General features: G+C 52.6%; 1 protein-coding gene and 1 long non-coding RNA gene across 2 annotated transcripts; one reads left to right on the forward strand and one right to left on the reverse strand.

The window, feature by feature from the left end:
• The first annotated feature begins 19,210 nt into the window (after positions 1 to 19,210).
• Positions 19,211 to 60,633, forward strand: LOC101939127 (START domain-containing protein 10-like). Its single transcript, XM_005280925.4, has 6 exons — positions 19,211 to 19,864; positions 49,147 to 49,294; positions 50,245 to 50,348; positions 50,651 to 50,768; positions 52,567 to 52,619; positions 59,563 to 60,633. The coding sequence occupies exons 1-6, from the start codon at positions 19,700 to 19,702 to the stop codon at positions 59,773 to 59,775; spliced, it is 801 nt and encodes a 266-aa protein (XP_005280982.1). The 5' UTR covers positions 19,211 to 19,699; the 3' UTR covers positions 59,776 to 60,633.
• LOC135973134 (uncharacterized) lies at positions 31,590 to 33,332 on the reverse strand. The gene is made up of 2 exons (XR_010589840.1): positions 32,852 to 33,332; positions 31,590 to 32,746 (listed from the first exon to the last, which is right to left on the reverse strand). It is a non-coding gene; the product is annotated as an uncharacterized LOC135973134 (long non-coding RNA).
• Positions 60,634 to 60,948: the final 315 nt, after the last annotated feature.

The raw sequence follows: 60,948 nt of genomic DNA on the forward strand, positions 1-60,948 counted from the left end.
AACATTTGCTTGTGTCTAATGGAAGTGGGAGTGGAAAGAGATGTCATTATTGGAAGGTAAAGAATGCAGGAGCGGAGGAGGAGATCTCCCCCTAGAAGGGAACTGGAAATAATCCCTGCTTAGTTGTCAAATCCTCTCCCCAGAGCTCCACTGGTGAGTTATTAGCTGTTGGTGAGTTATTAGCTGCTGGTAAAATGGGAGATTTTCTGATCAGGCCCCTGAGTGGCAGAAGAAGCTACCCATGGCTGCAGCTTAGGTCAGAGGCAGCTCTGGGCTGCTGAGCCATAACTCAGAGTGGACCCAGCCCCTGCTCTAGCAGCAAACAGCCTAGCAAATTCCCACAGCCTGGGAGCTGAGCAGCTGGGCGACAGAACACAGTCAGGGTGCACTGCTGGTCTGCGGTGGGAGATGGGACAGTCATCCAGCTGGGAGCCAGGCTCCCCTGTCCTGAGCTTCCAGGGGAACTGCCCGCGCAGGCCCCACAGACTAGAGGGGCCCATGCCCACTGGCACTCCTGACCAGCCTGCAGGGAACCCACTGCTCAGCCCTGGTCACTGGCAAGGGAGAGAGCCAAGGGTACTTGCTGTTTCCTCAGGAACTTACAAAGAGGCCCCAAGATCCAGTGAGTGGTCCCACAGGACCCGCCGCAATGAGCTGCCCAGCTCAGAGCAGGCAGAGGAGACATGTTGGAGACCCTTCCTCCTGGCTGTCACTGTATTTCAGCCCAGACATGGGTGCTCCTCCTGTTGCCTCATATGGAGAGCAAGCCCCTAGTGCTGGGTTAAGGAGGTTAGGTAGGCCTGAGTAGGCGACTCAGGACCCGGAAAAGAAAAGGTGGTTATGTTGCTGGGTGAGCGTGTGGAGAGCACGGCCAGCCAGCCCCTGGAAAGGCTGGAGGGTTTAGGTCCACAAGTCACAGCGCTGTCAGGCCTAGGTAAGGTGACCAAAAGGTATTGGGCTCAGGCACTGGATTGGAGGGATTTTCCCAGCCAGAAAACATCCCAGTAGAGAGCCTGGGGGAAGCTGAGGAAGTTTGTGCCTTGTGGCTGAGAAGGGGTGGGAAACGACAGTAGGATGTGCTGAGCTCAGTGTAACTGAAGAGTCTCCAGCAAGTGGGAGAATCCTGTTGTCTTGGCCCCTCTGCCCAATGGAGCATTTAGCCCTGCACTGGTTTCTGAGGAGCACACGGTTCCCCCAGAGCTGTGGCAGACCCACGGTGCCAGGCTGGCTGTCTCCTGGGCTGGGAAAGCTAAGTACCTTGTACCACGCTAGACCTAAGGGAGGGACACTGGCACCAGAGACTTAAGGAGAAATAGCTTTGGCCATACCTGGTTCATCAGCCATTCCTGTGCCCTGCTGAGCACACCTGATCACGTGGTTCAGTGGCTTGCATTGGACCACCAGCACCACTCTGGCTAGAATGGAGAGAAATCATCTGTCTCCTGTGCCAGAAGAGAGGGGGCTGGGAAGCCCTCCGTGGGTGTGGGTGTCCAGAAGTTTCTGTGGCAGACAACTACAGTGAGTTGAGGAGATAGCTGCAGTGGGACTGGGTGTGGGCAGGCAGACTGTGGTGGGATGGGGTGAGAACAGCCCACCTCTGACCTTCCCATCACAGTCAGCAAAAAGTGATCAGGCTTCCTTATAGGGTTGCCAACTTTCTAGTCACACAAAACCAAACACCCTAGCCCTGCCCCTTCCCCCAGGCCCCCACCCCTGCTCACTACATTCCCTCTACCTCTGTAGCTTGCTCTCCCGCACCCTCACTCAATTTCACTGGGCTGGGACAGGGGGTTGTGGTATGGGAGGGGGTAAGGGCTCTTACTGGGGTTGTGGGCTCTAGGGTGAGGCCAGAAATGAGGGGTTCAGGGTGAGGGAGGGAGCTGGGGCAGGGAGTTGGGGTGCAGGAGGGGGTAAGGGCTCCGGCTGGGGGTGTGGACTCTGGGGTGGGGCTGGGGATGAGGGATTTGGGGTGCAGGAGGGTGCTTCGGGTTTGGGGAGCACTCAGGGCTGGGGCAGAGGGTTGGGGCGCGGGCTTACCTTGGGCAGCTCCTGGTTAGCAGCGCAGTGGGAGGGCTAAGGCAGGCTGCCTGCCTGTCCTGGCTCCATGCTGCGCCCCAGCCAGAAGTGGCGAGCAGGTTTGGGTCCTAGACAGGGGGGCCAGAAGGCTCCACACGCTGTTCTCGCCTGCTAATGGGAGTGCGGAGCCAGTGCTTGGGGTGGGGGCAACGTGCAGAGCCCTGTAACCTCCCCGCCTAGGAGCTGGACCTGCTGGCCGCTTCCGGAGCGCAGCATGGTGCCAGCCAGGGTAGGTAGGGACTAGTCTGCCTTAGTGCTGCAGCACCGCCGACCGGACTTTTAACGGCCCCGTCGGCGGTGCTGACCAGAGCCAACAGGGTCCCTTTTCGACTGGGTGTTTCAGTCGAAAACCAGACAACTGGTCACCCTGCTTCCTTATCAGCAAGTCCTGCCCTTGTGAGCGCCAGGCCCCAGGCCCGCTCAGTCATTCACCACAGGCCACTGATCACAGGAAGATGCCCAAGTCTAACATTTTGGGCACAGGCCAATGAAGGCCACTAGCCTGATGAACAGCAGAAGCTCTCCGAGCTGGGATTGTGAGGCGACCGTCTTGGGCATGAGGCCCAGCGCTCCAGTTCCATAGCTCAGATGGGGGCCGTGGAGATCACTGGCAGAACAGGAGTCACACATGGGCTGGGCAATGCTTTTCTGGCAAAAAGGGCGTTGTTCTTGGTGCGAGTTTTTCTGTCAAAAATCAGCCTTTGTCCACAAATGAAGGTCTTTCATGAAAGAAATGGTGCGTTTTCCATTTTTAAAATTTGTTATTGAAAACATGATTAGGAGGGGGCAAAAAAGTTTGGTAGCAGTCTTCAGTCAAATAGAACAAAACAGGAAAAATGCAAAAATTATTGAAAAACATCCCCAAAATAACATTGACATTTTGCTCAGTTCATCCCAGGTACCCCACGGATTGCCCCGCGGGTGCCCAGGGACCAGCACTTTCCAAGGCCTAGCCACATCTCTTCACAATGCTCATGTAACACTCTCTGGCAGTAACGGCAAGTGGGTAGTGGTGGGGTTGTGTTGTGTGTCCCCCTCTAGTCCCAATCTGATGCGAGCTGGTTCCACAAGCCCCCCTAATCCCTCAGTGGCTTTGATGATAGCAGCAGCAGACCTGTGTTAAGAGGGCTGCATGCAAAGGTAACAATTCTGAAAGTCCTCACTGTCCCTCCAAAGTGTTCAGGCTTTAGACATGTGGATCCCCGGAGCCCTGGCTTCCTGACTAAACTTCCAATTGTAGATTGTCATAGAAGCCCATCTGCTGTGACACTGGCGTTCCTCGCCCAGACTCTGGCTGCCTTTTTGATGCAGCCAAGGAACAGGCAGAGTTATGCTTGGTTCAGACCTTAACTGCGTTTCCAGACTTGCCAATATCAGCAGGTCCTGGTTTTATTTCATTTCCACACAAAATAGAGAATTTTCTGGCTCTCTCATGTTTGGGTTTTTTATCCTCCAGTTTTGGTCAGAGCTCCATGAGTATGTCCTGCCATCAGCGGCAAGTTGGGCTAGGCAGACACCAGGAGTTAACACTGCAGCAGAGTGTGGGGCTGTCAGGGGCTCAGAATCTGGCCACGGGGCTGTACAATAGGGTCAGAGGTTGGGGTGAGGGAGAAAGCTCAGGTCAGCTGACAGTGCTGATCTGGGGGGAGTTTTTAGGTTTGTAGGATTAGTGTTAGGATTTGGGGAGTAGGATTAGAGCTGGCATGGTGCCAGGCTTAGGTTTTGGGGGGTTGGGTTAGGGTGCAAGCATTCACATGTCCCTGTACATAACAAAGAGAGTCATGTCCAACCCTGGCACCCCCATGCAGCCAGGGGAAGAGGAGGGGTCATGGTTTTAACCCTGGAAGATGAAAAATTCCCCTCCATTGGAATATTGCAATGAGAAGTTCTATTGGCCCATAACATCCCCATGCAGGCCAATGGGCACATTGTTGTGTTACTGGCCTGGTAGGTGAAACACATGACAGGATCCTACTGCTTCCCAAAATGTGGCAGCGACCACCCCTGCTGGACTCAGGCACCCCATGTGGCCCAATAATGGCCCTGGGCACTTTGCAACTGGAAGAGAAAAAATATACCAGACCCCTAATTCTTCTGCCCCTATTGCAATCAGTGCCTTTTGCACTCCAGTGAGCAATGCCAGGCATTCCCCCAGGAGCATAACCCTCCCCCCGCATTGCCAGGAGAGCTCTGTGCCAGGCTTCGATTATGGCCGTCTGCACCGTAGACACACCATGACATGGACACCCCCACAGCTCTACCTCTGGCTGTGCCACAGGCCCACCCCCCCTTGGGCCAACCACACCAGAGCCATCTGCTGGGCTTAGGGTTGCCAGGTGTCCGGTTTTCGACTGGAACGCCCAGTCAGAAAGGGACCCTGGTGGCTCCGGTCAGCACTGCTGACCAGGCCATTAAACTTCCAGTCGCGGGCACAGCGGGGCTAAGGCAGGCTCCCTGCATGCCATGGCTGCACACAGCTCCCAGAAGCAGTGGCATGTCCCCGCTCCGGCTCCTACACGTAGGGACAGCAAGGGGCTCTGCATGCTGCCCCTTCCCCAAGCGCCAACTCTGCAGCTCCCATTGGCCGGGAACCTGAGCCAATGGGAGCTGCGGGGGAAGTGCCTGCAGACAGAGCAGCGCGCAGAGCTCCCTGGCCATGCCTCCACATAAGAATCGGAGTGGGGATCCACTTAAGGTAATCACCCCCTAGAGCCTGCACCCCTGCCCCCTCCCACGCCCCAACCCCCTGCCCCAGCCCTCATCCCCCTCCTGCCCTCCGAACCCCTTAGTCCCAGCCCAGAGCACCCTCCTGCACCCCAAAACCCTCATCCCCAGCCCCACCCCAGAGCCTGCACTCCAAGCTGGAGCCCTAATCCCCCCGCCATGTCCCAACCCCCTGTCCCAGCCCTGAACCCCTTCCTGCCCTCTGAACTCCTCAGCCCAGAGCCCCCTTCTGCACCCCAAATCCCTTGTCCCCAGCCCCACACCAGAGCCCACACCCCCAGCCGGAGCCCCCGCACTCCAACCCCCTGCCCCAGCCCGGTGAAAATGAGCGAGTGAGTGAGGGTGGGGAGAGCAAGCAAGAGGGTGGGGAATTAGAGTGAGCAGGGGCGGGGCCTTGGAGGAGGGGCGGGGCAGGGGGCAGGGAAAGCCCTGATCCGCCTCCTGCCCTCTTAACCCCTCAGCCCCTGCCCGGAGCACCCTCCTGCACCCCAAACCCCTCACCCCAGCCCTACCCCAGAGTCTGCACACCCAGCCAGAACCCTCACAACTCCCTCACTCCAACCCCCACCCCAGCCCAGAGCCTCCTCCCACACCCTGAACCCCTCATTTCTGGTCACGCCCCGGAACCTGCACCCCCAGTCCAGAGCCCATACCCCCTCCCAACCTCCCAACCTCCTGCCTCAGCCTGAGGGCCCCTACCATAATCTGAACCCTTCGGCTCCACCCCCCAGCCGAAAATAGGGTGACCAGATCACCACACTAAAATATTGGGTAACATTGGGGTGCCATCAGCCCCGCCCACAGTCCACCCCCAATCCTCCCAGGCTCCGCCCCCACTCTGCCCCAGGCTCCACACCCTCCCCACTTGCCCCCCCCCCCCACCGCGCCCTTCCTTATTTCCCGGCCCGCCGCTGACTTGCTGCATCCCTCCTCAGTCCCCCACCCTGTCACAGACTCACAGATTGTGCCCACTCTTGGCCCCGTGAGGTCCGTGGGGGGTGCCCCTTTTAGTGAGACAGCCCTTCTCGGGGGTCCACTCTCTCTCGGGGTCAGGCCCCTCCACCTCCTGGATCCGCACCTCTCTGAGCCTTAGCAAGTCTGTCTCTGCCGTGGGCCCCCTCAGGGAGTCCACTCGCTCTGGATCCCCAGGGCCTCCAGCCCCGAAGGGGTTGATGCAACCCTGTTCTCTAGACCGGAGTGACACTCAGCCAGCATGAAACAGGAGGGTTTATTGAGAGTTGAACACAGCACAGGAAACTCTCTGACCCTCAGGCCTGGCCTCCCTCAGCACAGCACATCCCAGTCTCCCTGCATCCAGGTGGGCTCTGCCTGCTTCCCCTCTCCAGCCCAGAGCCCCCCTGCTTGCAGCTGGGCATCTGAGATCACCGGCCCCAGGCCCCACCTCTGTCCATTGTCTTCTCTCCATGTAAACAGGGTCGTAAACCGGGGCCTCGTCTCCTGCTTCTGTCCTCTGGCTGGAACCGGCTGGTTAGGTCACTGGGTCCTCACTCTGCAGCCCATTGTCCTCCCACTGGCCAGAACCGGCTGCGTCTCCTCAGCTGGGCCTCCGGGTCGCCAGGTCACCAGTCGCTGGAGTATCCATCCTCCCAGCCATCGGCTGGGTCCCCACGTCCTCTCTCCGGTCCTCTGCAAAACAAACTCCCTCTCCCCTCACCTCGTTAAACCAGTAACACCCAGGGAAACTGAGTCCCACCCCCTCTGCATGCAAACCATTGAAACTCCACAGAAAACAAGAAAACCCCCCACTTCGTCACACACCCACCGCTCCCCTCCTGACCCCCAGCCCGCTTTGCTCGCTCGCCTCTTCACACACACCCCGCCCGCCACTCACCCCTACAGCACCAACTTCCCCTCTGCCGGGTGGGTGCTCGCCCATCCCCCGCCTCTTCCCACCCTCACTCCACCCCCATTCCACTTCCTTTGATGATCAGGGGCTGACAAAAGGAGGTGCTGTAGTCATAATGAACAGGTCGGATTATGAACGGGAGGCTGCCAGGCAACTCTCCAAGACCACATTCTACAGGCCACTATCCTCTGATCCCACTGAGGAATACCAAAAGAAACTACACCATCTGCTCAAGAAATTCCCAGCTACAGTACGGGAACAAATCTACATGGACACATCCCCAGAACCCCGACCAGGGGTATTCTATCTGCTACCCAAGATCCATAAACCCGGAAACCCTGGACACCCCATCATCTCAGGCATTGGCACTCTTACAGCAGGATTATCTGGCTATTTGGACTCTCTCCTCAGACCCTACACTACCAGCACTCCCAGCTATCTTCGACACACCACTGACTTCCTGAGGAAACTACAATGCATTGGTGTTCTTCCTGAAAACACCGTCCTGGCCACCATGGATGTAGAAGCATTTTACACCAATATTCCACATGAGGATGGACTACAAGCTGTCAGGAACAGTATCCCTGATGAGGCCACAACACGCCTGGTGGCTGAGCTTTGTGACTTTGTCCTCACCCACAACCACTTCAGATTTGGGGACAACTTATACCTTCAAGTCAGTGGCACTGCTATGGGTACCCGCATGGCCCCACAGTATGCCAACATTTTTATGGCTGACTTAGAACAACGCTTCCTCAGCTCTTGTCCCCAGTGCCCCTCCTCTACTTGCGCTACATTGATGACATCTTCATCATATGGACCCACGGAAAGGAGGCCCTTGAAGAATTCCACCTGGACTTCAACAATTTCCACCCCACCATCAATCTCAGCCTGGACCAGTCCACACAAGAGATCCACTTCCTGGACACTACAGTGCAAATAAGTGATGGTCACATAAACACCACCCTATACCGGAAACCTACTGACCGCTATACGTACCTACATGCCTCCAGCTTCCATCCAAGACACATCATACGATCCATTGTCTACAGCCAAGCCCTAAGATACAACCAAATTTGCTCCAACCCCTCAGACAGAGACAAACACCTACAAGATCTTTATCAAGCATTTGTAAAACTACAATACCCAGGAAGTGAGGAAACAGATTGATAGAGCAAGACGGGTACCCAGAAATCACCTACTACAGGACAGGCCCAACAAGGACAATAACAGAACACCACTGGTCACCACATACAGCCTCCAGCTAAAACCTCTCCAGCGCATTATCCACGATCTACAACCTATCCTGGAAAATGATCCCTCACTCTCACAGACCTTGGGAGGCAGGCCAGTCCTCGCTTACAGATAACCCCCCAACCTGAAGCAAATACTCACCAGCAACTATACACCACACCACAGAAACACCAACCCAGGAACCAATCCCTGTAGCAAACCTCGTTGCCTACTCTGTCTCCATATCTACTCTGGCGACACCATCAGAGGACCCAACCACATCAGCCACACCATCAAGGGCTCATTCACCTGCACATCCACTAATGTTATATATGCCATCATGTGCCAGCAATGCCCCTCTGCCATGTATATTGGCCAAACCGGACAGACTCTCCGCAAAAGAATAAATGGACACAAATCGGACATCAGGAATGGTAATATACATAAGCCAGTAAGTGAACACTTCAATCTCCCTGGTCATTCTATTACAGATTTAAAAGTCACTATCATTGAACAAAAAAACTTCAGAAACAGAATTCAAAGAGAAACAGCAGAACTAAAATTCATTTGCAAATTTAACACCATTAATCTGGGCTTGAATAGGGACTGGGAGTGGCTGGCTCATTACAGAAGCAACTTTTCCTCTCCTGGAATTGACACTTCCTCATCTATTATTGGGAGTGGACTACATCCACCCTGACTGAATTGGCCCTGTCAACACTGGTTCTCCACTTGCGAAGTAACTCCCTGCTCTCCATGTGTCAGTATATAATGCCTGCTTCTGTAACTTTCACTCTATGCATCCGAAGAAGTGAGGTTTTTACCCACGAAAGCTTATGCCCAAATACATCTGTTAGTCTTTAAGGTGCCACCAGACTCCTTGTTGTTTTTGTAGATACAGACTAACACGGCTACCCCCTGATACTTGTCATACAACAGTTCCACTGGCCTTGATTCACCGAATCAGGGTAACAACACTTTATTCTTCCTGCCCTAATAACAGAGAAACTGGGGATCCCACACCAGCCAAAGTAACCACTTTCAGTTGTTGTTGTCCCAGGCTAGGCGGGTGGCTGTGCCTATGCAAACAAGATCAGCCCCTGAAGTTCTTTTCAACCCTCACCATAATTCACCACCAGATGTCAGGGTAGAGCTTATCCTGACTCTGCTTACATTTAACAAGGTGGTGGGAGAGGACTTGTTGTTGCAAGGTGTGACCTCACCTAGCAGCCGGGACCCTGGACAATGGCCTGGAGATGGGGTACCCTAGCAACTGGTGACCAAGAGGCCCAGCCCAGCTCAGGATCCTCTTGGTTCTGGCCAGTGGGAGGACAAAGGGCTGAGGAGAGAGGACCCTGGCGACCTGACCAGCCAGGGGGGACAAAAATGTTTACCTGGGATAGAAGACAAAGGACAGGGGAGGAGCTGTTGGGGGAAGTGCTATAGGATGATTGGCTGGAAGAGGGGGGCTTCTGCTCTGAGGAGGGAAAGACCTAGATGTACTGTGCTGAGGGTTTCTAGGCCTGAGGGCCCTGAGAAGCGCCTGTGCTAGGTTCAGACGTTCAATAAACCCTTCTGTTTTATGCTGGCACAGGCTAGAGATCGGGGTAGCATTGTTCCTTCTGGGTGTGGAGGCCCTGGGGATTCAAAGCGAATGGACTCCCTGAGGGGTTGCACGGCGAGAGACGGGTGTCCAGAAAGCTCAGAGGTACGGTCCCAGGGACAGTGAGGCCAGAGGGCCTAACCCCGGCAAGAGAATGCAACCTTCATGGAAGGCTGTCATACCGAAGGACGGTTACTCCCAGGGGCCGTACGTAGCCGAGAGAGAATGAGTCCGTGACACCTGCACTGTGAGAACTTGCAGCCACCAACTGCAGGCCTGAGGGAATTAACACTGCAGCAAAATATGGGGCTCTTGTCACAGAAATTGTCCCACAGGGCTGTGGTGAGCACTGGAACCTAAATAACACCTGCCCTACCTCACAGGGGTGTTGTGCAGGTACAGTCACTTACTGCTAGGGGGCAGTGTTGCCTAGTGCATGGTTTGCTGGCCTGGGACTAAGGGGACTTTGGTTCTATTCCCAACTCTGGGGCAGGCCTGTGCTGTGACCATAGGCCAGTCTGCCTCAGTTTCCCCATTGATGACTAGGGATAGTGATACTGACTTCCTTTGAGATCACCCGATGAAAAGGACTGTATCATTACTGTGGTAGCACCTAGACGCTCACGCTGGAATCAGGTTTATGCTGTGCCAGGTGCTATACAAACAGACCATACCCTATCAGCATAGACACAGCAGCCGAAGTGTGGGAGAAGGGCCCTGCAGACAGCAGTGTACTGGGATAGTCTCACTTTACGGGGCCTGTGAACCCAGCTCCTGTAGGGGATGGGCTGGCACTGAGTGGGGCCAATGTTCCAGGGCCAGGCCATAGGGTATAAATCAGCCATGCTCCTCCCAGGCTCCAGGGGAGCGACCCATTTCTGCACCCGTTGAGGAGCTAAATCAGGATTTTTTCTTGGTGGAGTTTGGGAGGCACCCAGTGGTCAAATGCTAGATTGCAAGAGGCCACACAACAGAACCCGGCTCCTGCTTCTTCTTGTGCAGAGATGCATTGAAAGTTCCCAAGGGACACGGCACTGCAGCTGGAGCTCAGAGTTACGGGATGTCCATGCAAGTGCAATACTCTGAGGAAACATGACCCAGACATCAGTGGCAGCGGCTGCGAAGGGGCAGCTTTGAACACTGTGAATCGTCGGAGGGCAAGGAAGATCTTTATAAACCTTGCAGGTTTGTCCCAACCTCAGGCCCACTCCCTGATTGCAAAGTTTGGGGGGAATTGAATACTTGTTCCAGAATTTCATTTTAGTCTTTTCAAAGTTGAATTTTACAATGTCTGGCCTGGCTCCTGCACAGGCTGTGCCCTGGGGAGCCTCAACCTACCTGGGCCACTACGGCCGTCACTGAGGTCTGTGCAGGTGTTGGGTGCACTCACACCATCCGCATTGCAGGGTCAGGGCATTGGGGTCAAAGAAGGGATTCCATGGGTTCAAACAGCCCTTTTCAACCCTCTGAACCCTTGCAATCTCCTGCCCCACCCATCAACACACAAACACCCTCCTGTGGTGCTCAGACCTGGCCACTGGCAGAGACCATAGGGAATGACCTGAAGGCGAGCCAAGATGAGTGGAGCATGGATCACATCAGAGGACAGTAGAATCCCCTTATGGACTCAGCACAGCTGATGACCCCATCCATGCCCAGCAAAGGCACCACAAAGCGAGGGGTCAGATGAAAGATGGCCCTAGAAGGCTTTAGATGAGTGTCCCCTGGACTGAACAGGATGCAGAGGGCATCATGGCTAGGGGAGAAATGCACTGACGAAGCAGGCGGGCGCTGCTTGGGTGGGAGTGGCACAAGATCAAAGAAAGGAGTGATGAAGGGAAAGGTCTTTGTGCATTGGACTGCAAATGTCCAAACAATGAAAGAAGCCCTCACAAAATATACCAGCTGCTCCTCAACGGAAACAACGGGGAGGTGCCAACATGAGGCCATTGTTGCATAATAACCAAAGCACAAATACTGTAATAGGCTTGGCAGTCTGCCCAGGGAGGCTGTTTGTCTCTGTGGCTGGGCTGGGAACAGACATCCAGGGATGTGGGGAGGGTCCGTGCTAATCTCCATGTCTGGGCTGGGGGCGGAGCATCCAGGGACGCGTGGCGGGTCCATGCTCATCTCTGCAGCTTGGCTGGGGACTGGTGTGTCCAGACGCTCAGCTCTGTGTGGGATGGAAACATGCCAGGCCCTGCTCAGTTTACAGTGGGAATGCTCAGGCCACAGGAATAGACCTGCTGGTAGTTCAGACTTCTGGTCAGTCCAAGCACATGGGGCACAGCCACTCCCCACCCTTGCCTGGGCCTATGGGTCTAGTTAGCCCAGAATCACTAGGCAGAGCTGCCGTATCTCTGCACATAAATCACCCCCCAGGCCAGGAGGGTGCAACTCCTACATGGGAAGGACACATGAAGCACCCTACGCTGTACTGGAGATACATTAGTGTGAAACCAATTATCAAAGCCCAGCTGGGCAGTGCACACTCAATCCTCCACCCTCACACAGTGCCAGGGCCGTGGCTTCTCCAGGCTCTGAGGAGCCCTTAGACAGGGAAGGGGCTGGAGAGAAGGACAGGAGGGTCTGGTCAGTGTAGCAATACGGAGTGTCTCCAATAGAAGGGGTGTGACATCATGTTCTGGACACCCAGAGCTGTGAGCCCTGGTGTTACCACTCTTAGCCTCTGCAAGGGAGAGCTTTGCTGCGGCTAAGCTGTGTCAGCTCCCAGCCATGCCAGCCTGTCACCTTGCCAACAAACTCTGCTGCATTCTGCCAGTCTAAGTGAACCCCAGTGTGACGTTATTGACATAAACTGGGACCGTATAGATCATTGTTGCAACCAAGGTCCTGTAGTGGCACCCAAATCTTGTATAAAGGGGGTCAAATGGGGTGTCTAGGACAAGGTTATGGTTCACTGGTTATGATTATGCTGTCTATATATGTGTATCAGTTTTGTAGTTGAAGTTATGAATATTGGCTCTATACTGTCTGTATGGCAAACTTATGCTATGCTTCTGGGTGACATCCCAGACAAGCTGAGATTAGCTCTGCCTAGCCTGCTTGATGGCCCATTAAGGACCATCAGCTATACAATGGACCCATTGAGAGAAGACAGATACGCCTTGTAACTCAGCAAAGTATGCAGGGACTGGCCCATGTGACTCCAGACTCCATTTTGCTGTAATTTTCCACAGTAAGAACAAAGAGGTGTTCTTACACCTGGAAAAGACTATATAAGGCTGATGCCTCATCTCCATCTTGTCTTCAATCCTGCTTCTTACCTCTGGAGGAACTTTGCTACAAACTGAAGCTCTGAACAAAGGACTGAATGACCCATCCCAGCTGGGGATGTATTCCAGAGACTTGATTTGAACCTGCAGTTTATTCCATCGCTGCTGCAAGCCTGAACCAAGAACTTTGCCATTACTGTATGTAATTGATTCCATTTAACCAATTCTAACTCTCATCTCTATCTTTTTCCTTTTATGAATAAACCTTTAGATTTTAGATTCTAAAGGATTGGCAGCAGCGTGATTTGTGGGTAAGATCTGACTTGTATATTGACCTGGGTCTGGGGCTTGGTCCTTTGGGATCAGGAGAACTTTTTTCTTTTACTGGGGTATTGGTTTTCATAACCATTTGTCCCCATAACGTGTGGCACTGGTGGTAATACTGGGAAACTGGAGTGTCTAAGGAGATTGCTTGTGAGACTTGCAGTTAGCCAGTGGGATGAGACCGAAGTCATCCTAGTCTGGCTGGTTTGGTTTGCCTTAGAGGTGGAAAAGCCCCAGCCTTGGGCTGTAACTGCCCTGTTTTAGCAATTTGTCCTGAGTTGGCACTCTCAGTTGGGTTCCGCCAGAACCTTATTGTCACACCCAGCTCCCAAGTTCCCCACAGACATCATCCTGCAGTGTCCAGTCCCTCTCTCTGGACACTTACAGAAATGAATAGGTTCACAGCCTGCAAAGAGACAGGGCACACATCAGGCGAGCTGAAGACTGCTGCCAGGCAAGCTGAAGACTCACAGTTCACTCTAACCCCCAGCACTGAGACAGTTTTAAAATAAAACAAGAATAAGTTTATTATTAAAGAGCAGAGCTTTAAGTGATACTAAGCAAGAGAAGAAAAGACAGGTCTGTTTACAAACCAAACAAACCAGGCTTTCTAGTGACTACCGCTTAATGTTAGCAAGTTACAATCTTTGCCTCTGCAGTTTTCTTCTTTACACCAAGTTGCCAGCATCCCCAGCCCTCCAGACTAGGAAGCCACTTTCCCGGGCTCTCAGGGAGCTGTACCCTATGCCCCCTCAGTGATGAATCACTGAAAGATTTTTTTGCTGCCCTTATGTTACTCAAAGTCCATTGTCTCTGCCTCAGGAACTGGGAGGGCTTCCTGGGGTGCAGATTCTGTCCTCCGGTCTGATTGTTAAATAATGTTCTTCCCTGCTTGTTCAGCTTGATGGCTTTGTTTACCTTATATGTAAATGTACTCCCATTGGCCTCTGCCAGTGACCAAGTTGGTCAGAGAATAAATATACATTCCTTTGTTTAGGGCAGGCTGCGTTTTATGCTCTGCCTCCCAAACACATTTTAAGAACATATTTTCAGCCCACGTCTGTAACTCTTTGTACCCAACCCAGACATATATCACACAATGATTTTCAAGGCCATTGTGTCACCAGTTTACACACAATACTTTACATGACACCTTTGAGATATTGGAGAGACAAGGTGGGTGAGGTAATATCTTTTATTGGACCAACTACTGCTGGTGAGAGAGATCACAGAAGGTGGCCCAATAAAAGATATTTGTATTTATTTATGTATGGTTTTTTTTTTTATCTAACTGTCTGTTGGAGACCAGCCCTTCACACTAGTTAATGTCTCTCTGGTGGATTTACACAATCACAGGGATTCACAACACAACTGCTTAAATATTCCCTTACAGTATGGCAGGGGTGTCAAACTCAATTGCACAGGGGGCCAAAACTCAAAACTCGCGGGCCGAACAGTATAACCATTTATTTAACAGACTAAATATTTATGTTTTTTAACCATTAATATGAACCAAAATACAGGATATCATTCCAAAATAAATACATTTCAACTTAAAATATTTTGCTCTTCATAAAAAAATATCCTGTCAATACAATACATTCAAAATCTGTACATGCTGGAATATTAAAAAATCTGAAAATATAAATAAAAAATTGAATTTAAAGCAAAAGTATAATCATAACAAATCATAACATTCCATTTTCTTGTCCTATTTAGTCAGAGCCTGATACTTGGAGTCTTTTCTTTGCAACAAGTTCGTTTATGTTTGGGGTTAGGTTCTGTGTTGTGAAGATTCTCAGGATCGATTGCAGGTGTTCATCAGTGAGGCGACTCCTGTGTGACGTTTTGTTAATTTTCATCACAGAGAACAGCTGCTCGCACAGATATGTGCTGCCAAACATGGACAGGATTCGAGCCGCATGTTGGCGGAGCTGCGGCATCGCTTCAGGAATGAAGCGAGTGAACTGTGCTGGCCCCGCAGTGTCGTACTTTGCCTTCAGTGTCCCGTTACATTGCAGTTCTATCAGCTCCATCTGCATTTCTACAGGTGCGGTTTCCACATCGACTGCAAATGGGTTGCGAAGCAGCTCGAAGTTACTTTTCTGTGCCTCAAAGTCACTGAAGCGCCGTGCAAACTCAGTGCGCAGCGCGCTGAGTTTTTCAGCAAAGGTGGCATTTGGGAAAACTGTGGCACTTTCTTGGTTCCGTATTACTTGGCAACAGGGAAAGTGAGACAAGTTGCATTGGTGCATTTGTGTCTCCCATAAGCGCAGCTTCACTTGAAATGCCTTCACTGCATCATGCATATCGGTTATTATGTGCTCCCGTCCCTGGAGTTGAAGGTTTAAAGCGCTAAGATGCGACGTTATGTCAGCCAGGAACGCCAACTCACATTTCCACTTTTCATCCCGCAGAACTGTGCAGTCTTTCCCCTTACTGTCCATGAACTGGCAGATTTCCTCTCGCAGCTCAAAGTGTCTTTTGAGAACTTTTCCCCGACTTAGCCACCGGACCTCCGTATGATATGGCATATCGCCAAACTCGCTATCTATTTCCCGCAGAAAAGACTGGAATTGGCGGTGATTTAAACCGTGGGCTCTGATAAAGTTGACGGTTTGTGTTACAGTGTTCATCACATGATCCATTTTTAGGACTTTAGCACTCAGCGATTCCTGGTGTATGATGCAGTGATACACTGTCAACTCACCGGCACAGTTCTCCTCCCGCATCTTTGAGCGCATCCTTCCCACCAGTCCATTTTTTTCACCACACATAGCAGGTGCGCCATCTGTTGTAAGTCCAACGAGTTTTTCCCACGGCAGTTTCATGTCGGTTACACTTTGAAATACATTTCCAAAGATGTCTTCTCCTTTCGTTGTCCCGTGCATCGATTTAATGTCCAGTATTTCCTCTGTTACGCACAAATTGGAATCCACACCACGGATAAATATCGCCAGCTGTGCAGTGTCAGTCGCGTCAGTAGTTTCATCCACGGCAAGGGAGTATGCAACAAAATCTTTTGCTCTTTCAATCAACTGTGTTTTCAAATCAGTCGCCATCTCACAAACCCGATTAGCAACAGTGTTTCTGCTGAGGCTTACATTTGCAAACGCTCGCGTTTTATCTGGACAAAGGACGTCGCACACTTTCATCATACAATTCTTTACGAATTCCCCCTCGGTAAACGGCCGTCATGATTTGGCGATCTCTTCGGCCACAATGAAACTTGCTTTCACAGCAGCTTCACTTTGTGATTTTGCTTTGGTGAAAAACGTCTGCTGGGATGTCAAATTCTTCTTCAACTCCTCTACCTTTTGTAGCTTCTGTCCTGCGCTCAGGTTTTTGAATTTGTTCTCATGTTTCGTCTCGTAGTGCCGTCTTAGGTTATACTCCTTCATTACAGCGATATTACTCCCGCAAAGGAGACACACTGGTTTACCTGCAATTTCAGTAAACATATACTCATTCTCCCACCGGCTTTGAAAGCCTCGGTTTTCAGAATCAATTTTTCTCTTGGCCATTGTTGGGGTCTAGCTTTGATTTGATATTAGCGTTGTATACATCAACAGACCGCGAACTTGAACCGTGGCTTGCCGTTGGCGGCAATTGCACTGCATCATGGGATTTGTAGTGTGTGTTATTGGGGCGTCATATCACAGGGCCATTAAAAACAGATATATAAAACGATTTCGCGGGCCGGATATAATTGTATGGCGGGCCGGATGTGGCCCGCGGGCCTTGAGTTTGACACATGTGCAGTATGGGATACAGATGTTATAAGTGAGATTAACACAGGCAGCAGCTAAAAAACATTCACTAGACAGGGCGGTAACCCTCCGCCCTCTTGTCTGGGGGAAAACCTGGTTCTCCCTTTGTTTGGTTACAGACTATAAAGCATAATATCAGTGAGTATTCATAATTCCTCATGTAAGTGTCAGTACGTACATTTCACAGTGATATTGACGACCAGTCGCAGGTCTGGCCTTACACAACATTCGTTGTAGATAAATACCATGACAGCAATGTGTTAGGTGTAGCGAGTTTGTCAGGTGTGTTAGGTGCTGCGGTTACATGACTGTGATGTTACACTTTATATGATTTTATAAAAATATGCTAATGAGTGAATATAATGTAACTGGAATATGCTTCATGCAAAAGGTCTCTTGTAAGGTATCATTACAAAGTTTATAATCTACTGAGTGTGGTCATCCTATTTGTATAAATGTATCACTCTTGTATCTGAAACTAGAAATATGAAATATAACTCTGAGGGCCTATTGTAATTATGCAAAGTGTGGGCCATTAATGGTAATGAAATCTTGGTGGCTTCCATCAACCAGGACAATTGACTGTGGATTGCTCTGTTTGCTTACAGGCCTTCCTGTTAGTCAGGCTGGGCGGAATGAAGGCTTGGAGTCTTACAGTGACATGTGATCATGTCACCTGAACTGGAATCCATTTTTAACCTAGTGCTTTTCCATTGAGAAGGGGGGGGAGTGGGAACCCAGAGGGACAAAGGATTCCCTCCTTATGCAAAAGATAAATAAATGGGTGGAAAAGAACAAAGGAGAGCCATCATGAAGAATCCCCTGGCTACCCCTGAGCTAGAACAAGAGCTGTACCAGGGGAAAGAATTGTGCCCAAGCCTGGAAGGTGTCCAGTCTGAGGAAAAAACTTACTGAAGTATCTCTAAGGGTGAGATTATCTATATTCAGTTTGATTAGACATAGATTTGCGTGTTTTATTTTATTTTGCTTGGTGACTTACTTTGTTCTGTCTGTTACTACTTGGAACCACTTAAATCCTACTTTCTGTATTTAATAAAATCACTTTTTACTTATTAATTAACCCAGAGTATGTGTTAATACTGGGGGGCAGGGGGGCAAACAGCTGTGCATATCTCTCTATCAGTGTTATAGAGGGCAAACAATTTGAGTTTACCCTGCATAAGCTTTATACAGGGTAAAATGGATTTATTTGGGTTTAGACCCCAATGGGAGTTGGGCATCTAAGTGTTAAAGACAGGAACACTTCTGTTAGCTGCTTTCAGGTAAATCTACTCCTGTTAGGGGATGTGATTCAGACCTGGGTCTGGGTTTGCAGCAGGCTAATGAGTTTGGCTCAAACCAAGCAGGGCACTGAAGTCCTAAGCTGACAGGGCAGGAAGGCAGGAGCAGAGGTAGTCTTGGCACATCAGGTGGCAGCTCCCGAGAGGCAGGGCCGGCTCTAGGAATTTTGCCGCCCCAAGCAGAAACAATTTTGGCCACCCCCCCTCGTTTTTTTCTTACCCCACCCCCGGCCCCGCCTCAGCTCCGCCCCTTCCCCAAATCCCCAGCCCTGCCTCCTCCCCCCAGGCTCTCAAGCCTAGGAGGGAGGGGGAGAAGCAGCATTCGCGCCGCGGCCACTCGGAGTCTCCCCCTCCCTCCAAGGCTCTCAAGCCTGGGAGGCAGGGGGAGCAGCGGCACGCGAATCAGCTGTTTTGCGTGCCGCGGACGCTCGGGGTCTCCCCCTCTCTCCCAGGTTTGAGAGCCTGGAAGGGAGGGGGAGCAGCGACGTGCAAATCAGCTGTTTCGCACGCTGCAGCCGCTCGGGATCTCCTCCTCCCTCCCAGGCTCTCAAGCCTGGGAGAGAGAGGGAGCAGCAGTGCTGTGGCGCGTGAGCAGCAGCAGCGGAGGTGAGCTAGGGCAGCCGGGGCACATTTTTAGGGGCGGCATTCTGGCGCCGGCCATGCCGCCCCTAAAAATGTGCCGCCCCAATCACCAGCTTGGTTTGCTGGTGCCTAGAGCCGGCCCTGCCGAGAGGGTTTGAACCCTTTGTAATTGGTGCTGAGGGGTTCTCGGGGTCACAACACAGCACTGCCCTGCCCCTCAGCCACAGGCGGTGCCGGCAAAAGACATCCTGGCCTTTGAACCCACTGCCAGAGCCTTGTGGTTTGTCCTGGACAGGTGTGATTCTGCAGGCTGGCCGAGGCAGGCCTGTCCCCTCTCTGACCCCTCTGACCCATGCCCTGCAGTCAGCGAGTCCCATCAGACTCGGTGGCTGCTGTTCCCAGCAGGTGATCAGCTGATTCTGTAACTCAGTGCTGCAAAGTCAAACCCAGAGCCTGTGAGACAGAAGCGGGTGAAGGGAAGGAAGGGGTGGGGGCAGAAATCTGAGACACCTGTGTGATGTTACCTGCTGAATAATAGAGGAGCAGAGATCCTGCTGGCCAGGAAATGGGATACCAGTCGGCAGAGCTTATCTGATATCTGAGCTCCCAGCAGCTGCATTAACAATTACAGAGAAAGAACCTTCCTGATAATTACTCTGCACAGTGCAGTTTATGGAACGGAGAGAGTAGGAGTCTGCTGGAGGACACAGCGCACAGCTCCTGGCAAGGGGAGGTTTGGGGAGAGCAGAGGGATGGACTCCAGGCTCTGGGGGCGAGGGCGGCAGCGTGAGTAGGGCAGGGACACAGCACAGCGGAGAAGCCAGCTCAAGGCAAAGCTGAGCAGAGCCAGGACAGCAGCTGGAAGTTTCTGAGCAGGCCAGGCAGAGACCTGTCCTGTGCCTGGTGCTGCAAAGCCACTTTCCAGGCCCTGGAGGTTGGCGCACACTGGCCACAGCACTCTGGACCTGGCAAAGCTCATTTCCATGTCGAGAGGAGGGGAGATGGTTTATATCCCGGACGACTCTGACTTCAGCTCATTCAGGGACCAGTGCGAGAGCCTGGAGGGCTGGCATAGCCAGTACAACAAGGGTGGGGTGATGGTGTGGAGCCAGACACCGGGGGAGAGCCGGACAGTGCAGAAAATCAAGGTAAGAGCCCAGTGCAGGTGCAGTCAGTGCCACAGCAACAGCATGCTTTGTCCCCCGGTGCTGGGACTCCCCATCAGCACCCACTCTCATCCCCTCCCTTCACTGGACACAGTGCTGCCGGGGCAAATCCCCGCTATGGCCAGGGGTCTCTCTGCCACTTTCAATCTCCTTGTGTGTTTGGAGGGTACAAATCTGCCTTAACGTGTTTCACTAAAGCTGCTTAGTGCCAAGTTTCTACATGTGTGTACACACATGACAACACACGTACACACGCATGCACGCCCACATACACGAACATCTGCACACACAGATGTGTTTGCAGCATAGCTAGTTCTAGACTCCTGGAAGACTTGGTGTCACTTAGGCCTGGTTTACACTAACAAGCTAGGTCAATCCAGCTACGTCACTCAGGTGTGTGAAAAATCCGCCCCCTTGAGCGACACAGTTAAGCCAACCTGACCCCTGGTGCAGAAAGCACTAGGTTGAGGGAAGACTTCTTCTGTCAACTGAGTTACCACCCCTCAGGGTGGCAGATTAACTACAGCAATGGGAGAACCCTTCCCATCTGCAGCAGTGAGCGGCTACACTGAAGCACTACAGCGCCCAGAAAGTAGTTCAGCCTCATTTTCTGATGAGTACCCATTTACGGGCAACTGTGCTTTATCTGTGCCAGGCCTGAGCACCGGCACCTCTAGGCTTGGCCGTTCAGAGCGCTGGTACTTCTGGGCTTCCTGCATCAGTTATGAATGTAAAAAAATGGCTTGAGCCCCAGCATCTCTTTCATTACAAATTAAATGCTGGTGGGCATTTGGGACTGCTGTTGCCTACCAACTCACCCGTCCCCACGTTAGAACTGAAGCAAGTGCAAATAAAGGAATCTGCAACTGAGCAAGCCTGGGTCGCTGTTCAGCGCAATGCCCTATAGACTCCAGTGGTGTTCCTCGGGGAGTAAGGGTTGGCAATCTGGGCACTCTTGGAGCCCACACAACCAAGGCATGAGGACTGTGGTGCAAAGTAGACTCACTCATTTACACTGGCACCCCTCTGTGGTGTTGTCTTAAAGCGACATTGTCAGGTGAAAAATCCTGCTTGAAACAAACATGTTTACTTTGCCTTCATCCCTAAGAGCATTGTAGCCTATTCACATGCTAAGGTTATCTAAACACCCACCCGGGTGCCTGCTGTTTGTTTGCTTCTTGGCTTTGCCTTTGTCTTCTCTGGGTTGATGCTGCACAGTGGGAGTCAGTTTCCCTCTTGTTCATCGTCAGTTTCACTCCAGGGTTCTGAAGGCTATGATGTTGGGGTCACACATGCAGGGAATGGCTTTGGGACAAAAATAGTTATTTCCTTTAGAATCAAACATAACACACCCCTGTCCTGCTGGCCTGAGAATGAGCCATATGCTTTCTGAGCCAAGCTGGAGCTGGCTGTGTCCTGTTCATTGTTTAAACTCACACTTTGGGATGTCCTGGGACATGTTCAGGAGAAGCCTTGCTAAGAATAGTGAAGGCTCGGAACGCTCTGCTGGGAAGCAGGGAGAGCTGCTCTTGCTGAACGATGTAGATTAACCAAGTTCAAATGCCTGCGGTTCTCTTGTTACAGTTACAATGGCCCGGACCCTGAGCCCTGAAGGTACTCAGGTGCCTACACTCCCGACTTAGGCACCTAAATCTCAGATGTGCTTCTCCACTGCACAACATTAGCCTCAACCCTGTAGGCCCCTAAACTCACTCAGTGCCTAAGTGTCTGTCTTGGCGCATGAGCCCTGCTGCCACTCTGCTCCCCGCAAGCTCTGAGTGATTCACAAACCAGAGAAAGACAAGCAGTGGCGCTAGAACAATTTTTACAGTGGGGATTCTGAAAGCCAGTGGTCCCCAACCTTTTTACCTCGCACCCCCCCTTTACCCTGTTTGTGCCCCCTCTCCCCAGAGCTGGCTCCGGGAGGAGGGGGACACGGACAGGGGTAAGGGGGCTGAGACTGGGACCACAGCTGGGGGTGGGAGCAGAGCCCCAGGTGTGGGCCTTGCAGCCAGGACCCTGGGTGCGGGGCCAGGAAAAGAGCCCTGAGTGAGGGGCCGGCGGTAGCCAGGACCCCGGGTACAGGGCCAGGAAAAGAGCCCTGAGTGAGGGGCCAGCAGCAGCCAGGACCCCGGGTATGGGGCCAGCAGCTGGAACCCCGAGCAGGGCCGGCACTTCCATTTAGGCGACCTAAGCAGTTGCCTAGGGCACCAGGATTTGGCGGGGCAGCATTCTGCCACCCTCGGCGGCAATTCAGCGGCGGGGGGTCCTTCCATGCTCCGGGTCTTCGGCGGCAATTCTGCGGCGGGTCCTTCACTCACTTCGGGACCCGCCGCCGAAGTGCCCCGAAGACCGGGAGCGCGGAAGGACCCCCCGTGCCGCAGAATCGCTGACGACGACTGGGAGCACGGAAGGACCCCCGCCTAGGGCGCCAAAAACTCTGGCGCCGTTCCTGACCCCGAGTGCAGGTCCGGGACTGAGCTGCCACTTCAGCTTTTGACAGGAAAAGTCCTCTTTCCAAAATCACCAGACAACTTGCATATTAGAGGGAGCAGGTTTATAGCTGTAAGACACTTCCACTTTCCATATACTTTGAGAAGAAAGCTCTTAAAGCACAACAAATAGTGAAAGGACAGTTGAGGCACCTCATCTAGACCGTGTATAAGTCATCTTGTAGGTTCCACTATCTCCGAATTTAACAGGAAACCTCTATGCACTAGTGCCCACCTCTCCCCGCAAACCCCACCCCTCCAGTTCCCAACCACCACATTGCACAGGGCAGTTCTTGGCACATTCTTTGTGCCACCCACTCAGTCAGCCTGAATGACCCAGCCTGCATTGCAGGGCGGTAGGAGAAAGTTTGGCAGTGGGGAGATCACTGACCAGGTTTGTTCAGATTTGCCTTGCAAGAGAAGCTACTATCCTCATGCTTCCCACAAGCATTTCCAGTACCCATGGCAAGCATATTTTGCCAACTCTGAGGGGAAACAAAATATGCAAGAGGCTGAACTGTGATACATAACTTTCACAGGTTCCTTGATAGTATAGTGGTAGGGAATGGAGGCACTCTGACAGCTCAGGTCTGGGAGCAGAGCCCCGGGCACGGGTCCAGCGGCAGCCGGGACCCTACATGTAGGGCCAGTAGTGGACCCCAGGGCACGGGGCTGGGACCCCACACAAAACTGGGAATGCTGCAGCATCCCCCACACCCTTGTTATACCAATAGAATAAAAACCAGCAGGATCTTATTAAGAGGGATAAGGCAAAGATGCCACATTTATTGTAAATATACTGATAAAGCAAAAGATAAAAGTAAACAACGTTGTTTGACTACTTATTTCTTATACATACACACATACATATATATATATAGAGAGAGAGAGAGAGAGAGAGAGAGAGAGAGAGAGAGAGAGAGAGAGAGATTCATTCACACAATCATTCATTCAAGTTCTGTATAGGTGTTATAGTTACCAGCCTAGAAGTTGCTCATGCCAAGTTACTGGCCAGGTATCTTGGTCATGAGGATGGAGCCGAGTCTGTGTCAGGTGCACCTGATGCTCCTGGAGGCTGGCAGCAGAACCAGAGACTCAAAGTCATCAGTCTTTAGAGTCCATTCTTATAGGAATTAGTTCCTATGTTAGTCTATGGGAGCTGTTTCATCCTGCTGTTGCTGACTCAATCAGCAGATGGAACATTCCTGTCCAAAGTGGCACATTCCTGGTGGCTCCACACTGTCCAAAGTTTGTGTTTCTCATCCTTCCAGGTGATGGGGTGGGTCCCAGTTTACCCTCCAGGGGCTTCTGGTCATCCACTTGACACATTCTTCGGCCGATGGATACTCCTTTTCTAGGCTGGCACCTCCCTAACCATCCATGTATATCAAGCATTCATCAGCATACATTCCATCCCTTAACCATATTTTAATTTACTGTCTCCACCACTTTCAGACTCCCGGCCCTTTAATCACAGAGGGTGGGGGTCTGTCCTAGGAGCAGTTGAATGAAGTGAAAGTCACTTAACAGCTTATAGTGTTTGTTTACATTGTATCAATTACTTCAAGAACAAAGTCAGTTAACTTGTTTGTAAGTTTTACATAGTAGTAAAGTATCTTTCACAGGACAGATACAATCAATGGTTTCTACAGACAGTAGCTTACAAGTTTTAACAGAAGACCCAAACGATTTTTGTACTTGGTGAAACTGTTGGATTTTAAAGTGTGGGGGACAAATTATGAGGGGGTCACTGTCACTTGGGGGAATCACTGTTAGTACCTTCTTTTATATCCCTACACCCTAGTTCCCACCAGGGCCAACGAGAGGGAGGGAAGCCAGTAAAAATTACCAGGGCCTGGCGGTCCAGAATGGGGCCCGGGGCCCGGCTTCCCCCCCCCTCTTGTCAGCCCTGTTTAGCCGATCCGCCCTTGCTGGGGGGCCCAAAAAAAAATTTCACCGGGGCCCAAACCCGCTCTCAACGGCCTTGGTTCCCATGCCTATGGAGACAAGGTTTCACCTGCCTGTCTTGTGTCAGTAGGCGTGCTTATTCACGGTTGGAGTGTGCCCCATTCAGAATCTGGCTAGAGGAGGAAGTAGTGGTGCCCAATGGGTAGCGCACTCACCTGGATATGGAATACCTGGGTTCAGTTCCTCCCCACCTCCAGGTCAGAGGTCTCCCACTGCTTAGGAGCGTGCTCTAAGCACTGAGCTGTGGCATATTCTGCTAGGGTTTCCTCGGTCTCTCCATGAAAGCTGTTCCACTGTGGCTAATAAATAAATCTCTTCCGTTGGAGCTGCATTGGTCCCAGGATATTACAGATACTAGGTGCAGGAGGGAATAGCTTTTATTGGACCAATGTCTGTTGGGGAGAGAGACAAGCTTTCGAGCTTAAACAGAATTCTTCAGGGCTGGGAAAGCTACTCAGAGTCTCACAGCTAAATATAAGGTGGAACAGATTGTTTAGCATAAGTAGATTATTCATATTGTAATGGACCTTTCAAGGTGAAGTGGCCAGTTCACACCTCTGTAGTCATAGGGCAAAAAGGGGGTTAGTGGGTTACAGCTTGTTGTAATAAGCCATAAATCCAGTGTCTCTGCAAAACCATGATTTGTAAGCTATGTCTACACTGGCAATTGAATGACAAAACTTCTCATTCAGAGGTGTTAATCCTCCCCCTCCCGAAAGACAAAAGTTTTGCCGATGACAAGCGCCAGTGTGAACAGCGCTTTGTGATCAGAAACGCTCTCCTGCTGACAATGCAAACGCCGCTCATTGGGGGTGGAAGTTTTATGTCAGCGGCTACACTGCATGACTTTTAGCGGAATGGCTGTAGCGACACAGCCATGTCGCTAAAAGCTGTGTAGTGTAGACATAGCCTTAGTGTCTAGCAAAGTTATGAATTTAAAATCCCAGGCTTGTCTTTTGAAGGTCTTGTGCAGGTTTCCTTTGAGGACAAGGAGGGGCAAGTCAGATGTAGAATGGTCGCTTTGTGAAGAGGGTTCACCCACAGGTGATAGGGTGTTTTTGTCTTTTATCATTTTTTTGGTGTAAGTTAATTTGAGAGCATAGTAATGTTTGGTTTCATCACGGGTCACTTGCAGGTTTGGTGGATTCTCTGTAACTTGAAGTCTTTAAACCATAATTTGAGGACTTCAGTAACTCAGCCTGGGGTTTGGGGTCTATTACAGGAGTGGGTGGGTGAGGTTCTGTGGCCTGCGATGTGCAGGAGATCAGACTAGACGATCATGATGGTTCCTTCTGACCTTAAAGTCTGAGTCTCCTCTCATGAGGTAGGTTTTCCATTCCCCTGATCACCTAGTAGCCCTTCTCTGCTCATGTTCCAGTTTGAATTAATCTTTCTTAAACATGGGAGACCAGAACTGCACAAAGTATTCCAGATGAGGTCTCACCAGTGCCTTGTATAATGGTACTAACACTTCCCTGTCTTTACTGGAAATACCTCGCCTGATGCATCCCAGGATTGCATTAGCCTTTTTCATGGCTGCATCACGTGGGTGGCTCATACGCACCCTGTGATCAACCAATACATCCTGGTCTTTCTCTTCCTCTGTCACTTCCAACTGATACATCCCCAGCTGGGTATCTCCAACTCGTATCTAGTGCAGCTGATTTAACAATAACTACTGTGTTCCTGGCAATATCGTGTTCTGATGACTTTAGCAATGACCCATCTTAACTGGGATAAGAGACTATATCTTACTTTCTAGTAGATAGAGATAAGTAGCTATATCCATGTACTGTAGTTCTCCTACATCAATGTACATTGTAACTGTACTGATCATGTGTTGTCGAGGTGATCTGAATGTTCTGACATAAGTTTTCCATGCAAATGTTGTTATTGTGTCTTTAATTTATTTATTAAGATGGATTCTCAGATATTTATATTTTTTATTTATAGCAAAAATTCTTGTTGTTAGTCCCTAAGTGCATGACCTTCCACTTTTCACTATTAAATCTCATCCCATTTCTACTACTCCAGTTTACAAGGTTGTCCAGATCTGTGTATGATATTCCAATCCTCCTCCATATTGGCAATACCTCCCAACTTTGTGTCATCCACAGATTTTATTAGCACACTCTCACTTTTTGTGCCAAGGTCAGTAATAAACTGTTAAATAAGATTGGTCCCAAGACCGATCACTGAGGAACTCCACTAGTAACCTCCCTCCAGCCTGACAGTTCACCTTTCAGTATGACCCATTGTAGTCTCTCCCCTATAAGCAGTTACTTATCCACCTTGCAATTCTCGTATGAATCCCCATCTTCTCAGATTTAACTACTAATTTTCTATGTGGAACTGTATCAAATACCTTACTGAAATCCAGGTACATTAGATCTACTGCATTTCCTTTGTCTAAAAAATCAGTTATCTTCTCAAAAAATAAATCTGGTTGGTCTGGCATGAGCTACCTTTTGTAAAACCATGTTGTATTTTATCCCAGTTATTGTTAACCTCTATGTCCTTAACTTCCTTCTATTTCAAAATTTGTTCCAAGACCTTGCATACAGTTGAGCTCAAACTATCAGGCCTGTAATTTCCCAGATCACCTTTTTTGCCTTTCTTAAAAGTAGGCACTATATTAGCAATTCTCCAGTCATAGGGTATGACCCCCAAGTTTACAGATTCATTAAAATTCTTTGCTATTGAGTATGGGTTGTAATTGTTTAATGATATCTTGTATGGGTTCCATTGTGGGGTGGTAGATGACAATGAGGGGTGTGCTGCTGGAGAGGGTTGTTTTTTTTTCCATATTGCAGCAGACTCTCTTAACATATTTGGGTGGCCCAGTCCATGATGCGATCTACTTCTCTGGTGGCTTATCCTTGTTTGGTGAAGGCGGTTTTCACTGTGTTAAGATTTCCTCCTCAGCACATATTCTGTGGGATCTGCCTGGCTGTAGATAACAGATTTCTTGGTGTGTGAGGGGTGGTTACTGGATCTGTGACGGTAAGAGTGATGATTCATGGGTTTCTTGTATATAGATGTCTGTAGGATTCCATTGCTGAAGCTGGTTCTAGTGTCCAGGAAATTAATGACAGGTTTCAGAGTAGCAGCCATGTTAGTCTGTATCCGCAAAAAGAACAGGAGTACTTGTGGCACCTTAGAGACTAACAGATTTATTAGAGCATAAGTTTTCGTGGACTACAGCCCACTTCTTCGGATGCATATAGAATGGAACATATATTGAGGAGATATATATACACACATACAGAGAGCATAAACAGGTGGGAGTTGTCTTACCAACTCTGAGAGGCCAATTAAGTAAGAGAAAAAACACTTTTGAAGTGATAATCAAGATAGCCCAGTACAGACAGTTTGATAAGAAGTGTGAGAATACTTACAAGGGGAGATAGATTTAATGTTTGTAATGGCTCAGCCATTCCCAGTCCTTATTCAATCCTTTGTTGATTGTGTCTAGTTTGCATATCAATTCCAGCTCAGCAGTCTCTCGTTGGAGTCTGTTTTTGAAGTTTTTCTGGACTGGGAATGGCTATCTCCCCTTGTAAGTATTCTCACACTTCTTATCAAACTGTCTGTACTGGGCTATCTTGATTATCACTTCAAAAGTGTTTTTTCTCTTACTTAATTGGCCTCTCAGAGTTGGTAAGACAACTCCCACCTGTTTATGCTCTCTGTATGTGTGTATATATATCTCCTCAATATATGTTCCATTCTATATGCATCCGAAGAAGTGGGCTGTAGTCCACGAAAGCTTATGCTCTAATAAATCTGTTAGTCTCTAAGGTGCTACAGGAAATTAATGCTGATGCAGGAGTGTTTTAGAGAGAGTTTAATGGATTGGTGGTGGTTGCTGAAGTTGTGGTAGAAGTCTATGAAGGAGTTTAGGGCATCTGTCCAGAGGATGAAAATATCGTTGATGTATCTCAGGTATATCATTGGCTTTGTGGTGTGTTTGTCCAGAAATTCTTCCTTGAGAGGCCAGGAAGAGGTTGGCATATTGGGGATTCATCCTAGTACCCAGGTTTGGACAGTTCCCATGGTTTGGACAGTTTGTTGTTGAATGTAAAATTGTTATGGGTGAGGATGAAAGGGATGAGTTTGGCGATGTGTCTGGAGTTGTCCATTGTCTTGTAGATAAGAACATAAGAATGGCCATACTGGGTCAGACCAAAGGTCCATCTAGCCCAGTATCCTGTCTTCCAACAGTGGCCAATGCTTGGTGCCCCAGAGGGACTGAACAGAACAGGTAATCATCAAGTGATCCATCCCCTGTCACTCATTCCCAGCTTCTGGCAAACAGAGGCTAGGGACACCATCCCTGCCCATCCTGGCTAATAGCCATTGATGGACCTATCCTCTATGGACTTATCTAGTTCTTTTTTGAACCCTGTTATAGTCTTGGCCTTCACAACATCCTCTGGCAAAGAGTTCCATAGGTTGACTGTGCATTGTATGAAGAAATACTTCCTTTTGTTTGTTTTAAACCTGCTGCCTATTATTTTCATTTGGTGACCCCTAGTTCTTGTGTTATGAGAAGGAGTAAATAACACTTCCTTATTTACTTTCTCCACACCAGTCATGATTTTATAGACCTCTATCATATCCCCCCATTTCGAAGCTGCAAAGTCCCAGTCTTATTAATCTCTCCTCGTACGAAGCTGTTCCATAGCCCTAATCATTTTTGTTGCCCTTTTCTGAACCTTTTCCAAATCCAATACATCTTTTTTGAGATGGGGAGACCTCGTCTGCATGCAGTATTCAAGATGTGGGCGTATCATGGATTTATATAGAGGCAATATGATATTTTCTGTCTTCTTATCAATCCCTTTCTTAATGATTCCCAACATTCTGTTCGCTTTTTTGACTGCCCCTGCACATTGAGTGGATGTTTTCAGAGAACTAGCCACAATGACTCCAAGATCTTTCTTGAGTGGTAACAGCTAATTTATAGTTGGGATCTAAGTTTCCTGTAAGCTGCCCAGTTGTGCAGCCATGCAGCAGCCTATTTAGTGTTGTGCAGGCATTCAGGGAACCCGCCCGGGGACCTACCGTGGCCAGGGGAGGGGTGGCCTTCCCCCGGCCCCAACCTAGCCTGTTACCGAAATATCGGGTTCACCTAGCTGAGAGCCAATAACAGCCAGACAAGGATAAGGAAGAGTTGCTTTATTCTGCAGAAGAAAGGAGAGCTTTGCACCTTGGTACAAAAACTTTGTTTCACACGCTTTTTACGGATTTTTTTATACACATTTAGACAAAGGCCCTTGCCGTGTTAACATTTGATTGGTGGTTGTCAGACCCGTGCTTTTGCTATCTGGTCAGTGAAAACCGGCTTGGGACCAGCTCCAACTACCTTAAAGCCTTGAAAGGGAAAACACTTGAAAAGTTCAGGCTACTGTGTACTTAAGGTGTCTGCTTCCCCCTAATGGCCGCTGGCTGACATAACGGCTACTAGCTGTTAAGGGTGGTCACTAGTAACTTTTACAGTTCCCCCTTCGGGCCTGACAAATCCAAATTGTCAGGCCCGTTACGCAATTTGTGATTAAGCTGGAAGGAAAGATATCTAGAGCCAAGCGGTTCTGGAGAACCGTTTGCCTTAGGTTTTTTTTGTGCGGTTGCCAAGTCCACCAGGGCATCGGCGGTAGTTCAGTTTTTTTAGATGTTTTGGTGAATTACTTAATTTTACATGCATTTTTTTTATGGACCTAGCAGGATTCGGTATGTGGGAGCCCACACTTTCCTAATTGGTCCATATGCTTGGAAGGAGCATTGAGAACGTTTGCACTTTTACCCAGAAAGTTTCCAAGTATGTTTTTATGGCTACAGATTAGATAGTACTCCTGATGTGTTTGTGAGGGCAGTGGGCCAAGCCTGAACATGCTAGATTTTACAGCAATGCCTTTTCAACCTTAGTGATATTTAATACCATTTTTGTTAGCAACTTCTGGGTTATAGAACTAAGGGCGAAGATAACATGTAACTCACCAATTTCAGCCTGTACCTGGATTAGCTGTGCTCCAAAAATAAGGCTAGTGGCCTTTTCTAATTGCTTTAATTTTTTATTATGTTTTTGGCTTTTAAAAATATTTTAAACTGCTGCTGCACTATTGGCCCCATCCCAAAGGGATCTGGTAAAGTTTTTTTTTTTTTAAGAGGAAATAACCCAAGCCCTTTGTTGTGCTAATTTAATGGCAGCCCCCTGTGAGCAATTTGGGTATGTAGAGGTGATCTGGAAACTGGATAAGGGTAATGAAAATTTAACAGTTCCTAGTGTAGTGTTAATTACAGTTTATTGATATTTTAATACATTTTTTTTGGTGTAGTACTATACCACATTTTTAAGTATGGGTTCCACAAGTTTCTTCCTACCAGTGTATAATTTTTTGTTTTTTTACCAGGGTCAGTTTTTAATGTTTTTTGTAGGCAGGAATTCCTGGACTTTGGTGGTTCCAATGAAGCAAATGTGGTTTTGTTTTTTTATTTTTTGAAACAGTTATGGTTTAGCATTATACAGGGGAGAGGTTACTAGCACATTACCCTGTAATGGTTTTGAGTTTTTTGTTTTTTTTTAATTTAAAGGCACAGTAGGTCTGTTAGTGGATAAGGGAGAGGTTACTAGCACTTTACCTTTTTTTTTTTTTTTTTTTTTTTCCTGCTGTCCAGAAGGCATAGCAGAGCTAGAAGGAGAAATAGGCTTATCAGTCGGAGAGTCCTCCTGAGGTCGAGGGGTCTTTTTACAGTGAGAAGCATGGGTCCAGGTAGGCAGTCCTTGGCACTTCACAGCGGTGTTGGTGGTTAACAGGACTTGGAAAGGGCCTTTCCAGCGTGGAGCCAAAGCAGTCTTTCATTGGTGGATCTTTACATAGACTTAGTCTCCTTGTTTCAATGAACTGCAGGGCTGCTAGGGTCTTTGGGTAGCACTTCTTTTATCTGTGAGAAAAGAAACCTAACACATTTCATTAATGCCAGGCAGTGTTTTGCAGATTTTATAGTTGCTTGGGCACATTCAGGCCCCCCTTTAATTGGCTGTAAGCCAAGTCTTAGCTGTGGGCAATATCCTTGGATGGGGCCAGCATCTTATTTTTGGACTGAACTTGCTAGCTATATTTTTTTGTTAGTTAACTCGTTCTGTTCTTTTTTCTTCTCCTTCTTTTTGGCTTTTTTTAACCTACAAAGGAAACTTTCACTTTTTACTTATACACCTTTTTTTAACAATGAACACATACACATTGCCATTATACAGTACATTAGTTTTATTACTTAATGTATGCCATGTACACCCTTCTAGTAAAATAACTTTATTACAGAGCTTTGGAGCAACAAACCAGGACAAGCACACATACTTTTGAGGAGTCCGCTCGGTACAACCTCTGGTGTCCAATAGCTTTCCTCCCTTCCCAGCCCTTTGGCTAGAAATCTGAGGTAGCCAGAAGGATCCCATGGGCAATATGGGGAGTGGGTTAACCTTCCATGTCCTTGCTTCTAAAGACTGTTGGTATGCAAATTTTAATAACAATTTTGGCCATAGAACACAAAAATAATTCCTATTGTGCCAGTAAATGCATGGTACGTTGAATGCTATTCAGCTGGCATCCGTTTTCTCTGATGATCTGAAAGACAAAAGAACAGAGGTCTACCCCTTCTGGGCAGTCAGTCATTGCTTAAAATATTTTTTTTATATACACATACTTTTGTTGATTTTAGGCAAAACAGAGGAATTACCCCATATTTCCTTGTATGTGTTTTATAGGCAGCCCAGGTTTCAGTGGTTTCTACCTTATTAGTTAGAAAATTGCATTAATACAGATGCTTTCTGGCTTGCTTTCAGATTCAAAGCTATCCACAGCTTAAAGATTTTTACTTAAAAAGGGACACAATTAACTTTCCCAGACTTTTGATTGCCTTTTACTTCTAACTTCTGCTTTCAAACATACAGTGATTTGAAAAAGACAACACAACCTATATTGGTAGGTTTGCATTTCTTTTACCTCTACTACAATATACATTGCACATGTTCTGGGGAAAATGCACATCCTCTCCACAATTCAATTTCCACAACACTAGCCACATCAATTTTTACACAAGGTGTAACTATTTCTTTTTTTGAACACCGGGTAAAGGCCATTTACTTAACATATAATTCAAAGGGTTATCCTTAGAGGGTTTTACCAGAGACCCACCCATCTGCCTGCTGACACTCTAACAGAGAATTACACAGAGAACAGAGGGAATTATGGCCTAATAGGATCCTATTACAGGAATTTCTACTAATACTGACCGCTACAGGGGACGAGACAGAAGGATCCCAATTCGACCTCAGAGCTTCATCGCACGCGATGGCTTCCACTCTGAGGAATTATGAATGAGAGGCTCAGTTCCGTCCACACACCTAACGCCCAAATGTATAAGACAGAAATTCATTAACCGGTTAACCAGAACAGAACCAGACCAGAACCAGAACCAAATAGTGTCTCCTTATTCTATTAGGACTCACCTTATCGGAACACGAACCCCAGGGGCCGTGGTGAAGCAGAGAAAAGGCCCCGTTGGCGCCGTTCCCAGTTCACCGCAGCCATCCGGAGTCCAATGTCCGAGCCACGAGAGTCCCGGCGGAGTCGCCAGAAACTGTCACTGAAATATCGGGTCCACCTAGCTGAGAGCCAACAACAGCCAGACAGGGATAAGGAAGAGTTGCTTTATTCTGCAGAAGAAAGGAGAGATTTGCACATTTTACAGATCCTTTATACACATTTAGACAAAGGCCCTTGCCGTGTTAACACTTGATTGGTGGTTGTCAGACCCGTGCTTTTGCTATCTGGTCAGTGAAAACCGGCTTGGGACCAGCTCCAACTACCTTAAGGCCTTGAAAGGGAAAACACTTGAAAAGTTCAGGCTACTGTGTACTTAAGGTGTCTGCTTCCCCCTAATGGCTGCTGGCTGACATAACGGCTACTAGCTGTTAAGGGGGGGTCACTAGTAACTTTCACACTAGCCCGGTCCCCAACCTGCCACGGCCGGGGTGGCCTCCCGGCCCCAACTATGCCACAACCCGGACCTGCCGCGCCCGGGGTGCCCCTATCCTGGCCCAAACCCGGCTGGGGCGGTGCGGCATGGCCTGGACCCAGCCGCAGCCAGGGCAGTGTGCTTCAGGCCCAGACCCAGCCATGGTTGCCCGGCCCGAACACGGGCGGCACAGCCTGGACCGTGGCAGCACGGCACGGCCTGGACCTGTTGCGTCCGGGGCACCCGTCCCTGAAGTCAGCCCTGGCCAGACCTGCGGGGCCGAGGGAGGGGTGCCTATCCTGTAGCTCCAACCCCAGAGCTGCCCCAGCGGGGAGAGGCACCTCTCTCCCCTAGCCCAGCTGCTGCTGAGGGGAGAGAGAGCTGGGGGTGTCCTCTCTCCCTGCTGTAGCCCAGAACACCTTACTGCACCCCAAACCCCTCATCCCTGCCCCCATCTCAGAGCCCACACCCCCAGCCGGAGTCCTCACACCCCTACATCCCAACCCTCTGCCCCAGTCCTGAGCCCCTCATCCCCAACCCTCTGCCCCACCCCTGAACCCCCTCCCACCCTCCAAACCCCTCGGCCCCACCGCCACCACATGAATTTTGTTATGTGCACCAATATGAAGGTGATTAGAGGGAACACTGGTTGGGATTATGTTTTTCAGTGTGCAATACTTTGCATTTATCAACATTGAATTTCATCTGCCATTTTGTTGCCCAGTCACCCAGTTTTGTGAGATCCCTTTGTAGCTCTTCACAGTCTGCTTTGGACTTAACTATCTTAAGTAGTTTTGTATCATCTGCAAATTTTGCCACCTCACTGTTTACCCCTTTTTCCAGATCATTTATAAATATGTTAAATGGGACTGGGCCCAGTACAGACCCCCGGGGGAAATATTTACCTCTCTCCATTCTGAAAACTGACCATTTATTTCTATCCTTTGTTTCCTGTCTTTAACCAGTTACTGATCCATGAGAGGACCTTCCCTCTTATCCTATGACTGCTTACTTTGCTTAAGAGCCTTTGGTGAGGGACCTTGTGAAAGGCTTTCTGAAAATCTAAGTTCGCTATATCCACTGGATCCCCCTTGTCCACATGCTTGTTGATCCCCTCAAAGAAGTCTAGTAGATTGGTGAAGCATTATTTCCCTTTACAAAAATCATGTTGACTCTTCCCCAACAAATTATGTTCATCTATGTGTCTGATAATTATTTTCTAGTTTGCCCGGTACTGAAGTTAGGCTTACTGGCCTGTAATTGCCGGGGTCACCTCTGGAGCCTTTTTAAAAAATTGGCGTCACATTTGCTATCCTCCAGTCATTTGGTACAGAAGCTGATTTAAATGATGTTATATACCACAGTTACTAGTTCTTCAATTTCACATTTGAGTTTGTAAGGAGGGGCGTGTGTCTCTCCCCTTCTGACAGGGCGGGAGGCCATGCCGCCTCGCTGTTTTTCAAGCAGGGCGCAGCTCCCAGCTGGTGAGTCCACCTGGTGATTAATCCAAGTAGCAGTTGGTCCCTCTGCCCAATCCCTCAATCAGGGCAGTGAGCGGTTAGCAGCCTGGCCAACAATCAACCCAAGCCTTAGTTAGTCTCTCTGCCCAGTCCCTCAATCAGGGCAATTCACAGTTTATAGCTCAGGCTGAGTCCCTGTGATACAGCCCAGCAGTTCAGGGTTGGGAATTAGCTCTCAACTCAGAGCGACAGCAAATGCTCCTGGCGCCCTAGCTTCAGTGGGCGCCAGACCAATTCAGGCCTCCTGGCTTATTAGTGGCGAGGTGGCCACCCTTCACAGGTAGTGGGATGCAGGCCCTCCCACTCCACTGCGTCCCAACCCAGGGCCCTATTAGTGGCAGGGTAGTTCGCCGCTAGGTCAGCGGGGATCTGCCCACAACACGCTGGCCAGTTCACAATAGTTCCACAGCCAAACCCTATTTGGTGTCCCTGGGCTCCTTCCCACCCTCCCCAGTTTGGGGCACCTGGGTTCTGGGGTCGTCCTGGGTCTCTCTGGGGTAAACAGCCAATGGCAGCCCAAGCAGTTTGTCGGCATTGCTGGTCTCCAGCAATTCAGGTAACTCCTCTGGTCGGGCAGCCATCTCCTTCAGCTCTGGGCCCCGGCAGCAAGGAAGAGATATCCTACTCCTCTGGCAGCCCTCTCCCACCTGAGCTAGGAGGCTGGCCTTTTATAGTCCTGCTTCCTGTCCTGACCCTCTGCTTCCAGCGGGGCAGCTGCAGGTGGGCTGGTTCTGCCCACCAGGGGGCGATCTCGGGTCTTTCTCTTTCTGACTGGGCAGGAGACCGCATCTCCTGGCTACAGAGTTCCTTCAGAACTCTCGGGAGAATACCATCTAGTCCTGGTGACTTATTACTGTTTAGTTTATCAATTGGTTGCAAAATCTCCTCTAATGATGCCTCAATCTGGAACAGTTCCTGAGATTTGTCACCCAAAAAGAATGACTCAGGTTTGGGAATCTCCCTCACATCCTCAGAAGTGAAGACAGATGCAAAGAATTCATTTCGTTTCTCTGTAATGGTCTTATTGTCCTTGAATGCTCCGTTAGCATCTCGATCATCCAGTGGCCCCACTAGTTGTTTATCAGGCATGGAGCCCACTCAGCTCACCGTCACTGCTGCTGTTGTGGGCAAGTCTACTGTGGGGGCTGCTGTGATCCAAGTAGCCAATGCAATCATTGACGTTCTGTCATCAAGGGTAGTGACTCTGGGAAATGTGCAGGCCTTTTTAGATTTTAGGTGCATCATATTCCTGTCCTTTGTTGCTAGTGAAGAAGTCTTGCAGCCGTACATTCCAGTCCGGTCAGCGCTGTAACACCACGTAGCACTTCTGTGGTTGACACATGTAACAGCTCCAGGGCTCTTGCTCTTTTGCCTTGGCCGAGGTACCTTGCCCTACCCGGACCTCCAAGCATTCAACACAGAAGCACCTGCAGCAGCTGGTATTGTTACACAGCAGCAGCCCCTTGGCTTCTCAGCAGACGGTGCAGTAGGACTGCTAACCGTCCTCATCAGACATGTAGCTTGGCCGGGGGTTCTGGGAAGTCTTCCCTGCCCAGCTCCTAGCAACCTCCAGGGCATGGTGTACGGCTCCCAGGGCCACCCAGAGGATTATGGGGGCCTGAGGCAAAGCAATTTGGGGGGCCCCTTCCATAAAAAAAGTTGCAATACTATAGTAACATGTATTTGGAAATGTAAAAAATAACCAGTGAAATACATTCAAAAGTCAATTTTTAATAAATTGAAAATACATCATTTAAAATACATTATTTAAAAACAGTAAATGCTTTAATGGTATGTATACATTTGCAATTACATAATGGGCTGTCACTGGGTGATGGTGATGGTTGGTGCCAATGGGCTGTTGCTGCCTGGGGGTGGTGCTACTGTTGCCCAGGGCTGGGTGGAGAGCTGGGCTCTGGGTTGGGGGGTGCCCGGCTCAGAGGGGCTGGGCTCGGAGCTGGGGGTCAGGGCTGTGAGGGGATGGGGTTGGGGGGTGTCTGGTTCAGAGGGGCTGGGCTCGGAGCTGGGGGTCAGGGCTGTGGGGGGATGGAGTCGGGGATGTCTGGCTCAGAGGGGCTGGGTTTGGAGCTGGGGGTCAGGGCTGGGGGGGGATGGGGTCGGGGGATATCCGGCTCAGAGGAGCTGGGGGTCAGGGCTGGGGGGGGCTGGGGTCGGGGGGTATTCAGCTCAGAGGTGCTGGGCTCAGAGCTGGGGGTCAGGGCTGTGGGGGGATGGGGTCGGGAGAGTGTCCGGTTCAGAGGGGCTGGGCTTGGAGCTGGGGGTCAGGGCTGGGGGGGGAATGGGGTCAGGGGGTGCCCGGCTCAGAGGGGCTGGGGTCGGAGCTGGGGGTCAGGGCTGGGGGGGGATGGGGTCGGTGGAGTGTCCGGTTCAGAGGGGCTGGGCTCGGAGCTGGGGGTCAGGGCTGTGAGGGGATGGGGTCGGGGGTGTTTGGTTCAGAGGGGCTGGGCTCGGAGCTGGGGGTCAGGGCTGTGGGGGGATGGAGTCGGGGTGTCCGGCTCAGAGGGGCTGGGTTTGGAGCTGGGGGTCAGGGCTGGGGGGGGATGGGGTCGGGGGATATCCGGCTCAGAGGAGCTGGGGGTCAGGGCTGGGGGGGCTGGGGTCGGGGGGTATTCAGCTCAGAGGTGCTGGGCTCAGAGCTGGGGGTCAGGGCTGTGGGGGGATGGGGTCGGGGGAGTGTCCGGTTCAGAGGGGCTGGACTTGGAGCTGGGGGTCAGGGCTGGGGGGGGAATGGGGTCAGGGGGTGCCCAGCTCAGAGGGGCTGGGCTCGGAGTTGGGGTCAGGGCTGTGGGGGGATGGGGTCAGGGGAGTGCCCGGCTCAGAGGGGCTTACCATGCTGCTTACCCCCGCCTCTCCCAGAGCCTCAGCAAGCCGCGTCCAGGAGCTCCTGCCACTCAGCCCGCCGGAGCTTGCAGCCCCACCCCCTTACCACATGGCTCCAAGCAGGAGGACCTCAGGCCCCGCCCAAGCCACGCCGCTGCAGCGCTGTCCAGGGTTGCTCCTGGACATGATGTGCTGAGGCGCTGGGGGATGGGGGAAGGCAAAGGTGTGGGGGAGCCTCTGACATTCTCGTGGCGCCCTGGGGCAAATTGCCTCACTTCCGCCCCCCCCCAAGGCGGCTCTGATGGCTCCACCGCTTCCGCTGCAACTCTGCTTTCCTGCTCCCCAGCAATGAGCTCAGGGGATCCGTTCTGGTCCTCCTGGGTGCTGCTGGCAGCAGACTGTGCAGTAGGACTGCTAACTGTCCTTGTCCAACGTTTCCGCTGTAACTCTGCTCTCCTGCTCAGGGGATCCGTTCATGAAGCCTGGACAGTAGTAAGGAGCAGTTCAACTTTAGGCTGCGCAAGTGCAGAATGGTGGTAAAATGTGCCTTTGGACGTTTAAAAGCTCGCTGGCACTGTTGGTGCCATTGTTATTGCTGCTAGCTGTGTGCTCCATAATATCTGTGAGAGTAAGGAGGAGACATTTATGGCGGGGTGGGAGGTTAAGGCAAATCGCCTGGCGTCCGATTTTGAGCAGCCAGACACCAGGACAATTAGAAGAGCACAGCAAGGTGCACTGTGCATCAGAGAGGCTTTGAAAACCAGTTTCATGACTGGCCAGGCTTCGGTGTGACAGTTGTGTATGTTTCTCCTTGATGCAAACCCGCCCCCTTTGTTGATTTTAATTCCCTGTAAGCCAACCACCCTCCCCTCTTCAAAATAAAGTAACTATTGTTTTGAAACCATGCATTCTTTCTTTATTAATTCCGCCCCCCCCCCCCCCCGCCTTTTTGGGCATCTGGGTGAGGAGGCTATGGAACATGGGGAGGAGGGGAGGCGGTTATACAGTGGATGCAGCGGGGATCTGTGCTCTTGTTGGCTTTCCTGCAGCCCCAACAGATGCTTTATCACATCCGTTTGCTTCCCCATTAGCCTCAGCATCACGTCCTGCCTCCACTCTTCACGCTCACTTAATTCTTTCCTGGCCTCTGCCACTGAATGCCTCCATGCATTAAGCTGTGCCCTATCAGTGCGGGAGGACTGCATAAGCTCAGAAAACATGTCATTGCAAGTGCGGTTTTTTTGCATGGCAGGGCTCTGTCTGGCTTTGCAAAGGAGTCCATGAGTTATGCATTAGTGATACTGAGCTGCTGAGATACAAGGCCTGTCCTGCTGGAACACCAAAGCACTTTCATGGATGGTGCCCACATAGTGCAGCCCAGGGGAGCAGCTGCTGATTTCCACCGCCCTCCCCCAGCCCATGATCCCCAGTCAGTGCCATGGCCCCGTGCAGGCTCTGCTAGGCACGAAGGGGAGAAGGGCTCATGCTCCGAGAGGAGAGTGAGGTGCTGTCCAGGGTTCTATACTGTGCTTCCAAATCTGAGCTGGCCCCAGTGCAGCAGGGGGCGCTCTAATGCTGCGCTGGCTGAGGCACTAGCCACACATGGGCATACACACCACCCATGGCATGCTCGGGGGCTGTCAGCATTCCAAGAGTCACATGGATGCTTGGAGCCCACAGCAGGCTGCCATAGTCAGATCCCCACTGGCGGCATTTCCCTCCTGTGGAACTGGCCTGAGCCCAACCGCAGCAAGCCCTGGATGTGGGAACTAGTATGGAGCGCAAGCACCTTAGAGTAGCTGGGAAGGCCCCCGGGGGTTAACTAGCCAGCAGGGGCAGGGTGTTCCCAGAAGCATGTTTATCCCCAGAGAGAGGGTCCCTTGGACTGCTCTGCTCCAGTTGAGGCTGCACGGATTTCACAGCCTGCCTTGTGGTCAGCAAAGGCTCAAGGGGGAATCTGGTGACGCTCCCGGGGGCTATTCAGGGTAATAACAGAAAATGCATTGAGTCCTGTAGACGAGCAGCTGTTCTGCATCTTCTCCAGCCAGTGATCGCAGGGCAGGAGGAGAGTGGCCCTGCCATTGGTGAGGTCACCAGGACAGAGCTGGCCCCATGGCACAGCTGCCATGCCATGTCTGTGACACAGGGACTGTCAAAGGCACCAGGACATCACCTGGGGAGACCGACATGGGCAGACGGGCACAGGGCCAGGAGCAGCAGAAGGGTCGATATACCTGGCACTGTGGGCAGCACAGGTCCCATGGGTGGAGCGGGGGGATAGCAGTAACATACTAGTGGGTAGGAAGGGAAAGGGAATTTAAAAATTGCTACTTGCCTATTAATGGTGCAAACCAAATTCTTCATCTTCCATCTGTTACTCATTCCTCCACACCCCACCCCGCACCGAGTGTCACAACACGGGGTACCCTCCCCACAGGGGCCCTGTGTATCACAGCATGGGGGTACCCGCCTCACAGGGCCCTGTGTATCACCGCACAGGGGTATCCCCCACACAGGGGCCCTGGGTATTCCTGCATTGAGGTACCTGCCCCACAGGAGCCCTGGGTATCCCCGCACGGGGATACCCACCCCACAGGGGCCTGGGTATTGCTGCATGGGGATACCCTCCACAGGGTGCCTGGGTATCTCCGTACAGGATATCTGCCCCACGGGGGCCTGAGTATCCCTGCATGGGGGTACCTGCCCCACAGGGGTCATTCCTAACTATGAATGCTTTTACCATCTCTCCTGCCTGCTGGGCTAGCTCTCCTGCACTGCTCATGTGTGATGTGCATCCATCAGGCAGGGTGTCAGAGGGCAGAAAACAATACATCAGCCATGGGCTCCTACGGTGTCTGGCCCAGTGCATTATGGGCCAGTGCTAGCTGGGGAGATTCATTGAGATTCAATATTGACTTCTTGAGCTGCCTCTATATACACTGATTGCCCAGTCTGTGGGATGTGGGACAGCTGCTCCCCCTCCTGAGCTAGACAAGGTGCACTGTGCCCGCCCCCACTCACTCTCCAGACCTGACCCCCCACACACACACTCCCCATTGTGGGGCTCAGGGCCGGCTCCAGGGTTTTGGCCGCCCCAAGCAGCCAAAACCAAAAAAAAAAAAAAAAAAGCCGTGATCGCGATCTGCGGCGGCAATTTGGCGGGAGGTCCGCCGAATTGCCGCCGAATACCTGGACCTGCCGCCCCTCTCCCGACCGGCCACCCCAAGCACCTGCTTGAGAAGCTGGTGCCTGGAGCCGGCCCTGGTGGGGCTAGCCCTGCAGTACACAGGGAGGAAATTGTTCCTCTGCCACTGAAATGGAGCTGGGGCCACATGGAGCTGAGCTGGAGGTGGCTTAGGCCATGTACAGCTTTGCCCCCATTCAGAACGTGTACAGGCTGTGTGAACATGGGCAGGTGGAGAGTCTCTTTAGGCGAATGGCCACACAGTGTGTGTCCTCTGGCGGGTGTGTAACTGTGCATGGAAGCGTGTGTGTGTGTGGGGAGGGGGGGGTGATTCTCTGTGTGTGTGTGGGGGGGGGGGTGATTCTGTGTGTGGGTGCATGCACACACATGTGCTGTGGATGGCAGAATGGCCAAGTGCTTAGGCATCAGCTGGGGCCTTGGAAGGCATGGGTTCAGGTCTCTGCCACAGTCTCCCTGTGTGACCTTGGGCCAGTCACTCAGCCTGCCTGGGCCTCAGTTTCCCCCCGTTAAATGGGGCTGTTGGTGCTATCCGGCCTCCCCAAGGTGGCTATCGATGTGGGGCTCAGAGACTACAACAATGGGAGCAGGTACATGGCATAACTATTGCAACTGCTTTAGAAAACTTGCACTGAATGCTCAGCCCATCGTAACTCAGCAACTTGCCGCCACAACCAGGTAGCGAGGTAGTCTGGAACTCACGTTCTGTTCTGAACCCTCACTCAGATCCTCCTCAGAAGGCTGGAGATGGGGAGTGAGAGGGCAGACTCTGCAATCAGTCTGGCAGTGCATCGTGGTCCATCAGTGCCACTCAGTGCACGCACCTTGAAGGCAGAACTTGCACTGTTGTCACCAGGGGCCTGGCTTGGCTGCAGAATCATTGTGGCAGGTGGTGCACAGGAGAAGGGAGCCCGGAGCTCAGGCTGGCAGTCAGAACAAGCCTGTGGAGCAAGCATGTCTGAGCTGAAGTCGCTGGGGGAGCTGCACCCACAGCTCACTGGGCTGTTTACAGAGGCACATTCAGTTCAACAGAACACAGGCGCTCTTAAAACTCCACATGTTTGCAATCCAAAACCCTTAGCTCTGCCCCCAGCCCCGCTCCCCAGGGCTCGTAGGGAGCCTGAGGAGCAGCCCAAGTTCAGAAACGTTTCACGGCACTGCCCCCGCCGAAAGCGCCCCGATTCTGGCCATGGGCTTCAGTGTGTCTGTGACTGTCGGACCCCGGTGCTCGCCAGGCCGGGGGATTGCAATGGAGCCTGTGAACGGCTTGGGAACAAGGGGGTGCAGGCCAAGTGGGGTTTCCCATCTATGTGGCACAGTCTGGGGGTCCCTGGATCGCCAGGGACCTGTTTCTGTGGGGCAGGACGGTGTTTTGCAGAGGGGCTGGGTTGCAGAGGGGCTGAGTTGGGGACTTTGGCCTCTGTTGGAAAAGCCATGGAGATCCACTGGCTGGGAGCTGGGGTGTTCCTGGTGGGCGGGGAAAGGGGAGCTGACACAGGGGGAAGCTGCAGAGACGTATGCCCCAATTTCCCAGCTGTGAAACTCTAACCCCAGTGAGCTAGGGATGCTTTAATGCATGGAGTTCTTGTAAGCATCTTTCTGGCTGAGCTCTGCTAAGCCCACCTCTCAACTCCTCCAGTTAGCTGAGTCAAGCTGCAGAGCTGGGGGCTTGGAACCTGCCCACCCCACCACACTGTTGCTCAGATACTTTTCAGCATTGCGCAGTTGGCCAAGTGCACTTTGGGCGTATCCTCACTGGCCTTGCACAGGCAGTACAGCAGAAGAGGGGGCCCGGGCCTCTCTGTCCTAGGTACAGCTTCACCATGCACCCAGCAGTGCCCATCAGGGCGGGGTCAAAGGCGGCAGGCCTAGGAGGTGGATGTGCGATGGGGGCAGTCAGCAGGCTGCCAGACATCCCAGCGCCTGCTCACAGGAGGAGAGGAAAGAGACAATAATGTTTCACTAGCGCCGTGACGGGGCATCTGTTCTGCAAACAAACCGGGCCACGAGGTGCCTGTGGGGGACTGCTGAGGGGAGCTGGGCAGGCTGTTGGAGATTAATGGAGGGGGTGACAATGGCAGCCTATACAAAGGACTGTCTCTAGTTACCTGGCGGCTGCTGAGCACCTCATCAAAAATGCAGGGCCTCTAATGAGGGGTCGTAGACGTCTCCATCAGCCCACCCGGTGCTGCAGCCACACAGCATTGAGGTGCACCCAGGCTGGGTGGGCTCATCAATAATGCACCCGCTCTCTTGAGGATTTGATAACGCACTGCAGCTTGGGTTACCAGTTAATAGCTTTGGTTACCGCTGATCTCACAGGGCCCAGCCAGGGGCCAGGGAGAGAAACCCAACCCTGCTTGCTCTGGAGTATGATTTGGATGGGACAATGCACGGGGATGGCCGGATCGGTTTTCAGATGAGAGGGTTTGGTGGGGTGTGGGGGGCGGGGGGAGATTGGCTGCCTGCAGCATTCACGGCCCCAGGGCCCAGGAGATGCTCGCCTCTCACACCCTCACCTGGTGGCAGAGATCTCCCGTCCAGCATGCAGCTGCCCCTTGTCTCAGGGAGTGAGAGGCCAAGCCATTGGGCAAAACAAGGCATGCCCAGGCAAGCGCTCTGACAGTTCCGGGCCATCCCAGCACCAATGCCAGCCTATCTGCATAGATTCTACCTCTCGGGAGCTGGGCCAGTGCTCGTTGCCCACACCTTCCTGGGGCAGAGAGTAGCGAGTCTCCCAAATACCCCAGCCTCTGCAGGGCCTCAGGGGCCTGTCCCCCTGCAGTGAAGGTGGGTGGGATGGCTCCAGGACTCTCCCAAAAAGACTCCCATGCAGCTAGGTCAGGAGCTGGAGCCACCAGCTGGCTTCCTGCCCTGCCAGCAGCAGTAGGAATGGACCCACCCTCTCTGGACCTGGCACATGAGCCTCGCCTGTCTGAGCTACCAGACCCACTACGACCTCCTACCCAGTGGAGTGCTCTGTGCATCAGCCCCTGGAGGGGGACAGAGAGCCCCAGCCCAGAGAACAGAGCAGAAAGCCACAACCTCCAGGCAGGTAGCAGAGCCTCAGCAGGACTGGGATCCCATGAACTTCCTGCCAATCACCTCCCTCCATCCTGCCCACCCTGCCGCTGACAGTGAGACGCACCAGAAACAGCAAACACAGGCTCTGGGGGAAGCAGCACTCCTCCTCTGAGCATTGAGGGGGCCTGGGGTCTTCGGCGGCAGAGGTCCTTCCGCTCCGCATCTTCGGGGCACTTTGGCGGCGGGTCCCGGAGTGACTGAAGAACCCGCCGCCGAATTTCTGCCGAAGATCCGGAGTAGAAGGACCTCCTGTGACGAAGTGGGGCTGTTCTTAATGTTTTCCTCAGTTTCCCCTATGCAGTTCTTAAGTATCTAGGTGGTGGGATAAGGGTGTATGGTTGCTACAGAGCAAAGGGCCAGTGCACATAAATGCCCGACACTCTGTCTCCTAGCAACTGATGGCCTGGGCCCCTCCTCTGCAAAGGTGCCAACTGAAGGTGTTGGAGACAAAAGGATCAGGTGACCTCCTGGCCCGGGAAAGAAACAAAGCCCAGAGAAGGAGGGGCTGAACAGGGGTTGGAGTTTGGAACTAGCTGGGGACTGGAAGGGAGGGCAGACGGGGGTCTGCCTCGCTGGGCCCCGGAATGGACCCGGCGGAGGGGTCCCGTTCGCTGGACCTACAAGCTCTGTTTTAGACCATGTTCCTGTCATCTAATAAACCTCTGTTTTACTGGCTGGCTGAGAGTCACGTCTGACTGCGAAGTGCGGGGTGCAGAACCCTTTGGCTTCCCCAGGACGCCGCCGGGGCAGACTCGCTGTGGGAAGCGCACAGAGGGACATATGCTGAATGCTCCCAAGAGAGACCCAGGAGGTGAAGCCGTGTGAGCTTCTTGCCCTGAAGACGGTCTACTCCGAGGGAGAGGAGGCTCCCCAAAGTCCTGACTGGCTTTGTGGGGAGCAGTTCCAGAGCATCGCCCGGGGACTCCGTGACACCTCCCGCCGCTGAATTTCTGCTGCAGGCAGCAAAATACTGCCCCCCAAATCCTGCCGCCCTAGGCGGCCGCCTAGGGTCACCTAGTGGAAGCGCCAGCCCTGGAAGACCCAGCACGGCCGCTGACCAGGCCGCAGCAGCAGGACCTGATCCCAGCACAAGTGGGAGCCACATGATCAGACCCACAGAGGGCAGGGATGGTCGTTTCTGCCAGAGACCTCGATGAGGGGCACTGCTCAGAGCCCAGATGCAATGGTCAGATGTCCAAGGAGAGACCAAAGCTCAAAACAGTTGCTCTGTTAGCTCAAGTGGTAGAGGTTTGCACTGCACTCAGAAATTCTGAGTTCAAACTCTGCTGGTGACTGAGGCAAAGATGCTTACAGTTATATATGTGTAAGCAGAGTCAGGATGAGCTCTACCCTGACATCTGGTGGTGAATTGTGGCGAGTTGTGCAAGAGAACTTCAGGGGCTGATCTTATTTGCATAGGCATACCCACCCAGCCTAGCATGAGTCCACAGCAGCCCAAATGATCACTTTGGCTGCTGTGGGATCCCCAGTTTCTCTGTTATTGGGGCAGGAAGAATAAAGTGTAGTTACCCTGATTATGTGAATCAAGGACAGTGGAACTGTTTTATGACAGAGAGACTCGCCATCAACTAAGTAGCACTCGCTAGACAAGGGACATGGGTTCTAAAACCCAGTGAATTAAGAGAGGCTTGGGGTAGGGATGTGTATCTGATAGTAGGGTAGTTGTTTGTGGGTGTGAAACACTATTTGTACTGTCTCTGCTGTGGAATATCAGAGCTAATTTTGATTCTATTTAGAGTGTAGTTATAGGCTGTTAAGCTGAAGTCACTTTGTGCTAATAGTGCACCAGTACTGAGGCTCCTCTACTACTAAAAGCTAAAATTGCTGGGTGCTTGTGGGAAAGGGCTGAAGATATATTGCTGAGCAGCTAGTGGAGTATGTTTGTGGGACAGCTGGAGCAGCTCACAGAATGGCTGGTGGAGTGGAGTAGCTGGTGGAGTGGCTTGTGGTGAAGGCTGCAGCACAGCCCCATGGAGAGGCGGGGCAGTCAGTCTTGGACCGCGTAAGGTGCCCCTTAACACCTCGGTTCCCCCACCCACCCATTTCCACCTAGGCTGGAAGGTAAAACTTTGCAGATAAACTTTTGAACTCTGGGGCTGCACTGACCAGGGACAGAGACTTTTGGGTGATTTTTTTGGGTTGCTGGACTTAAGACCCTGAGTGGAAAAGGACACTGCCAAACTTACTTGGGGATGGGTCTTTTGCTCATGGTTTGTGTTATGAATCCTGTTTGTGGTGTTTCCCCAACGTAATACTGCATTGTTTCCCTCCTTTATTAAAAGCATTTTGCTACACTCAGACTCCATGCTTGCGAGATGAGAAGTATTGCCTCTTAGAGGCGCCCGGGGGTGGTATGTAATTGTCCCAGGTCACTGGGTGGGGGCTCGAGCTGGTTTTGCATTGTGTTATTGAAATGGAACACCTAGATACTGAACCCAGCCCTTGTTGCTGCCAACTCAGACAGGCAGAAGGGTTACATATGAATGAATTTTGGAGGGTGGTGAAGCACTGGAATGAGTTACCTAGGGAGGTGGTGGAATCTCCTTCCTTAAAAGTTTTTAAGATCAGGCTTGACAAAGCCTTGGCTGGGATGATTTAGTTGGGGTTGGTCCTGCTTTGAGCAGGGGGTTGGACTAGATGACCTCCTGAGGTCGCTTCCAACCCTGATATTCTATGATTCTATGATTCCCTGAGTGCCCTCTGCGGCTGGGGCTGGGCTCAGTTGTGGCATTTGGCTTGGCTTGGCATTTTTAATATGCATTTAATTCCAGCCTCTGCCAGGTGCCAGAGGCAGCCCCTTGGGATCCCTGGCCCAGGTCATGTGACTGGGGCAAGGGAACAAAGCCAGCATCCCTGGGTGTCACACATTAATTCCCCAGGCCAACCCCTCCCCCCCCCCCCCCCCCCCGATCTCAGGCTCCCATAAGCCCACTGCACTGCCAGCTGGCTGCACACCCAGCAGAATCCACCCCAGCCTGGCTCTGTGTGACTGAAGAGCGGGTTTGGGAGCTGAGGCAGACCTGGGCAGGCGGGCACCCAGACTCAGGGAAGTGTTAATGGCAGTGTGGCTACTGGGAGGGTCCCCTCGGCCGTCCTGGAAAGTCGGATGTTTGAAAACCCTGCTTTAGAAATCCATTACCTAGAGGAGGGGCGATCGGTTGTTCTCCTTAGCCCCAGGAAAGGACAAGAAGCAATCGGCTTCCATTGCAGCCTGTGTGGTTCAGGATGGACATTAGGAAACATTCTCTACCAGTCAGGGTAGTTAAGCACTGGAATAAATTGCCCAGGGAGGTTGTGGACTCTGCCAATGGAGATTTTAAAGAGCAGGTTAGACAAACACTCATCAGGGATGGTCATAAGAACAGACATACTGGGTCAGACCAAAGGTCCATCTAGCCCAGTATCCTGTCTTCTCACAGTGGCCAATGGCACGTGCCCCAGAGGGAAAGAACAGAACAGGTAATCATCAAGTCATTCATTCCCTGTCACCTATTCCCAGCTTCTGGCAAACAGAGGCTAGGGACAGCACCCCTGCCCATCCTGGCTAATAGCCATTGATGGACCTATCCTCCATGAACTTATCTAGTTCTTTTTTGAACCCTGTTATATTCTTGGCCTTCACAACATCCTCTGGCAAGAAGTTCCACAGGTTGACTGTGCGTTGTATGAAGAAATACTTCCTTTTGTTTGTTTTAAACCTGCTGCCTATTAATTTCATTTGGTGACTCCTAGTTCTTGTTTTATGAGTAAATAATACTTCCTTATTTACTTTCTGCACACCAGTCATGATTTTATAGACCTCTATCATATCCCCCCATAGTTGTCTCTTTTCCAGACTGAAAAGTCCCAGTCTTATTAATCTCTCCTCATACAGAAGCCGTTCCATACCCCTAATCATTTTTGTTGCCCTTTTCTGAACCTTTTCTAATTCTAATATATCTTTTTCGAGATGGGGTGACCACATCTGCACACAGTATTCAAGGTGTGGGCGTACCATGGATTTATATAGAGGCAATATGATATTTTCTCTTATTATCTATCCCTTTCTTGATGATTCCAAAAATTCTGTTCGCTTTTTTGACTGACGCTGCACGTTGAGTGGATGTTTTCAGAGAACTATCCACAATGACTCCAAGATCTCTTTCTTGAGTGGTAACAGCTAATTTAGACCCCATCTTTTATATGTATAGTGTGACAAAGTTCCTCCTCTATCTTGGTGGGTCCTGCGCTATTTGGCGGATTTTCTTGCCTCAGAGATTCACCATGTGGGTTGGGGAACAGCCCAGAGACCTTCCCCTCTGGGAGAACCCACAGTCCAGGTCAATTGGGAGGTCTGGGGGGAACCTGGGCCCGCCCTCTACTCCGGGTTCCAGCCCAGGGCCCTGTGGACTGCAGCTGTTTATAGTGCCTCCTGTAACAGCTGCATGACAGCTACAACTCCCTGGGCTACTTCCCCATGGCCTCCTCCAAACACCTTCCTTATTCTCACCACAGGACCTTCCTTCTGGTGTCTGATAACACTTGTGCTCCTCAGTCCTCCAGCAGCACACCCTCTCAACTCCTTGCGCCTCTTGCTCCCAGCTCCTCACACTTGCACCACAAACTGAAGTGAGCTCCTTTTTAAAACCCAGGTGTCCTAATTAGCCTGCCTGCCTTAACTGGTTCTAGCAGGTTCCTGATTACTCTAGTGCAGCCCCTGCTTTGGTCACTCAGGGAACAGAAAACTATTCATACAGTGACCAGTATATTTGTCCTCTACCAGACTCCTGTATCCCACTGGTCTGGGTCTGTCACAATAGTTAGTCCTGCCTCAGTGCCGGGTGCTGGACTAGATGCCCTCTGGAGGGCTCTTCCAGCCCTAGGTTGCTGTTATCCTAGCACGCACTCTGCTGGGCCACCCCCCATACATATCCACACACTAACCGCGATGAGCCACACTACTCCTTTGTGCCGATGTACCTGACATTCATGGGCAGATGGCTGCTGTCACACACATGTGCCCCTCTCTCACACTTGCCTCTGGTGCGCCCTGCCCATGCCCCCAGGCCCGTGTGGGCATGCTGGGCTCCTGTCAGAGCCTCGCTGACTGCAAGCCCTCCCTCCATCCTCCCCTTGCAGCTGCGCATCGCCTGCAAGGACGTGCCGGCCGCGACACTCTATGACGTGCTGCACGACACCCACTACCGCAAGAAATGGGACTCCAACGTCATTGAGACCTATGACATTGGGCGCCTGACAGCCAATGCCGATGTGGGATACTATGCCTGTGAGTGGGGGCAGCGGGGGGCTGGGGAGATAGTGCAACACTCCTACCCTCCCCTGGGCCCCTCACCTGCCACCCTTCACGTCAGGCAGGGCCTAGTGTTGCCAGGCATATGGTTTTCGACCACAAAAAGGACCCTGGAGCCTCCGATCGGCACCAGTGACCGGGCCGTTGAAAGTCCGGTTGGCAGCGCAGCGTGGCTAAGGCAGGCTCCCTGCTTGCCCTGGCTCCGCGCTGCTCCGGGAAGCAGCCACTAGGTCCCTGTGGCTCATACGCGGCCAGGGAGGCTCCACGCACTGCCCCCGCCCAAGTGCCAGCTCCACAGCTCCCATTGTTCCAGGAACCGTGACCAATGGGAGCTGTGGGGGGCGGTGCCTGAGGGTGTGAAGGCACCACGCAGATGTGCCTGCCACCCATGCGCCTAGAGGCCACAGGGACCTGGCAGCCGCTCCCTTGGAGCCATGGTAAGTGCTGCTAGGACCCCGCACCCCCTCCCAACCCCCCTGCCCCAGCCCGGAGCCCCCTCCTGCTCCCCAAACCCTTTATCCCCAGCCCCACCCCAAGTCTGCACCCCCCCACTCCAATCCTCTGGCCCAGCCCAGAGTCCCCTCCCGCACCCCAAGCCCCTCATTCCCAGCCCCAACCTAGAGCCTGCACCCCCAGCCCAGAGCCCATACCCCCTCCCTCTCCCCAACCCCAGCCCAGTGAAAGTGAGTGAGGATGGAGAAGAGTAGCAATGGGGGGGGGGGGATGGAGCGAGTCGGGGGGGCGTGACCTCTGAGAAGGGGCGGGGCAGGGTTATTCGGTTTTGTGTGATTAGAAAATTGGGAACCGTACCTGGCCCTGCAAAAGGTCCTAGCTGTGCGAGTGAACCCAGGGCAGGGTGTCCCTGGGAGGGAATTGGGGGACGTGCCTGCAGGTGCTTGCGGGATAACAGACTCTCTCCCTTGCAGGGAAGTGCCCGAGCCCCTTGAAGAACAGGGATTTTGTCACCCTGCGCTCCTGGCTGCCCCTGGGCAACGACTACATGATCATCAACTACAGCGTCAAGCACCCAGTGAGCTCCTACTCCGCTGACCGCAGCTCTTCTCCTGCTGCCTGGCACCACGCAGAGGTGCCAGGCCTCTACCGAGCTCCCCAGCCTGGCAACAGGCACTGGCCTTTTGGCTCAGGGGTGGGGGTCAGGGCAATGCTGGTGGGAAAGGCCCAGCCAGGCCAAGCCTTGGTTCCGGACCTGGCCTTCCAGCCACAGGGGGCACAACTTGTGGCAGAGCAGGCTGGAGCACAGCTCCTGTGTGGCGTGGCTGCCCGGTGAGCCGGTGCACAGCAGGCACTGATCTGTGTGTGGTGTCTCTACAGAAGTACCCACCACGGAAGGACTTTGTGAGGGCCGTGTCCCTGCAGACGGGCTACCTAGTCAAGGCCAATGGCCCCCACGGCTGCACCCTCTACTACCTCACCCAGGTGGACCCCCGAGGTGAGTGCCCAGCATGGCACATGAGCCAAGGGGAATGCTGCAGCTCCTCCTGGCGGGGCAGAGGCAGCTTTGGGGGGAGAGGCAGCCCTGTGCAGGGGGAAGTATTGCTTGACATGCTGTACCTGGGGGACACCCCCCCCCAAAGGGATTGGGCCAATTTCCCAGCACCCCCCAAACACAAAGCTGGTGATGAACAGTGGGGAAAGAACATGGACTGTCCCTAAGCCCTTTGCTTCCCTTCCCGTCCCAGCTGGGGCAGGGCAGCTCAGGGGACATCAGTAGGACAGCAGTAGACTATGTGAGAGCCAGACAGATGGACATACCCAGCTCCACCTGTCTGTCCAGTGCCCACGGGCTGGTGGGGCTTGCTGTCCACTCCCCCTGCTGCCCCATCCCCTTTCTCCACTGGGCTCCCTTGGGGACACTGCTGCACTCCTGTGCCCACCTTGGGTGGCCTGGCCCATTGGTTAGTGTTTGCCAGCTGCTGTGCCCTGTGCTTGGCTTTACCCGGCTCGCAAGCTGGTTATGTATTGTGTCTAGTTTTGGTCCCCCCACTACAGAAGGGATGTGGACAAACTGGAGCAAGTCCAGCAGAGGGCAAGAAAAATGATCAGGGGGCTGGGGTATATGACTTACACGGAGAGGCTGAGGAAACTGGGGTTTAGTCTGCAGAAGAGAAGAGTGAGGAGGGATTTGATAGCAGCCTTCAACTCCCTGAAGGGGGGTTCCAAAGAGGATGGAACTCAGCTGTTCTCAGTGGTGGCAGATGACAGAACAAGGAGCAATGGTCTCAAGTTGCAGTGGGAAAGGTCTAGGTTGGATATTAGGAAACACTATTTCACTAGGAGGGTGGTGAAGCACTGGGATGGGTTACCTAGAGAGGTGGTGGAATCTGTATCCTTAGAGGTTTTTAAGGCTGGCTTGACAAAGCCCTGGCTGGGATGATTTAGTTGGTGTTGGTCCTGCTTTGAGCAGGGGGTTGGACTAGATGACCTCCTGAGGTCTCTTCCAAACCTAACCTTCTATGATTCTATGTGCTGCAGCCTTCTCTTCCCTGCCGTCTCATCAGAACTAGCCCCTGGCTCCCTGCCCCGGAGCCCACCTCCAGGGCACTGCCAGCCCCACAGCCCTGCCCCCCCACAAGATCTGAGCTCATCTCTGGAGCACTGCCAGCCACACAGCCCTGCCCTCCGAGCTCTGAACCCATCCCCAGGGCACTGCCAGCCACACAGCTCTGCCCTCCCAAGCTCTGAGCCCATCTCCAGGGCACTGCCAAGCCCCACAGCCCTGCCCCCTGAGCCCATCCCCAGGGTACTGCCAGCCCCACAGCCCTGCCCCCCCAAGCTCTGGAGGCTGCTGTTGGGGGCCAGGCAGTTTCCATGGGGTGGCGCCTGGGAAATCTGCCCATCGGTTTTATGCATAAGCCGGTTTCCTGGTGGTGTCTGCAGCATTACTGACTTTCTGGGGTGGGGGAAGAGACCAAGCCAGACCACTGTGCGGCAGGCAGGCCTAGGAGCCCCGGGGAGTACTGGCCTTGTCTACACTAGTGCTCCAGCCCTGCTGTTACAGGAGATTTAACAACAAACTAAGTGTGGACAGGAGCTTAGAGCCCTCGTGAGGGGGCATCTGCGCCAGGGAGGGACTGGGCCCCACAGAGTGTACACTATCTGCTGCCAAGCTGCCTTTCTGGTATTTATGCCCTTACACTGCCAGACACAAGGACGGAGAGGGACAGACAGCCCCGGAGGAGCGCTGGGGCTGCCTCGCTTGCTGTCTGAGTAACTCGGGTTTGTTCTAGGTTCGTTACCAAAGTGGGTGGTGAACAAAATGTCGCAGTTTGTGGCGCCAAAGGTAAGCTGGGTGCGGAGGCGGCTGTGTTACTGCATGCTGGCAGGAGCAGCAGGCGCCAGCGGGTACATCCAGCTAGCAGCACCGCTCCCCTTTAGCAGAGTGACAGCTACGCCTGGAGGCTGTTATCAGAGTAAGGCCTGGTGAATGGAGCAGCCTCCGACCTAGCCTGGCCGTGCCCCCAGGCTGCTCACCCAGGCCTTGGCTACACTAGAAAGGGTTTGCCGGGACAGCTACACCAGCCGCAGGCCCCGAGTGACAACAGCTTGCAACGGCAAAAAGGCCTTTTGTCTTCTCAGCACCAGCTTGGCTAGTGCAGCCGAGGGGAGTGCCCCGTTGGGTGCAGCGTGACTGGTGAAAGGTGCTGTTCTGCCGGCATAGTCACACCCTGAGGGGCATGAGCTATCCCAGCAAAGGAGATTACAAAGACTGGAAAAGAGACGACTGAGTGAGACTATGATAGAGGGCAATAAAATCATGACTGGTGTGGAGACAGTGACTAGGGAAGTGCTATTCACCTCTTCACATAGCACACGAACCAGGGATCACCCACTGAAATTAATAGGCAGCAGGTTTAAAACAAACAGAAGGCAGTACTGGGGGGGGATAGCTCAGTGGTTTGAGCATTGGCCTGCTAAACCTAGGGTTGTGAGTTCAATCCTTGAGGGGGCCACTTAGGGATCTGGGGCAAAATCAGTACTTGGTCCTGCTAGTAAAGGCAGTGGGCTGGACATGATGACCTTTCAAGGTCCCTTCCAGTTCTAGGAGATGGGATATCTCCATTTCTTCACACAACGCAGTTAACCTGTGGAACTCATTGCTAGGGGAAGTTGTGAAGACCAAAAGTATAACTGGGTTAAAAAAAGAGGTAAGTTCATGGAGGATAGGCCCAAATGGCTAGTAGCCAGATGGGCAGGGATGCAAAACCATGCTCTGGGTGTCCCTAGCCTCTGACTGCTAGAAGCTGGGAGTGGAAGTCAGGGGATGGATCACTTGATTGTCTGTTCTGTTCATTCCCCCTGAAGCACCTGGCATAGGACACTGAGCAAGCTAGACCATTGCTCTGACCCAGTATGGCCACTCTTTTGCTGATATAAGCTGCATTTACACACATAGGCACCAACTTCTACTGGCGCCAGTGGGTGCTCTGCCCCCGCCTCCTCCCACCCCCATTCCAACCCCTTCCCCAAAGTCCCCACCCCAACTCCGCCCCCTCCCTGCCCCTATTCCGACTCTTTCCCCAAATCCCCACCCCAGCGTGCCACGTTCCCGCTCCTCCCCCTCTCTCCCAGAGCTTGCTACAGCTGTTTGGTGGCAGCAAGCACTGGGAGGTAGGAGGAGGAGTGGGGACAGGGTGTGCTCAGGGGAGGTGACGGAGGAGGAGGTGAGGTGGGGTGGGGCATGGTGGGGAGCTTGGCTGCACCCACTAATTTTGCCCCGTGGGTGCTCCAGCCCCAGAGCACCCACGGAGTCGGCATCTATGTTTACACAGGGAGTTTTGCCAGCAGAGCTATCCTAGCCAACAGAGCTAAGCCAGCAAAACTTCACAGTATAGACCTGGCCCAGGTCATTGTCTAGAACTCACACCAGGTTCATATCAGTGTCCCATAAGCAAATAGACACCAGATGCGGGAATGGTCCCGTTATTGTGAGGAACTTTCCTGGCTTATACACTACCCTGGTGAAATGGGCTAGCGGAAGGATCTGAGTCCTCGCTCCCACTTCCTTTACCCAGAGGCCTCCCTGCCCTTGAGGACTCCCCTTCCACTCTCCTGTCTGGCAGAGTCCTCGTAACCCCAACAAGGCAGGGCCCAGGATTCCTGAGCTACTCGACCCCCAACCTTGTCGTGGTCACTTAGGGCAGGGGCTAGGGTGTCCCCACTCTGGGGTGCACTCTCTGCACTGGATGCTTCCCTGACCCACTGATCATTGCATGCAGTTCAAAGCAAAAACAATTTATTAAGCAGCAACCGATTTAAAAGATAAGGAAAAATGGGAATGGTTAAAGGAAAACATGTCACCCCCACTCTGTGGCACGGGGACACACAACCAGCCATGGCTGGAATGTCAGGGCAGCTCACAGTCTGCTCCTCACAAGTTCCAGGCCTCCTTCTCAGGCCCTGGCTGTGCTGCAGGGATGCTGTAGGTCGGACACTTGCTCTGGCGGTGGCCACACGCCCTCAGGATCTAGGTGGCAGGACCCTTCTTCCCAGCATTGCCCCCACCCTGTCAGGGTTACGATCCCCCTCCAAGTCTGGCCTGTAGGGCCTCTTGGCTGGAGGCGTCTCCCTGAGCTGGGCCCGCTACCCAGGGTAGGGTGACCAGACAGCAAGTGTGAAAAATCAGCATAGGGGGTGGGGGGTAATAGGAGCTTATATAAAAAAAAGACCCTAAAATCAGGACTGTCCCTATAAAATCGGGACATCTGGTCACCCTAACCTGGGTCCCCCCTCACTTTCCCTAGCTGCTCACCACACCCGACTCCGGACTGATCCAGCTCCAGCTCCACTCTGCCTCAGCACTGCGGCTGCTCTGCCTCCAGCTCCCTGGGCTGCTTCTCTGGCCCCTCTGGCTCTGTGGCTGCAGCCCTTCTCCTAGCACTGACCTGCTCTCTGGGTTGCTTCTTTGCTTCTCTGGCTAGCACAGCTCTGCTCCCCAGCTCAGCATGGGCCCCTGCTCTCTCCTTAGCTCGGCCGCACTCTCTCTTACCCAGGTTTCAGAGTAGCAGCCGTGTTAGTCTGTATCCGCAAAAAGAAGAACAGGAGTATTTGTGGCACCTTAGAGACTAACAAATTTATTAGAGCATAAGCTTCCGTGGACTACAGCCCACTTCTTCGGGCATGCTCTAATAAATTTGTTAGTCTCTAAGGTGCCACAAATACTCCTGTTCTTCTCTTACCCAGGCAATTCCAGCTCACCCGGAGGGCGGGACCCACACTGGCCTCCTGACTCCCTGATTAGCCTGCCTGACCTGTCAATCAGGCTGACCTGGAGAATTGGCCTCTCCCCATTGCCCCTGGGGACTGTCAGTCTCAGGGTCCTGATTTCCCATTGACCCTTCCCCTTCCTTTTGGCACTGGGAGCTAGCCCACCAAAAAGCCCTCATTGAGTTTTAGTGAGGGGACAACAGTCCCCTTACATTCCCCCTTGCTAAAATATTGCCACAGGCACAATATTCACACCAGTATATCCTGGTCTCATATTAACAACATATACCCACATCATGTCATATAAAAAAACCATTAATAATTATCAAAAGAACATTTAACATATTTAACATTCTACATCTACTTCTTCATACTATACATGACAATATTATTTCAAACACTATATAGAACCAATAACAATCATCTCCAAGTTTAACAGGCAGTACAGCTTTAGTAGTTCTCTGGGATCTTCTTAAGACTGATGGTTCATTACCCATTTTTCTATTCCCCTGTACCCGGGTAACACCAGGTCAATTTGAGGGATCTGACCATTTTCGTCAGGGTTTGGGTTTGCCCCATTGGTTTCAGTCTCCTCGGGAGTCGGGACATGCTACTCTATGCCTCCTATGAGCCCTGGTCAGACTAAAAGTCCAATGTTTAGCTGGTCCCTATATACCACTCTCTCAGGACCTCCTCGTTCAGGCTGGATAGTATAAACCGGCAGTTCAGGATTGTTGTGGGTGACCACAGTACAGAGATTTGACTCCCACTTGTCCTGTATTTTATTACGCCTCCTGCATCTATGGCTACGAACTGGTACACAGTCACCAGGTCTGATGAGAGCCCCACTGGACTTGCGATCATAAGTCCTTTTCCCACTTTGGGCTGTGTCTTTAGTTGTACTGAGAGCAACTTCACTGGCTGTCTTTGGCCTGTCATGGACACCTTTGACCCAGTCATCAAAATTAGTCACCTCATCCTTAGAAAAGACTTCTTGATGCTTCTCTGGCAACTCCCCTAAGTTAGCCACCTGTGCAGGAATCAGCCCTTGGCGTGCCACTTGAACTGGAACTGGCAATCTCTCACCGCATCTTTCTCAAAGGCAACTTGTCCTCCCTTCTCCCTCCTTGTCACCCGCAGCTCATTTTCATTCTCTACAAATGTTACCTTCACCTGCGGAACCACTCCCTCAGGCCAGTGTACCTCTGCAGTTCTGTTTTGAGGCTGCAACTCCACAGCCTTCAAACTTGAGTTTAGAAGACTCACTGGTACTCTTCCTTTGATGGTATCAGTTGGTACATTGGCTGGCTGGAGCCCATTAGGTAGGCTTGCCCCAGATGTAGGCTCTACAAGAGCTCAATATCTACTGGTATTTCCTGGTACCCAGCAGTGTTCATCAAGGATCTTCCTTCTCCGAGGAGGAATAACTGTCTTCTGTTTTCTGCCCACTTTAACATTTCCAATCTGCCCCGCAGTGAATGGTTTTGCCTCTCCGCTCGAGTCAGTACTCTACTTAGCTTCTCTGATGCGCAGTGCGCCCTGCTGTGCTCTTCTAACTGCCCTGGTGTCTGGCTGTGCATAAGCAGCGGCCAGGCGATTTGCCTCAACTCCACCATAAACATCTCCCCCTTACTCTCACAGATATTGTGGAGCACACAGCAAACAGCAATAACACAACCAGCCATGGCTGGAATGTCAGGGCAGCTCACAGTCTGCTCCTCACACATCCCAGGCCTCCTGCTCAGGCCCTGGCTGTGCTGCAGAGATGCTGCGGGTCAGACACGCCCTCAGGCTCTAGGTGGCAGGACCCTTCTTTCTAGCATCACCCCCACCCCATTGAGGTTACGATCCTCCTCCAAGTCTGGCCTGCAGGGCCTCTTGGCTGTGGACATCTCCCTGTGCTGGGCCCACTGCCCAGGGTCCCCCCTTGCCTTCCCCGCCTGATCACCGCACCTGGCTCCGGACTACTCCAGCTCCAGCTCCACTCTGCCTCAGCTCCAGCTCCACTCTGCCTCAGCACTGTTGCTGCTCTGCCTCCAGCTCCCTGGGCTGCTTCTCTGGCACCTCTGCCCTGGTTGTTGCAGTTCTCCTCCTAGCACAGGTCTGCTCTCTGGGCTGCTTCTGTGGCTCTGCTCCCAGCACTGACCTGCTTCCTGGGCTGCTTTTCTAACCCCTCTGGCTGGCACAGCTCTGCTCCGCTGCTCATCTTGGGCCCCTGCTCTCTCCTTAACTTGGCCCCACTCTGTGACCCGGGCAGCTCCCTATCACCCGGAGGACAGGACCCTCCTGGTCCTGATTTCCTATTGACCCTTCCCTTTACTTTTAGTACTGGGAGCTAGCCAACCAAAAAAAACCCACTGAGTTTTACTAAGGGGACAACAGTCTCCTTATACACAGGTGACTGCGGGCCCAGGGAGGAGCAGGGCAGTTACAGGGAAATACAGATGGGCAAAGCAAGAAGAGACAAGGTTAAGCTAGGCCAGCCTGTGCAGCCATGGTATACCAATGGCATGGGTGTGTCCACCAGATCCCACCAGCGCAGCAGAAAACAGGGAATTGCTCTGGGAAGTCCCTCCCAGTCCTGGTGGATCCAGTCACCCCATGCATATAACGCAGCAACACTGCTGCAGCCTCGAAGATCAATTAGACCTCAGTGTGTCCAAGCCACTGCCCTGTAGTGCCTGTCAAGGTGCATTCTATGCGACCAGGGCCGGCTCCAGGCACCAGCCTGGCAAGCAGGTGCTTGGGGCGGCCGCTCTGGAGAGGGGCGGCACGTCCAGGTATTCGGTGGCAATTCGGCAGACGGTCCCTCACTCCCGCTGGGAGCAAAGGACCTCCCGCTGAATTGCCGCCGCAGATCACAATCGTGATCGTGGCTTTTTTTTTTTTGGCTGCTTGGGGCGGCCAAAACCCTGGAGCCGGCCCTGTATGCGACACATGGTCAGTGGTGAGCAGCTGCCTAGGGCCGTGGACCATCTAAGTGTGGCTGTGAGTTCACGCAGCTCCCAGCACTGTGGGCACAGCACATCTGTGACTCAATCCCATGCACACGCCCCCGCCCCACCCTGCTTGTGCGAGCTCACTGGCCTCTTGTTGCAGCTAAGAGCATCCAGAGCTTTGATTCGCTCAGGCCTGCTCCAGGACTTGCCCCTCCCTATGGAGCTGAGTTGTCTCTAAGTGGCCGCAGCAGCCCAGGTGGGGTGGGCACAGGGGAAGTTCAGAGACTGTGGTGCTGTGTGCACTACATGTCAGGACATGCTCAGAGCATGGAGCTGAGCCAGCCTGACACACCAACAGCAGGAACTCAAGGCAGAACATTTCCCCTGCTGGGGCACCCCCAGGTCACCCCACACCCAGCCTTGGGGTGCCATGGCACCAGCCCTCCCGGCCCCTCCCTCCTGGTTTCTGGGAAGGGGGTGGGGAGTGCTGTGCCCCATGGGTGATGCTGGGAGGGGCATCCCTCTATCCTTGGCTGCTGCAGGGAGGTTTCCCCTCTCCCCTGAGGCACTCAGGGTCTCCTCTCCTCGCCCTCCAGTGTGTTGGCCTTTCTCCTTCCCAGCTGGGTGTGCGGTGTGAGCAGAGAGAGGTGTTCCCCTGCTCTGGGATGGGGCTGGGTCTCTAATCCTAGTGGCTACAATGCCAGTCTGGCCGGCAGCAAGATTGCGGGGATGGGGCTTCCACGGCAAATGCAGCCCAGGGCTCCTATCCCACCTCTTGTGCGTGGGGCTGGAGCCAAGTCAATACCCTGCACGTGAGCATGGCTGTGAGACCACAGGCAGGGGAGGGCTCCCACTCCCACCTCCGCCCCCCACCCCAGAGCCCCCTTTAGGGGACCCTCAGCATGCCAGGGGAGCCTGGAGAGGGGCTCAGGAGAAAAGCACCCAAGGGCATTGCCCAGGCCTGGCAAGCTCCAGCCAATGGGAACAGACTTCAGGGCAGGCTCCAGCCCTGGGTCCCAGGGGGATGGGCAGATGGGCAATGGGGCTTGGTGACAGGCTGGGGCTGCTCTGCCCCTCCAGGCCATGAAGAAGATCTACAAGGCGGGGCTGAAGTACCTGGAGTGGAAGCAGAAGCACGAGCCTGGCTTTAAGCCCTGGGTGTACCCAGAGCAGAACACGCTACCCAGCATCAGCCTGGCCGAGCTGTCCCTGCAGCACGCCGACTCCCTGGAGAACATTGATGAGAGTGGCCTGGCTGAGGACAGGACGCACATCAGCGATGACGAGGCCTGAACGGGGCCCGCAGCCACCCTGCGCCTGCCAGCAGGGCTGGGGAGAGGCCGTGCCCCTGCCCCTCCACTGCATGCTCAGGGGCATTCAGCACCCACAGGAGCCTGGCAGTGGGTTGGGGGCATAGTTACAAATTTGTCTCCAGTGTTCTTGGTGTGAATGTATTCTTCAGCATCTTTTCATCCTGCTCCTGGTATACGGATCCCTCTGCTTGGGAGAGAGAACTGCCCCGACCCACCCACCTGGCACACAGAGCCCTTTGCTCGGGGGAGAGAACTACCCCGACCCACCCACCTGGCACACAGAGCCCTCTGCTCAGGAGAGAGAACTGCCCCGACCCACCCACCTGGCACACAGAGCCCTCTGCTGGGGGGAGAGAGAACTGCCCCGACCCACCCACCTGGCACACAGAGCCCTCTGCTCGGGGGAGAGAGAACTGCCCCGACCCACCCACTTGGCACACAGAGCCCTCTGCTCGGGGGAGAGAGAACTACCCCGACCCCCCCACCTGGCACACAGAGCCCTCTGCTCGGGAGAGAGAAGTGCGCTGACCCACCCACTTGGCACACAGAGCCCTCTGCCCGGGAGAGAGAACTGCCCCGACCCATCCACCTGGCACACAGAGCCCTCTGCTCGGGGGAAAATGCCCCTACTTTGCCTGACCAAAGTATCTCTGGGTCGCCACCCAGCCCCCCTGGGGATGCCCTGGCCAGAGATACAGAGCTGGCTGTGTAAGAAGGGGCCCCAGTGCAGGGGTGTTTCAGGGCCTCTCGGGGGACTGGGGATGGCAAGGGCAGAGCAGGGAGTAGGCATCAGCATTCCTACTCCTGGCTATTCCTTGGCTGCTGCAGGACGTAGTGGGGCCCTGAGGGGGATGGACTGGCCCCAGCAGCTCAGAGTAGAGCAGGCCCAAGCCGCCACCATCTGTCCCTGCGCCAGGCTCTGCAGCAGCACAGGGATGACTTGGGCCTGTATTTCCCTTCTCTGCTCCCATCCTTCCACTCAGCAGCTCACATAGACAGGATGGCCCCTCCCAGACCTCAGTGCTCCCAGCCCTGTGTTACCTGTTCAGCTCAGGGATGCCTCCCCAGCCCTACCCCTGGCATCTGGCCATCCCCTGGGAACTCAGTGGGGCTACTCCAGCCCAGCTCCATTCTGGGGCCCTGAGAGCACATG

Source organism: Chrysemys picta, chromosome 8 (assembly GCF_011386835.1).
Source record: "Chrysemys picta bellii isolate R12L10 chromosome 8, ASM1138683v2, whole genome shotgun sequence".
NCBI classification, from domain to species: domain Eukaryota; kingdom Metazoa; phylum Chordata; order Testudines; family Emydidae; genus Chrysemys; species Chrysemys picta.

Bases quoted from the DNA above. Each gene is read 5' to 3' on its own strand.
- LOC101939127 (XM_005280925.4), top strand. From the start codon at position 19,700: ATGTCGAGAGGAGGGGAGATGGTTTATATCCCGGACGACTCTGACTTC. The intron at 49,295-50,244 runs GTGAGTGGGGGC...TCTCCCTTGCAG, and splicing joins CGATGTGGGATACTATGCCT to GGAAGTGCCCGAGCCCCTTG. The intron at 52,620-59,562 runs GTAAGCTGGGTG...CTGCCCCTCCAG, and splicing joins CGCAGTTTGTGGCGCCAAAG to GCCATGAAGAAGATCTACAA.